At 34.8% G+C, this 71,382-nt stretch overlaps 8 protein-coding genes across 8 annotated transcripts in view; 4 read left to right on the forward strand and 4 right to left on the reverse strand.

The window, feature by feature from the left end:
* Window positions 1-2,128: 2,128 nt before the first annotated feature.
* On the reverse strand, window positions 2,129-5,089 carry LOC145592515 (glyceraldehyde-3-phosphate dehydrogenase B, chloroplastic-like). Its single transcript, XM_081649008.1, has 9 exons — window positions 4,871-5,089; window positions 4,687-4,791; window positions 4,431-4,592; window positions 4,154-4,321; window positions 3,745-3,905; window positions 3,535-3,596; window positions 3,274-3,323; window positions 2,543-2,949; window positions 2,129-2,394 (listed from the first exon to the last, which is right to left on the reverse strand). Exons 1-9 carry the CDS (start codon window positions 4,973-4,975, stop codon window positions 2,259-2,261), a joined length of 1,356 nt encoding a protein of 451 aa, XP_081505134.1. The 5' UTR covers window positions 4,976-5,089; the 3' UTR covers window positions 2,129-2,258.
* A 486-nt stretch (window positions 5,090-5,575) lies between these two features.
* On the reverse strand, window positions 5,576-12,634 carry LOC145591027 (uncharacterized). The gene is made up of 5 exons (XM_081647415.1): window positions 12,477-12,634; window positions 11,127-11,238; window positions 10,630-10,726; window positions 8,976-9,062; window positions 5,576-6,521 (listed from the first exon to the last, which is right to left on the reverse strand). Exons 1-5 carry the CDS (start codon window positions 12,535-12,537, stop codon window positions 6,387-6,389), a joined length of 492 nt encoding a protein of 163 aa, XP_081503541.1. The 5' UTR covers window positions 12,538-12,634; the 3' UTR covers window positions 5,576-6,386.
* Window positions 12,635-25,101: 12,467 nt separating this feature from the next.
* On the forward strand, window positions 25,102-26,573 carry LOC145592318 (uncharacterized). The gene is made up of 2 exons (XM_081648760.1): window positions 25,102-25,495; window positions 25,600-26,573. Exons 1-2 carry the CDS (start codon window positions 25,102-25,104, stop codon window positions 26,571-26,573), a joined length of 1,368 nt encoding a protein of 455 aa, XP_081504886.1.
* A 7,751-nt stretch (window positions 26,574-34,324) lies between these two features.
* LOC145591028 (protein S-acyltransferase 21-like) lies at window positions 34,325-42,301 on the forward strand. The gene is made up of 10 exons (XM_081647416.1): window positions 34,325-34,822; window positions 36,725-36,841; window positions 36,999-37,113; window positions 37,605-37,807; window positions 38,059-38,127; window positions 38,325-38,396; window positions 38,508-38,636; window positions 39,437-39,517; window positions 39,682-39,885; window positions 41,120-42,301. The coding sequence occupies exons 1-10, from the start codon at window positions 34,778-34,780 to the stop codon at window positions 42,053-42,055; spliced, it is 1,971 nt and encodes a 656-aa protein (XP_081503542.1). The 5' UTR covers window positions 34,325-34,777; the 3' UTR covers window positions 42,056-42,301.
* A 10,313-nt stretch (window positions 42,302-52,614) lies between these two features.
* Window positions 52,615-53,271, reverse strand: LOC145592319 (uncharacterized). The gene has a single exon (XM_081648762.1). The coding sequence runs from the start codon at window positions 53,269-53,271 to the stop codon at window positions 52,615-52,617; it is 657 nt and encodes a 218-aa protein (XP_081504888.1).
* A 6,098-nt stretch (window positions 53,272-59,369) lies between these two features.
* On the forward strand, window positions 59,370-64,732 carry LOC145591030 (MLO-like protein 9). Its single transcript, XM_081647417.1, has 15 exons — window positions 59,370-59,516; window positions 59,949-60,006; window positions 60,168-60,400; window positions 60,899-61,015; window positions 61,156-61,216; window positions 61,749-61,837; window positions 62,129-62,203; window positions 62,286-62,374; window positions 62,471-62,520; window positions 62,632-62,672; window positions 62,765-62,938; window positions 63,187-63,222; window positions 63,306-63,373; window positions 63,798-63,858; window positions 64,060-64,732. The coding sequence occupies exons 1-15, from the start codon at window positions 59,370-59,372 to the stop codon at window positions 64,267-64,269; spliced, it is 1,509 nt and encodes a 502-aa protein (XP_081503543.1). The 3' UTR covers window positions 64,270-64,732.
* A 1,882-nt stretch (window positions 64,733-66,614) lies between these two features.
* Window positions 66,615-69,924, reverse strand: LOC145592320 (uncharacterized). Its single transcript, XM_081648763.1, has 5 exons — window positions 69,552-69,924; window positions 69,343-69,465; window positions 68,252-68,716; window positions 67,178-67,999; window positions 66,615-67,024 (listed from the first exon to the last, which is right to left on the reverse strand). The coding sequence occupies exons 1-5, from the start codon at window positions 69,922-69,924 to the stop codon at window positions 66,615-66,617; spliced, it is 2,193 nt and encodes a 730-aa protein (XP_081504889.1).
* A 773-nt stretch (window positions 69,925-70,697) lies between these two features.
* The window catches only part of LOC145591031 (dolichyl-diphosphooligosaccharide--protein glycosyltransferase subunit 1A-like), a 5,803-nt gene continuing 5,118 nt past the window's right edge, over window positions 70,698-71,382 (forward strand). The window contains exons 1-2 of the mRNA XM_081647418.1: window positions 70,698-70,830; window positions 71,307-71,351. Coding sequence (XP_081503544.1) covers window positions 70,720-70,830; window positions 71,307-71,351 — 156 coding nt within the window. The 5' untranslated portion in view covers window positions 70,698-70,719. The remainder of the gene's footprint in view (window positions 70,831-71,306; window positions 71,352-71,382) is intronic.

Below are 71,382 nucleotides of genomic sequence, written 5' to 3' on the forward strand. Positions count from 1 at the left end.
TTTGAATATGTCGGTGCTCCGATTGCACATTATATGTCGGTGTTAAGCTAATCCTAGAGGGTATTCTAACGAAATTCCCTTTAAGATAGTGGTCCGATTGGTCTCTCGTCGAAGCTTAATCTTCGTTGCTGACCTTGGTTGATTTCTGTTGACTTGCTTGACTTTGACTTATCAAAATTTACCCATAACAGTAATGCAATATGTAACAGGGCTACAAATAATCATTATATATCTTTTCTTATATGGCATTAGTTTAGAAATATACTAGATTAGGTCCCGTACTATACACGGTAATTTCACTACATTTAATCAATAAAAGAAAAACAAAATTATATTAAAAAATAAAAATAACACATAGATAAACTACAACTATAATAGATTTATTATCTTCTTATTTTGCATATATAATGAAATGAAAAATGAAATATAACAAAAGAGTCTATTAGACAAATGAGTATATTAAAACTATATATTAGATCGTATGAGTGTTTTATAAATTCAATAAATTAGTGTCAATTTTCTTTTTATTACACTTAATAGTCAGTAATAGTAACCCTGATTTAATGATATTTAGTCATTTTTTTCCTAAAAATTGATAATATATGAAAGAACTAATTGGGGATACAAATAAAAAATAATAAAATTGTAATTAATCAAATTTTCTTACATGAAATTACATACATAGATAAAGTGTTTATAATGATACGCTATGTTGTTACACTCCCTTCATTTTTTTTGAATTAAAACCGACCCCTTCAATTTGAGGAATAAAATATTATAATTAGGCGAGAAACCAATTAAAGTATTAAGAGAATCAAAATTCTCGTTAATAATAATAACAATAAATTTGTGTAGTACGAATCTATTATTTAATAGATTCATCATTTTAAATATTGTTACAAAATTAGCTAATTTAAAATATATTAGTCTTTTTAAGGAATAAAATATGATGTATTAAACATATGAGATACAGAGTAATACTTTTTAAAGATGTATTGTCCTATTATTAAAAGATATGGAAAACCTATAAAGGAATGTGTTATTAAATAAGTTATGTATAAAATATTTAAAATAATGTCATAATAGTTATATTTTATACTAAAATTCTCAAAGAAGATTTTAGCAAAAAAAAGGAAAATGTTTTTGGAGGGAAAAAACGACAGTGTCATTCCTGGTGTCTGTTTTAGTATAATGTCATTGATTATTGATGACAACATTACGTACAAATCAATATAATTAATGAATATTTTCATTAATATTTTCTCCTTTTAGCTTCTTATACATAATCTTTTGCCAACAGATGGCACTGTAGCAACATGTTTCTATAAAAATACCGATAACATACCTAATAAGCTTTTGTTACATTCATTGATGAGTAATTTTAATCTCTCAATGATCAATATGACTGTCAGTGCATAACACAAAGTTATTTGCAGTTAGATTAATGGTTTCTTAATGAGCAGAGATCCACTAATGTACATACGATTAAGCATTGTTTGTAGCTGCCAATCAATGCACATCCGAGTTATCAGCCTTCGTATGGGAGAATACTTGAAGGCTCATTGAAGTGAAAGTGAGTTAGAAGCAAGTCATAACCTGAATAATGGAGGTGAGTTATCATGATAATACTTGAATTCTCTTTGATGTGTTGAAAGTTCATGGATAATTTGTACTGCATTCTCACCTACCAAGATAGCCAAGTACCTTGACATAGTTTCAATAGTGTTTCAATTCACTCTAGATTGTGGTTGCTCTGTACAATAACTTAACTGATCCAAACACGAACTGCATCAGCTTACAATTTTTATAGATACAATTTGATTTGTAGAGTCCTTGGCACTTGTATCTTGCAAAGCTAGATGTTGGAAACTATCTGAATATATCAGATTGCAAAACAGCGCGATTAAATTGTCTGTGGAATAGATTATTCTGATATCATAATCTCCAAAGATCACCGAGTTTCTTTGGAATAGTTTAACAAATGGTCAAGTTTATTCAGAAGTGCCAGTAAACTCACTGGAATATCTAGATCTAGTCCCTTACAGATTCAGATTGGAAATTATGAATGTGGTTGTGATTTATTAACCTCATAGATTGTTCTTACGCCTTGGGCTGCCGGCAATTTACATAATGAGAAGCTGATGCAACTGTGTTATAAATATATAAATGTGCAGCCTTTGTATTAGGCCAAATGCTGAATAACCAAAAAAATAAAAAGAAATGGAAGTGGTATAAGATATAGGAGATCACATTGATTTCTACTCGTAAACTTTGCACTCCTCATCAGCAGGGTTGTCCTTGCAGAAATCCTCCAATGGGTCTCCACTTGGGACTGTTCCCTCCATTCCTGGCCACTTGCTTGCTACGAGGTGAGCCAAGTCCACCACCCGTTGGCTACAAAAGACACCAGAGCACATTGAATGAATTGCATTTAATAACTTTCGGCTAGCTATCTTCATGCTAAAAATCTTTGGTGTGATTGTTTTTAGAAAAACAAAATTCAGAACACAAAATAAGTGCCTGTTTGATCAGATTATCTCACCTGTAACCCCACTCGTTGTCGTACCAAGCAACAACCTTGACCATATCATCACCCATGACCATGGTAAGAGATGAGTCAATTGTAGATGAGACATCAGTGCACCTGAAATCCACTGACACAAGAGGGATGTCACACACTTCCAACACACCCTTCAATGGACCTGCTGCTGCTTTCCTGAAGGCGTTGTTTACATCCTCAGCTGTGACACCTTTGTTCTCGATATTGACAACAAGATCAACAACAGACACGTTAGGGGTTGGGACACGGAGGGCAATGCCATTGAGCTTTCCCTTAAGCTGGGGTAAGACCAAGGACACAGCCTTAGCTGCACCTGTGCTGGTTGGGACTATGTTTAGCGCTGCAGCCCTGGCTCTTCTCAAGTCCCTATGGGAAGCATCTAAGAGTCTCTGTAGCAACCAACAAAAAATTATTTAGGATCAACCAAATCATACTTTTGTCTAAAGAAGAAAATAGTATGGCCTACTACTAAGTAGTTGATAGAGTGACAGTTTCAAAGAGATGTCAGGGAAACAATTTCACTAGACTAATATGTAAAAAACTAAAAACAGACAGAAATTAAAGAACAAGTTGGATGAATTGGACCCAATCCGCACTCTGCCCTAATCTTCAGAGTCCAAGTACTATAATGAAGCAGACTGTGCAATAAATTGTCCATCAAAAAGAACCAACTTTATTTTTCAATAGAACCACTGATGTTAATGAGTCATCACCTGGTCACCAGTGTAAGAGTGAGTGGTGGTCATTGTCCCCTTTACAATTCCTGCAAGCAAATTCCAGTATAAGATATACTCCGTAGAATTTAATAATCACTAAGCGGAAAGAAGAGCTACTAATATTTTATACTGAATATGTTAAAATAGGATCTGAGCTACAATCAGGTGACAGAAACAGCCAGTGTATATTTCCTTGGCAGAGATTTTGTCAAATATATCTAGATTGATGCATCGGGTTATTAACTCTTTGGTGCTTACCTAATTCTTCATCCATGACCTTCACAAAAGGAGCCAAACAGTTGGTGGTGCAAGAAGCATTGCTGCAGATTATGGAGAACTTCTAATCAATTTCACGTTTAATGTTCCAACATAAAATCAATGATCATTTACATAAGAAAAAAAAGGGTAGGAATTAATGCTGTACAAGATTTTGGAGTTATAGTTACAAATAACTTGAGGGTTACAAACCTTATGATGTTTGCTACATCGTGAGAGTAATCTCCCTCATTTACCCCAACAACATAGGTCGGGATATCAGAACCCTTAGCAGGAGCAGTGATGATTACTTTCTTGGCACCAGCTTGAATGTGTTTGCCAGCACCAGGACCATCAACAAAGACTCCCGTTCCCTATTTATTACAGGACGTGACCATCATATCAGAATCGTTTACATGTAATACGACAGCATTGCATATATATTTAGATAATCAGGTGAGATTTATCTGACATAGTTAAAGCTTACTAGGTATAAACCATTAACCAACCAGACTTAATTTTCATCTTATAGTAAAAGTTTACTATATTGAAATTTATAATTTTCTATGATTTACAAAGTCTCAGCTTCACAAAATCAAAATAATGTGAAAAAGAAGATTACCTCAATAACAATATCAATGCCAAGATCAGCCCAAGGGAGTTTAAGAGGGTCCCTGCCAGAGACAACCTTGATAGGCTTGCCATCGACAGTAAAGGTTTCGTTGTCAACAATTTTAATATCAGCCTTGAAGGTGCCTAGTATGGAGTCATACTTGAGCAAGTGTGTCGCCTACATTAGCAGCAAAATATATAAATATTCATATCCATAGTAAGCCTATATTCTTGTCATCTGTAAAACCATTATCTCAATTATCTAACTGTGTATAAATAACACTTACATTTTTGACACCTCCGCTGTCATTGACAACAACAACATCAAGGGGAGAATCCTTACGGCCGTGCCAGCACCTAAGGAAGTTCCTACCAATGCGTCCAAATCCATTGATTGCCACCTTAAGCTTAGCCACTGTCTCGCCCCTAACAGGAGCTGCTCCTGTAGGCTAGATTATCAAAACAAACACATATTCATCAGGGAAAGTTAAGACTAAAATTCTTTACTGCATACTAAAACATAATCTGTAGCATAGGATATACCTTGGTAGTTAGCTGGGAAGCTATAACATCATGAAATGAAGCCTCCCGGGTGAATGTCACGCAGTTGCTGGATCGCAACCCCGAGAAATCAGCTACTTCAAGTTTCTGCATTAGCATAATGAATTTGATCAACACCCAAACAACCAAAGAAACAAAAACAACAACAAAGAAAACAGTAAAAGACCTTAAAGGAGCATTGAGTAGGAAAGGAGTTTTGCTGAGAAGCCTTGGATGAGAGCCTTGTGCTTGCAGGGATTCTTGATGGAGCTAGAGCTGCATGAGAGGCCATGGTTGATTCTATTCAACTGTGGCCAGCAACTAGAGAAGAAGTAAGCTCACACTTTCTGGCAGATATATTAATGATTTAGATTTATACCATATAATTTCTTACCACACATACTGATTTGTCTGATAAAAAAAAAAAAGTTGAATGTTATGGTTCCAAATGCACTGAAGAAATGAGTGGTAGGGAACTTGGGATGGTATATCAACAAAACATGAAGAGATAAGATGATATATGGTGCCTCAGCTTTACAATCTGAGCCAATAATGGGTGTTGTATCCCACAGCATCTGGATATACCCACAAGCCACAAATATCTTTCTTGGCACCAGCTCGTACACGGCTTGGACTGGGGATGCAGATGGTTGAGTTGGGGTCTGTCTCAATAATTAAGGCCCAGACACTAATCAGGCCCTTAAGGCCTTAATTAATTAATTAGGCAATTTTAACTGAATCTATAGGCTCGTTTGGACCCACGATAATTAAGACCTGGGACTAGCCTATGAACCGTCCCGCCCTGAATGATTAAGTAGTTCATGGCTTCATGCACTATTCCATTTTAGTGATCCAGATGTAGACAGTTTTTATAAAATAATAATAATAATAATAATAATAATAATAATAATAATAATAATAATAATAATAATAATAATAATTTCAATTTATTTAACAATGCATTAATCATAATATTCGTATGTTAACACATCAGGTGCATTATGATCAGAAAAGAGAAATGCATATGTTTTGAGCCAAGTTTCTACAGTAGTAGATAGCACCACAATTTCTAACCCAAGGGTGTCTGCCTGTCTGGTAAAGGTCTTAAGTTTGCCAGGCGCTTCAAAGACCAGAAGTTTAGTGGAGATATTCAGTACATGACGACGCCGAAATTAAATATTTCTGTGGCCTGGAATCTGGATGCAAAAGGCTAACCCTGCTGCAGCTAAGTCACTATCCAATTACATACTTGATCTAAAGTTACAGACTTCGGACAATCTTACATTAAAAGGTGACAGCATCTCCTTTACCCTTTTCTTGAATGATCATCATCTCAAGAATAATTGTCTCACGTAAATTTTAAAAAAGAATGCAGATATGCCTTTCAAGCCTCACATGAGAGGGGTGATATCCTGTGCTACTACATACTCGGTGCTAAAGCTGGAGCAACTCGCACGGCTAGAATACTAACCAATTACAAACATCCAAAGTAGACACAAACTTGCTACTTCAGTGTGTAGAAGATTTGGGCACTTATATCTCATAATAGCTGAACAGCAAATCCGACAATTTGTTCCAAAGACAATATATTACCAATATGGAGTGAGCTTCAACATCAAATTTCACAAGTACACTGCTAATCTTTCCAAAATGTATATTTGCTGATTAAGACGCACATGAATAGAAGAACATGATTTGAAAAGTCATATGGTAGCTTCAATTTCATCAGAGGTCACGGCAGCTCCATTTGGGGTACCATCAGAGCGCAGCTGAGATGACACATCATCAATAGCAGAGTTCAACTGATCAATTTTCTCAGTCAAGATTTTTCTTGTCCTCTGCAGCAGCAAGTCCAGCAACCATCAAAAAATTGTTCAGCCATGATAAGAGGCGACAGAAAATATAAAAAGTTTCATGCTTGATGAGTATATAGGAATGTTCAAAAATCTTCCACTCCCAGTCTGAGGTAGCAAATTCAGCCTGTAAAACTATATGAATATACTTGACAAGAATTCTGATGATAGCTTACCGATTTGGTCAACAAACCAACTCACTGAACTCAGCATTATTTTATTATACAGTACACAAGTACAGCTTCTTAAACTCGAACTTGTATACTTCCTCCGTTTTTATTTTATTGCACCATTAGAACTTTTACACTATTCACTTAATCTTCTTTGACCATCATTTGTGATTTATACATTAGGAAAAATATAGTCATATGGGATCTAGTTAGATTCGTATCGAACTCTACTTTTCAAATATCAAATTTTTATAATTTTTACAAAAGTATAATTGAAGATAATTGATAGCTAAAGTAATGCATTGGCAAGCGTGAAATCCCTTATGGTGCAATAAAAAAAGAACGGAGGAAGTATTAGTTCTTAATCTGTTAAAATTTAATCAAGCTTATCATGAATTAATTTCACCATAAACCCCATCATATTTAAAAATTACATAGCATCATTCTCCTTAAATGTCATTCTATTCTTTATTACAAATTCAACAGCTTCTTTTATCATGCACTTTTAATACATTCAACTAGCTTTAACAACTTTTCAGATTTAACAAGCAGTTTCACAAGCACCAAATAGCTTTTCATCTTTCAACAACCATTTTGCCAAATTTTACCAAATAAAGCCTAAAAATGTATAGTTATAATTTAATCCTACAAATTTGTGAAACTTTCAAATATTGGCTGACCTAAAACACATTTGAAATTTATCAAAATATGCTGAGAGTGCATAAAAGATTAGACTAATCAAGATATACATAAGAGGGCAAAACTTCGACATAATACATTGAACTATTGAGGAATAATTTCAAGATTTAAAAACAGAAAAAAGAGTACAACTTCTAGTTCCAACAGAATACAGCAGTATACCGGCATTTAGAGAATAATTTGGAACAGGAACAATTGACCAAAACAAAATTCTAAAACACTACATACTAAAGTTTGCTACTCCCTCCGTCACTTATTTTTTATCCCCATATGAGTTATCAATTTATCATGGACTCCAAGATGAATCTTAAAAGGCACATATCTTCATTTCTATACCATAAAAATTTTAAGAACTTGATATTAATAAAATCCTACAAGATCCCGCATGACTATATACTTTTTTATAGATTAACCGGAATTTAGGGTCAAAGTTTTCAAAGCTTGACCTAATATTAACAATGGGGCAAAAAAATAGGGATGGAGTGAGAACATGATTAGAAACACTACCGTAAAGCAAACTGTTTTGGAATATGATCAGTATTTTATCAAAGCTATGACACCAAGAAATAGGATAACAACTAGTACTGGACATTCAAAACATGACCAAAAATTTCGAACACAATAGCTTCTTCCACTCACAGGTCAGAGATTTAGCAGCCTAACCTCTAACCACACAAAAATATAGGAAGGGGCTGCTTCAAGAGATCCGCCAGAAAATCTTTTCATAAACAGGGGTAAGAAACATAGTGGGAAAAAATAAGTTATGGCGTATATAAATTAGTTGAGTACCTTTCTACAAGCAGTGACCAAAAAAATAATAGGAAAGAAGAGCCACACAAACAAATTTAGTCATTTTCAGACTTCAGAATAGGCAGAAGAAGAAGAAAGATTCACTTGATACACTTGCTGGTTTAAATAAATGAATTCTCCTTTCGGAATATTATGATATTGGAAATTTGGTTCGGGGACAAAAACTAAATCACCAAGGTCCCACCCTCCTCACCATAGCTGATCTACATAGAAATAAGGGTAGGCACTTGTCTACTCACTTTAGGGAAAAAATAATAATAATTACTAGGAAATTGCCAAGCATTAAGTCGTAGCTTTGTGTCATTTGCTTTTGCTTTACATGAATGTTTTAGTACGAATGGTATTGGTCATGGCTTCATGGGTTCCATCTTCATACCAAGGCATAAATTTAATATTGCTCTTTGTTTTGTTAAGCAAAGTGCTATATTTAACGTCGCCAGAGTGTAAAACTTCGAGACATTGTCTTAATAAACATGTAAAATCTTTTGTTTAATAAGTTGTCTACCCTATTTGAATTTCCAGATTTCCAGGATATTCCTCACACCGTCACACCCCTGTAAAAAGAAGGGGACAAAAGCAATAAAAAAACATAAAACATAAATCTTAAAGGTCAAACCATCTTCAGGACATTTTTCTCCAACATAAAGGACAAAATGGTCAAAATCTAAGTAAGATGTATCAAAATACATTTGGTGATACGAAAACAGCATGTATCCAGCCTCTAGAAATACATTATTTACTTGAATGAGTAATCAATTACCTCCAAAGCTTTCTCCTCGTCATAGATAAATTTTGGTAGTTTCCGCATCAAATCCTTTTTGTCAGCTCCAGCAAGAGCCTTACTTATCTATCAAATAAGTTTAGTAACAGAATTAGCATATATTTCTTATTATTAAGTATAAGATAGAGTGTCAAAAAGAATCACATGTCACATTTCTTACATATGAGTATGACAAGGCAAAAGCGGGAAAGAAAAAAGATAGCAAAAACATTATTTTAAACACTCCAGGACGAAAGTCAATCACATAATTACATTATCAAGCATAGAGTCACTAGTGTGATAATATATTGAGCATAAATCTAAAAATAGTATTGCAACACTGCAATTTGATTAAGGAATTTACTGATGCATGTGCTTGGACAGCCACAAGTCCCTTCTGTTTGAACTAGCGCTATAGGTTCAGGCACAAATACGGGTCTCCATAACTTTTAACCAAACATTGTTTTTTTTTTTTTTTTTTTTCTGAAATTGGTTAAAATTGAATTCAAGTTGGCATAAGAAGGATTGATGACTGAAATTTTGGATCGGACTTGGACTCGAAAAAGTCTGAGTAACAGCTCGCACAATCTTAAATTTGACTCAGGCTACACAAAAACCTAAAGTAGAATTTGAAACCTTAGCAGAAGCAATCAGTTGGTTTTTCCTTTCCAAGTGCACCCCTAAATCCCTATGGATGGATACCCTTTTGACACTTTGACAAAACAACTTTTTTTTGTTTTTCCCAAACAAGGCTAAAGATATGTTACCAAGAGAATGTATTCATGAAGGATAAAAAAGACCACATATTCTTCATCCTTAAGACACAAATTGCAACTTGGCCACTTGGGATGAAAAAGGTCATTTACTTAAGAGCATCCTTAGTTTGAATCTTCTTTTCAATCGTAGCCAAATTAAAAAGTTACTCTTACTATGCCACTAAATTATCTGGTCTATTCACTCCAAAATAATCAAGAGCTAAAGAAGTGCCAAACTCTTAAGACTTCCAAGAGGATGTTTACACTCACTAAACTGCACTAAAAACAGCTATCAATCAATCGTAAAGGAGAAGATCCAGCTTACATAAAGGAGATCAGCACACCTCTGCATAAATCTACCGACAATGCAAATATTACATCTAACCTAATCCACAAGAGGGGGATTTCTAAAATCTTGTGAACTAAAGCAATGATGTGAACCTTGAAAGCTTAATTGTAAGTATAGTGTATACAATATACTATCTTTGAGCAACTGAACAATTACTGCCAACTTAGGTTAAAATCCCATAACATCACACACATAACTAGCCACTAATTGCCACTATTTCATGTTCCAAGAATGGAGAACCTGTTAGATACAGCATAAATTTTGTCTCAAAGTAGCCTTCCCATGGACATCCTTTTTTCCTATTTTTTTCATTTCATTATGGAATTGCCAACAATGTGCAAGCTTCAGGTCAGGTAACCACAAGACATGTGCATTCAAAACCATCCAAAGAATCTTTCTTTTCCAGATCAATGATGAGAACAAGTTATAAATCAGCACACTCGATGCAACACACTTACCATGCTTCACAATTCACAAGTTTAAAATAGATAGGACACGGCAAGGATAACATATATTGCCTGAATATAATCATGCATTGAATTAAGCATACCTGGGGTGCATACACACAGCCAAGGGTACCAACAACTAGTCCTCCCAGAACAAACCCACTAACAAAAACGCTTGCACTGCTGGGCCTACCACCATCACTGTCACAAATTAAACAAATTCAACATGTGGACTAGATTATTAAATTCATACTCCTGATAAAACTTATGAAATATGGTGATCATGAACACTCTTTAGATTTGGAAAAACTTCTCAAACCCTAAGAGATTGTCACTTTTTTGCCAATTCATCCCCATATTTCCTACTCGGTAACTCACTTACATAAACACCTAAGCCTCGTAGCCTTGTAAGAAGGTGGGAATTGGATTGGCCTATAATTCTAGAAGAAAGAATATGAGAGCATAATAAAACTACAAAAAGCCAAACATCAGACACATCATGATTTTCCCAACAATCATGTAGCCTTCAGTGAGATGTTCATTGCAGCTCCATCAGAAACTAATATAATTGTGAGAGCATGTTTGAGAGAAACAGTAATACCTATAGGAAGCCTGGACAACAAGAGGTTTTTGTGTAGCCTTTTTGGTATGAGGTGGAGAGAAGCTTGAGTTGGTTGGGCACAATACTCGATCTGAATGCTGGAAAGAATAACCTAAAACACCCATTCAATTATAATCAGAGAACAAAAATGAACAAAATCCACCACAGATACAGGACAACAAGAAGTCAAACATGTTTCATGATATAAGAGTTAAGACAAGAAACTCGTAGAACATGCTCATCTGAATCACACTTCAGGATTCAAGGTATGAAAACTTCAGTCAAATAAGAACTAAAATTACATGTCCCTTTTGTGTCTTTCAGATTTTATAAAAAAATATAGGGAGTGCAATACAAATGCAAAGTCAACCAAGGGCTTCAAACAAAAAGGATTAGCATTAGGCTTCACCTTCAACAACAGCCGAGGAGGCAAAGATAGCATAAGCACAAACGGAACAGAAGCTCATAAGTGAATAATCTTATCAATGATGCCAATATGTTAAATGATTTAGCAATTGCAGTGAATTGCAAGCTTCATTTTACTACAATTACACAAGACAATTCCATCTCCAATTTAGTTTATCCACTCATGCCTACCTATGAATGTGAAAATAAAATCAATGGAGCTGAAACTTCTACAATTCAACCACAAGAGACCAATACATCTCATATCCATTCACATGAATATCTCTATCAATAATTTTGTATAATCAATGGGGCTGGAACATTACAGCACAATCACCTAAACCATAAATAACGAGAGAATCGTGTATATCCTACAAAGACTCCTTAAGCAACAACCTCAATCCCTCAACACGAGATGGTCCCAGGTAGGCAAGTAGTCCAAACAAAGAACAACCCCCCGGGAAGGTCTAGACGTAGGCAACCTCAAATCCTAAGCAATCTCACTGAATAAGTCGAGCAAGCTATTCTAAATCAATCTACTCAACAAATATCAAAATAGACTTTCCATTGACTGTATCCCTACTACAATACTACCCCCAATATGATTGATTTTGGTATTTCTGGGTAAAATTGCACTTTCTTGTCAAAACCCCATTTATCTATAAATTGAAAACTATCTGTAACTAAGAGTTCGACCCATTTTAACCCTTTAAAATTCGATCAAACTGAATTCAGAAGAAACATCTAGCATAACCTCATTTAGCCATAATCTAATTCAACAACAATATGCATCAAATCAAAGATACCCACATCAAAATACCAGTAAAATGATCAATTAAACTACTTATAAACCCCAGTTACAGAAACTAAAGACATTACAATTAATAAACAGTGTATGATAATAATTTGACTAAGCAGCTGAAAAGATCAAGTTTAAATAATTACCAGATGAAAGCTGAGAAGGGGAGTTACGAGCCAAGACCAGAGAGCTAGATAGAGAAGACATCTTTCGTAGAACAATGAAGGGAAGAGGAGAGAGAAAGTCAGATTTTAATGGGAGAAAATTCGATAATGCCGAAGCTCTCTTAGCAAACTGATGATTGTTACGTACTTCGTAGCTTAAGTGTGAATCTGTGAAATTGTAACAAAAATGTTACAGTACTAAGATATTACTCTCTCCGTTACTAATTGTATAGTAGACCATAAAATTAAATATTTGGATAAAACTTTAATTATCATTTTTTTTTTTTTGACGAGAATGTTAATAATCATAAAATACCGTTAATCTTTAAGATGTAGGGTCTATTTTTTTTCAGTTCAGCTCAACTCAGCTCAGTTAATCAGAACATGCCCGTAATATAGTCATGTGGATAATGTTTTATTATGTTATCAGTTTTTATACTCCTTCCATCCCATAATCTTCGACACGATTCTCAGTTTCGTCCATCTCACAATACTTGATACGTTACTAAATATGAAATGAAACCACTAATAAAAAAAAGGAAAATTTGAATTTTGGTACCTCAAAAATGGGGGTAATTGAATTTTGGTACCCATATAAAATTTTATTTTAAATTGGTACCTCAAAATGACTAAACTATAGATATCAGTACCTCCGTTAGCATTCTGTCAATTTTGCCGTTATTGGGTCCCAGTTTAACGGCTAGTTTGTTAACTCCCTCCTTTTAAATAACGAATTTGTTCCTTATTTTCCCATTTGATTCTGTGTAAAATTAAGAATCAAAACACTATAATTCTGGGATAGAAATTGAATTATACTTAGGGTTGTAGTTATTTGCTGAATTGCGAAGGTTGTGCGAAGATTGTAGACGCATTTTGTGAAGGTCTGGTGTTGGCGGAAAAAAGAGGTGAGTTTTCACTAATTTTGTATACAATTGCTATATCTGAAGTTGATTTGAGTATAATTGTGATAAATTTGTGGTTCATATGTTATTAAATTGTAGTTTGTACTACCAATTGTGTGATTAATTGAAAATTTAGGGTTCTTAAATTGGACTAATTTAGGGAATTGTTGTTTTTTTGAAATTAGGAAAATGTTAGTAATATTTCTGAAATTGGGGTTTTTTGTTGCATATTTGTTTCAATTTTATTTGCAGAATGGCTGAGAATAGGGTGGTTTTCAGATGTAAGTACTTGAGTGTAGTTATTGACATTGAAGTAGAAATAGGTAAAGACAACTTGATGGATAAATGCCTAGAGTAGGAAGACCGTTTGCGTGAAATGGATGATGCAGTAGAAGGATCTATAGATATCTTGTTTCCCAAATTCCAGTACATTTATAAAGGGAAATATAGGGATTTAGAAGATGATGGTGATGTGTTCAAAATGATTAGGAGGCTACCTAATAAGAACATCTACACCATTCATGTTGGCACCACTGATGATCCTGGGTTCTTGGCAGATTGTATGTGGGAGTTTAGGCAGACAAAATGGGAATTGGCCACCCCCTGGCTATCCTTATAATGGTGGTCAACCACCAGCTTGACAAGGTTTGTGTGAGCTTGGTGTGGCTAACTGGTCTTTTTGTTGTAGTTTGTTGTGTCTAATGCCCCTTTATTTATTTGGTTTGCTATTTGCAGGAGTAAAAATGTCCTGCAATACTGAATCTCCCTCTAAACTGAAGAAGTGTAACTGTGGATTGCCACTTGCAAGGCTGACATCTTGGACAAGGGACAATCCAGGGCGCAAGTTCAAGGCTTGCAAATTTTGGGATCCAAACACTGAGACAAGGGGATGCAAATGTTTTGAATGGGTTGACTCAGAACAAACTGATTGGCAAAGGGATGTGATCAACCAGCTGCTGCTTGACAAGAAGTTGATGAAGTCTGAGATGAATTCTTTGCAAAGGGAGGTTGATGATCTTGTTGGGCAAATGAGGTGTTTGCTTAATGAAGTTGACACATTGAAGACTAAATGCAAGGCCTTGTCTGGTGATAGGAAGAAGATGACAGGCAGCAATGGGAGTGGTAACAGGGTTCAATTGACTGTAGTGGTTGCACTTTGTGTATTTGTTATGGTTTTAGGACTTAGTGTAGTAATAAAACTTGTTTAGGGGAGTTTGAGGGAATCTAGGATATTATGTCTAAGTATGGTGACTTATTTATGTAATGTACTTAATTTTAGTTGCTGTTGGTTTGTAGTGAACTTGCTCACAATCATTTATGTATGAATTTCAAAAAATATTGCCCTTGAAATATATGCTTCATTTGTCTACTAAAATAGATTCATATGATATATACATATATATGTCTAAGTACATGTGACTTAGTCCAAAAACTGACTACTAAATATATAAGTTTATCAAATTGAATACATATTGGAAATTGTCAAAGGAACAGGTTCAACAAAGTTCAAACTTAGCACTATTTTTTTTTCTTGCTTGCCCTGGTTGCTGTGGTGTTTTTTGCTGTAGTTGTTGTTGATGCTTGGCTACAGAGGTATGGTTCTGCTCCTGCAGAATTCCTTGACCTTGTATTAGGTCCTTGAGAAGATGTTGTTGCTCCTTCAGATGCTCTTGCTGTTCCTTCAGATGGTCCTGCTCCCCCTTTGGATGCTTCTGCTCCTTGAGATGCTGCTGCTTTTGAGGATGCTTTTGCTGCAGCAGCTGCACCTTTCTTCTTAGCCTCCTCTTGTGGGAACTTCTTTTTTGCAACGCTGTTAGGTCCTGCTGAAGCTCCAGGAGTAGTCTACAAATATAAAATGATGGACACCAATTAAAACAGAGCAAAAAAGCTAACTGACATGAAAATGGGAAAAAATTCAGAATTGACCTTGTTTAAAGCTCTTGCTGCTTTGATTCTCCTCTGTTCTACCACCCATGGTGTGTTTACAACAGCCTTGCCCTTTGTGTTAGGATGGGAAGAAGACTGTTTCACTTCTGCAGGCATATTGGAGCAAGTTTTGGCATAGTGTCCAAACTGAGCACATTTTTGGCACCTCTTCTGCCTTTTTTGTGAACTACCCTCTACTGCATCTGGTACACCCTCACCCCTTTCATTCTTTCTCTTTTTGGACTTAGGTCTGCCAGGCATGACTCTCACAGGTGGTGGTAGTGGCTCCCTTAGCTGAATCTTTTCCCAGTGCTTGGGACCTGGCATAGGCTGTACAGGCAAATCATATGCCTCTAAATATCTCCCCCTTGTGTAATAGTGGTCCACATACTCTTCTGGGTCACTTCTCTTGTCTAATATACAAGCAAACCCATGCACACAAGGGAGGCCAGTTAATTGCCAGTGGTAGCATGTGCATGTTCTATTTTGCAAGGTCAACTGTCACTTGGTCTACATTTAGGTTGACCTCATAAGTGTCATCCCTTGAAACCTGCACTATGCAGTGCCTAGCCACCCTCTCCATTCTCTCAAACAGCTTACTCACATAAGGCATCACTTTTCCTTCAATCTTTTTCACACCCTCCCACTTGTCATTATGCCTTTTCATTACATACCTCCTTAACCATTCCATTTGGGTTAGGATTGGTTTATCCCTAGCTTCTCTAATACAAGCATTGAAGGTTTCACACATTGTTAAGAAGCATATTAGATTTGCAATTAGTTGAAAAGGCATGCCTAGACTAATGTTGGGCAGGGATGTTGTCTAGATACTCATATGCATCCTCACTAAGGAACCTTATGGATTCCATTGCAATTTCAAAATCAGCCTACTATAAGTGAAGAGAAATACACATAAGTTCACTGGCAGAACATGGACAACAAGCTTACACTGACAGAACATGGACAAAAAGCCCCTAAATAAAACTCTAAATTGAGCACTATTATCTGAGCAACTGAGCACATAAACTGAGCAGCCAAACTGAGCACATACACTGAGCAGACAAACTGAGCACATACACTGAGCAGCCAAAATGAGCACACAAACTGAGCAGAATACAAACTGAGCACATAAATGACCAGAATACAAACTTAGACCATAAACTGACCATAATACAAACTGAGCACATAAATGAGCAGAATACATACACTGTACTTACACATATGCTTACATATTGTCACATGCTAATAATTCACAACTTTGTACATAAGTGCATGCTAATAAACAAGGAAGAGTATCATAGGTGCAGTTCATATCCAAGTTATGGCTCTAGCAACATTCCAAAACAACTCTTTGAATGTGGACCCTGTGAACTGCAGTTTAAAATTGGCCCATATATGCCTCACACAAAACCTCTTCTCAGCAAAGGGGACCACCTCCTCAAATGCTTCAAGCAACCCCTTAACACACAAAATGAACAAATAATTGTCAGTGACAAATAAAACACATACAAATCATAACCAGTTGCACAAAATAAAACTGAAATGATGCTTAACTAACCTTCTGCCTATCTGACATGTAAGTGAAGCCACCTCCCATTGCCAAATCATCTAGACTTTGCTTCAAGCATTCCAAGAACCAGCACCAAGTTTCTTTGTTCTCAACCTCCATAGTAGCCTAGGCAAAGGGATAAATGTTGTTGTTCCCATCCTTTCCCACAGCCACCAAAATCTGACCAGGGTAAGAGCCTTTCAAATGGCATCCATCCACCCCTATTAAAGGCCTACAACCTTTCAAAAAGCCCCTGGCCAATGGGGAAAGGCACACATACATCCTCAAGAACAAAGGTGGCTCTGGCCTATCCAACTGATCAACCACCACATTCACTACAGTCCCTGGGCTATATCTCTACACTGCCTTCCCATAATCCCATACTCTGGCATACTGTTCAGATGCAGACCCATATATCATGAATTTTGCCCTTGCTTTAGCTAGCCATGCCTTGTAGTACCCAATTTTAATGCCCAAATCACTTAACACTTTATCCCTAAAGCTGTTAGTCTTCCAATTTGGATTACTTCTCCACTCTTCAACATATTTTTCAGCTAAGTACTCTGCAGTCACATTTGCATTCATGTTTCTCCTCATAAAATTATGTTCTAACCTAAGATCCTGAATTTGCCAGGCACAACTCTTGAACATAGGCCTAGCAATCACCTTGAACCTACACCTCCTAACTTCCTCACTGCAGTTACATAGAGGCATATTGCTCCTCTTTGAATCCCATACACAACCACATCTCCTCCTATAGAAAGTGGTTAATTTGACCTTATTATTGTGCAAGAAATTGAACTCATATCTATTTTCAACTGCATGAGTTCTTAGAGCTTTCCTAAGAACCAAAATGTTGCTAAACTTCTGACTCTTCACCAACACAATTGGTTTCTTGAAATCTGTCTCCTCTCTAAACCATGGACTGTCATCTGGCTCTTCATCAGAACCATGATCACTTCTCAGCTCCTCATCATCACTTTCTTCTTCCTTCAGTTCAACCTTAGGCTGCCCAATATCTTTAACAAGCTGGTCCAACTTCTGCTTACTGCTCTGACCAGGCTGCACAATTGACAAACTCCTCTCCACTTCTCCTAAAATCTGAGTTGTACCCTAATCCAACCCCTCATCTTCAGAATCACCTTCTTCCTCCTCTCCTATATTCCAATCTATATCTATATCACTCAAATCCTCACTTGAAGATCCAGATTCAGTATCCTCATCATCAATGAACAGCTTCTTTTGACACTTGCCCTTTCCTTTCCCCTCTAATTTGTCTCTCCTGCTTTCCAACTCAAGCTCTTCAGAAAGCTTCCCTTTCCCTTTATCAATTAAAGGTTTGAGCTTATCACTCCCATTAGAAAACCTAGGACTCCACCTAAGTATTGGCTCACTCACAGCAGTAGCAGTTTCTGTTGGGTTGGATTGTCGCCACCTAGGGCTCCTCCTCAATACTAAAGCAGTACAAGGCTTTTTGGGAGTATGTTCAGCAGAACTTTTTGCTTTAACTGTGGGTTTTGATACTTTTTTAGTAAGTGAAGTTTTAGGTGGGCTGACTTTAGACAGACTGTCAATGTGTTTGGGTGGGCTCAGGTTTTGGTTTGGGTTTTCACTTGGCCCTTCAGTCTAAATTGGATTTGTTTGGTCAGGGTTTTCTTCAAAAACAGTACAAAACAACTCCAAGTGCCCATCTTTGTGTTTAGCCTCAAGAAACCCCTTTAGAGCCTCATCATCCTCTAATCTCCTTTTCCCAGTCATCCATGTTTCTCCCTTCTCTTTATACCATAACACATAAATTTGAGGGACTGCCCACCCCTTTTCCCTAAACCCTTCAGCACATAACCATCTCACGTACCCCATAGTTATAAATGACAGAGGCACATTCAACCTCCAATACACAAAACCAGCCTCATATACTTGATACTCACTCCCTTTTCTTTTTCTTTTCTTAAACACAAAACCCCCCAAACAGTCTTAGCTTAATGTCAACAGTGTTATCAAGTTGATCCATTTGTTTAATCTACAAATGAAGCAATAAATCATGTACCAATACCTTAACAAGCATGTGCCAGCCTAAATAAGTTCATAACACTTAAGCAAAATACTACAGTAAGTGCAACAACACAAATACCCTACCACAGTTAACCATAAAGTAACAATGAATTGTAAATCAATTTGTATAAAACCTATAATTTAACCATAATTTAATCCAAACACAATATTCTAGGGTTTGCTTAATTATTTTCCAAATTTTCCCAAACATTTCATCCATATTGCACAAAAACCATTAATGGACCAGTACAAAAAGTTGAAGGAATCATACCTGGGTCGTTGTCAGAAGATTCTCCTACTTCTGTCAATGGAGATGACGACTCCAAGCTCCAGCCTTTCCCAGTTGCTGATGTGTTCTTTCCAGTCAATATCCACGCCTTAGTCAATTGGAGAATGTACAGTGAAAAAAACAAAAAAAAAGACTAAACCCTAACAATTGACAATGGAGAGAGAACGAAATTGTGGTTCACAATCAGCAATGGAGTAAATGCATGTGGTTGAGAGCTTTGATTATGGAGGAACAGGGCAAAGAGAGAGAGAGAGAGGGGGGGGGGGTAAAAGGGAGGGAATTCAATTAGAATCGAAGAGAGAGAAAGAATAAAGGGAGGGAACTTAATTAACTGGGACCCACTAACGGAAAATATGACAGAATGTTAACGGAGGTACTGAAATCTACAGTTTTGAGTTTTTGGAGGTACTAATTTAAAATAAAATTTTAGATGGGTACTAAAATTCAATTACCCCCATTTTTGAGGTACCAAAATCCAAATTTTCCTAAAAAAAATATATATATTTTTCCATATTTTCTATTTCTTCAGCTACCCCACTTCCACCCCACTTAGAGATGGCAATGATCTGGACCCGACCCAGATCAGTTTCTTCAAAATTTGGATCCGTCGAATCCGGATCTTGCTGAAAAAAACTGATTTGAATCCGGGTCGCCCTTAGGGTCTATTCACATTCACTAAATTTCAGTTCAGTTCAGTTTAATTCAGTTCAGCTCCAATCAGTTCAGTTCTGTTCAGTTCAACTCTTATTTTCCCTTTCTCTAAAATATTCATTTCAGCACAGTTCATTCAGTTCAGTTCAGCTCCAATCAGTTCAGTTCAGTTCAGCTCGGTTCAGTAAATGTGAACAGGCCCTTAGACCCGAACCTAGATCCGTTTACCCGTTTTTTAATTTTCCTATTTAAATTTTTTTTTTATTAAAAATGTTGATAGTGTTAGTAATGATAAAGATAAGCCCTTTCAAGAGATGAATTTTCGATGCTCATATCAGATATATCATCATTGTTTTTTCACTTGCTCATTTGTAACATCGTACTTTTTTCGTTGTTTATAATTTTTATTTCAAACTATAAGTGTATAAAAAGTTGGTTAATTTGTGTTTTTAGATTAGTTGTATAACTTTAATTTAGGTTGAACTAAATAACCCCCGACGGAAGTTTGAAATGCATTTTTTGACCCAAACATTAAATTTACTGCAAAAAATTAGGCAAAATATATTGGACCCGTTTTAGACCCAGATTCGTTAGACCCGTCGAATCTGGATCAGAGTCTCCATTTTTCAGACCCAACGGATCCGGGTCGGATCTGGATCCTAAATACAAAAACGAATCTGGATCCGGTTCCAACCGACCCGTTGCCATCCCTTCCCTACTTGTTCTTTTCTTACACTATAAAAATATAAAAGAGAATCTTTTATATAATAAACAAATGTTTTTAATGAACGTACTTGTAGTTTTCTTAAATTACGTATCTACCCAGCCACCCCAACGTTCCAAGTATTATGAGACGGAGGGATTAATTTTTACGAAACACGTTTTGAAGACCACATGAAGTCAAATAGGGCAAAATATTAGGGACATAGGGGTACTAGCATATATTTTGCTCCATTGTCCCAATCTTTGAAAATTTTAACCATAAATTCTTATTAATGTATAAAAGATTATATACTCACGTAGATCGTCCCATTGTATATTGGATTCAAAATTTTTTAATTTTTTACACATATAGAAATGAAAATATATACAAGTACATTTTAAGAAGCGTTTTAGATAATATAATTAGTGTGTGGCCCAGACGATGCATCGAGTTTTACAGTGAATATCAATAAATAATATTTGAGCTATAAAATATAAACAATATTTTTTTTTTTTTGAAAAAAATAAACTATATAATTATAGAAAAGTGAACAATAATAACTATGAAAATAAATAAGTTCTCTCAAATTAATGTTTTATACAAAGTATTTATTATATTATAATTGAATATAAAACATAATCAAAAGATAGTAGAGATGGTAGACATTTTTATGTCTTACTTAAAAACTTACTTGTATGTGTGTAATATAAATATTTTAAGCAAAACATAATAAATTGTGATCGATCCCTTTAGTTAGATTAATTAAGATAAAAAAAATATTGTAATTAACTTCATAGTTATAATAAAAATTTTAAAATAACATTCGTTTTTTATTCATTATAAAAAATTTGAAGAATTGATATAGAGGGAAAAAAAAATCCAAACTCTACTATCACTAATAAATTGTGTAATTAGTCATTTTAGTCATAAAATCTTTTAGAAAAAATGTATAATTAATCAATAATTTTCAAATATTAGCTTTGTTTTGAAAAGGAAAAAAACAGAGGAAAAAAAAGAGAGAAGGAGAGAGAGAATGATGTCACAATTAGTTTAGGAGGGGAAATTTTTTATAAGAAGGTGACACGTATATAATGGTGATGTCAGCGGTAATTACTTTAGTATTAATTATAGATTGGTTTTGTGTACAAACCTTGTGATAAACATTTTCATTGCCATTAAAACATGTTAGTTTATAATACTTTATGAATGATGTAGCACACAAATACACAATACATAAGAAAGGTGATGTGGCATATATCTAATACATGTGAGGGGTGCCAGATGGCACATACTCTAGCAGCTCAGATATCGAACCAGATCATCCTACCCTCACTAGTAGAAAAATACAATTGGGAAGCCCTAAATGGGAAGCGGTTATTGAGTTTCGCTTCCAAAAACCCACTTTAAAAAAAAATACACTGAAACATACAAATGGGAAGCGGGTTAGGTGAACCGCTTCCAAATATTGTAGTTGGAAGCGGTTTGAACATTAAACCGCTTCCCATTTGCTAAAAAACCCTAAAAATTAAAACCCCATTTCATTTCTCCGCTCTCTCTCCTCTCTTCCCTCTTTCTCACGCCGCTCTCTCTCCTCTCATTTCTCAGTTTTCCCCCTCCATTATTCTCATGCCTCACTTCTCTCTCCTCTCTCCCCTCTCCCCTCACGTCCTTTTTCCTTTCTCATCTCCTTTCCTCTCTCCTCTTATCACCGACAACATCCACGACGCCGAGCACCGCCGAGCACCACTGACAGGGTAAAGTCGTATCCCCTAATCAAAAGTAAATACCTAAGTCCTCTACCTAAAGTAGATAGGGAAGTAGGGTCGAACTCCACAAGGAAACAAGTCTTTCTACTCCTAATTAATTATTATAATCTAAATTATCTAAGTAACCAATATTTTTGGGAATAAATTCTATACTACGAAGAATAAGGTCGAAAGAAATAAAGTAGGGGAAAAATCAAATATTAAAAGACCTAGGGCATAGGTTCACTAATAAACAATATTCCAGGGCAAATCATAATAAGCAATCATCAAGCATTGATCAATCAGATTATAAAGGGCTTTCGCTACGTATTATAATCACAGAGTTAATTTACCGGTATTAAATCTCATCTGTCGAATCTCGACTTAACCATTTATAAATTAGTCCACCTATTGAAACTAAGCCTAAACATCAATTCTCATCTGTCGAATCTCGAATTAATATTACTAAACTCATACAATTAAATCTGGCCAAACCTAATTGCATAGCATTAAATCAATCAATAGGAAATTAACCAAGCATTGATAATTAACAATCACAAAATTACCCCTTCATATCATTTATTAGATCCCCATAAACCCTAGAAATAAAACTACTCAAGCATCATCATAACCAAACTAATCAAATAAATAAAGCAAAGCATAATCAAAGAAGTAAATAAAATAGCTGAAATTAAAAGAGAAGAAATTGTTACCAAAAGAAATCTGGATTAATGAAAGTAATTAAGAACAAAAGTTGAGAGAGAATTTAAGAGAGAAAAATATCCTAAGTAGAGAGAGAAAATCTAAAGAAGAAGGTCATCCAAAATTACGTACATAATTCGTACTTAAACATCCCTCAAAACAAAAATTAAAACTAATCTAATCAGCTCTGAGAAAAACACGCGCCCGATCGGGTGAAGGGCCGCCCGATCGGGCCCGCCTTTTTTGCCTTGCTCGCTGCTGGTATGCCGCGCCCGATCGAGCGTATGCTTGCCCGATCGAGCCCGGTCTTCTTCTTCGAGGCTTGGATTTCGATTGGGCTAAATTCTTCGGCCCAATCTAAGTTCCCTCATCGGGTCTTGATTAATCGATCCAATAGCCCCGGTGTCTCATACCGAGCCCTTAATCATCGGCTCTCACCGATCCTGGGCTTCAAGAGTGGCCGTGTCCTTCTAGCCTCCGTAGTTGATCCATAAAAACCCGGGAAAATGCTCCAAAAGTGCAATTTCCTGTAAAATACAACTAAAACTACGCAAACACTAGAAAACACAAATTAGTAATAAAAGTGGCTCTAAAGAGCCAAAAACACCACTAATTATGACCGTGGGACGGGGGTAAAACACTATATAAATTGGATATATCAACCACCGAGCAACCCACACCCACACCGACCACAACAACCACTAACGCCGAGCACCACCGATCAGCCCACACCTAGTACCCCGAGCAGCCCACACCAAGTACCGCCGAGTAGCCCACACCGATTTTCAGATCTATGTTTATGGTAAGAATTTCGATCTAGTTTTTTTTTTCCCTTCAAATTTCATCATCTATATGAATTTCTGGGTTGTTAGATTATGTTTTGCTTTGAATCGGTTAGATTTATGGTTTTTTTTTTTTTTTGAAGTTTTAGAGTTCTAAATTGGTTAGGGTTCGTTTATAGTTCTAAATTTCTGGGTTCGTTTTTGAGTTTTTTGAAGTTTTTGAATTTTTTTTTTTAATCTAAATTAGATCTTTCCTTATTAGATTGTTCGATTTTTTTTTATCTAATTTTTTAGGTCGTTCGTGTTTTTAGATCTTTCGTTTTTTGATTTTTTTTTTTTTTTTTTGGTTTGTTCATATTTGCTTCAGATTGCGGTGGTGATAGCAGGGTGGTGGTGGCAGAATAGCTCGGCGGTGGTGGGCTGGTGGCTTCAGTAGAATTGTTTTTTTAATTAAAATGTAATTTTTTTTTTGGAAACAATATTAAAATGTAATATTACATCAAATTATCAATGGAAATATATATTTTTATATATATGTTTAGTTATTGTGTATTAATTTCTGAGGAAAAAAAAATATTTTTTAAAGGCATAATGGGAAGCGGTTTAGCGTCAAAACCGCTTCCCTTTCACTACAAATGGGAAGCGGTTCAAACCGCTTCCCATTTAACAGGCTAATGGGAAGCCCCCCAAACGCATGCGGTTCAAAACCGCTTCCCTTTAGGGGGTTTGAACCGCTTCCCATTTGCCTTATTCTACTAGTGCCTCCCTGATTTGAACTGGTGCGACTTTCCCCCTCCAAGCCTCTACCCATTTCCATGCTCTGACCAATCATTCTTGAACCTGTTGGTGAACACTGAGCTCCTAATTCCCAATCCACCCAACTCCCCTGCGTCTGAGGAAGAGTTCATGTTTACTTTATCTGACTTTCCCCTATAAGAGGTTCTCAATTTCGACCTTAACAAACCTCATAATCAGAACCTCAACCTTAATTTTCCTCCTGCAAACTCTTCCTGGGTTGCCAAAAGGAAAAAAGCAGCTAGGAATTTCTTGAAAAATAAAAGGGCCAGTGACTTATTCAGGAGATCCTTCTGGGCGGCAATGAGAGAAATTAACGAAGTTGATTTCCCAGCCTCTGACAACCTAAGCCCTGAAGAAGGACCTGTCAAGAAGCGAAAAAGGTGCAAAAGAAATTTCATGGCTTTACCAAACTCAGGTTCGGTTTCGATGCGGATGAAGACTTAGAGAATTTTTTCTCATTAGGCTTTGAGGGCGCGGCGGCTGGCCCTAAACAGCCCCCAGAGGATAGATGAAGTGTCTAGTGTGGAATTGTAGGGACCTCTCTGCTGCCAACCCCCCTGCTATTCCCTTCATCAAATGGTTGGTGGACAGTTCGAACATTGACATTGTGTTCCTCTCTGAAACTATGACTTCTGCCGCTTCTTTGAACCCAATTTTCCAATCTTGGGGCTTCAACAATAGCAGTAGTGTGGACTCAATTGATGCTAAAGGGGGAATTTATTTATGCTGGAATAAAAATGTCATTGTAAAAATCCTTTTCCAGGACTCTAATTATTTCTTTTGCTCAATCAATGATGAATTTAAATACTTTTCTTATGCTCTTTTTGTCTATAGCTCGCCTTATTTGTGTGAAAGACAATCTGTTTGGGACACTCTTAGGGCTATAATCTGGGCTCATCCCGGTAATTTACTTGTAGCCGGTGATTTCAATCAAATTGAGAACCTGAACCAAAAATTAGGGGGTGCATCATTCATTCCTGGTGCCAGTTCACAAAGTGGAAAATAGAGTTTGGTCTTAGTGATATCCCTTCCCATGGAGTTAGATATACCTGGACTAATAACGGAGAGAATGATGATGCAATTTTTGAGACCTTGGACAGATCATATGGTAATGATAATTGGAGAAACTTGTATCCTGACGCCTTTACCCTTAACTTGCCCATTCTTATCTCAGACCATAGCCCCATCATCATTTCCACCAGTCAGGCCCCCTTAAAAAGGAAAAGACCTTACAAGCTGGAAGTGTGGTGTTTAGACTTCAAGGAGGTCTGTAATTCTATTGAGAGAGATTGGAACCAAGTGCATCAGGGCTCAACAATGTTCTCCCTCCAAAGAAAGCTTCAAACCTCTTGTAAAATTGCAAACTATGGTGCCTTAGCTACATGGGATTCCCTCTCGGATCTCAATACCTCCTTCTTCTTCAAATGTGCAGCTACTAGGAAGTCAAGAAATGAAGTCAAGGGAATAAAGGATGAACAAGGAAATTGGACTTCGGAGGACAGCAAAATACATTGTTTATTTAACGATTTTTTTGAGAACTTATTCTGTGCAGGTAATGCTGAACAGGGATGGAATGCTGAAGCTTGGGATGACTGGAAACCGTCTATCCCCTCTCTTATAGATGCTCATATCTCCTTGCTTATAAAGCCTTTCTCTAAAGCTAATATCAAGTCTGCAGCTTTCAGTATGAAAGGGCACAAATCCCCGGGACCCGATGGAATTCCCCCTCTCTTTTTCCAGAAGAATTGGGATGTTGTTGGTGAGGACGTGATCAAATCTTGTACTTCCTTTTTCAGAGAAGGCTTTATGCCGAAGGAAATGAACGAGACCTACATCGCTCTTATTCTTAAAATCAATAATCCAGAGATGGTTTCAAAGTTCAGACCAATAAGTCTTTGTAATAACTCTTACAAAATCATTTCGAAGTGCCTTGTTAAAAGACTTAGAAGCATCATTGGGGACATTGTGGGAGACAACTAGAACGCGTTTGTTCCAGACAGAGCAATAAATGATAGTTGTAGCATTGGCCACGAAATGCTTCACAAAATTAAGAAAAAAGCGAGGTCGCGAAGTTTCGAGAGCATCTTCAAGGTCGATCTTAACAAAGCTTACGGTCGAATCAAGTGGAGTTTTGTAGAGAGAGTGCTTACCCAAATGAATTTTCCTGAGAAATGGATTAAGTGGATTATGCAATGCATATCTACGGCTTCATATCGCATCCTTATCAATGGAGAGCCCTCGAGGAAGATTGTCCTAAATGCAGGGCTTAGACAGGGAGACCTTCTATCGTCGTACTTGTTTATTCTTTGTATGGAGGTACTATCCAGAAGGCTTAATTATTTGCAAAGTACTGCTGCTATCATAGGAATTAAAGTCTCTAGATCGGGCCCCTCTATCTCTCATCTCTTCTTCGCCGATGACGCCTTATTCTTTCTTAAGGCTGACATCGAAAACTTCAGTGTCATGAAAAAAGTGCTTGATCAGTTTTGTGAGTTATCAGGAGAAATGGTGAACTTGAATAAATCGTATGTTATCTTCTCAAAAAACATGCCAAATAAATTCAAGAAGATCCTCAGAACGAGCCTGGGTGTGAAAGATAGTGAGCACATGGGAACTTATTTAGGGTGCCCCATGGATATTGATGGGAGAAGCACCAATGCTTTCAATGATATTGTGAGCAAGATCGCAGGTAAGCTATCTTCCTGGAAGTTTCTTAGTCTGTCACAAGCTGGGAAGCTCGTTCTGATCAATGGTATTCTGGTGGGAATGGCTTCCCACATTCTAAGCGCTTACCTTCTCCCCAAGTCTATAACGAAAAAGATTTCTTCGCTTATTCTGAAATTCTGGTGGTCCTTATCCATGGACAAAAGGCCAATTTATTGGAGGAAATCTAGCCTCTTGGAACAACACAAACATGATGGGGGCATTGACCTTCGAAACATAAATAATCTAAACCATGCTCTTGTCTTTAAACAAGCATGGCGTATGTTTTCTAACCCCCAATTGCAGGTAAGCAAAGTTTTCAAGGCAAAGTACAGGGATAATTGGTTCGATAAAGGAAGGAAGGGGGAGTTAAAATCTTCAATGTCGTGGGGAGCCCGAAGTATTCTCAAGAGCATCTATCACTTAAAGGGTGGCCTCAAAAGAGTCGTTGCCAATGGAGCGTCAACAAGGATTGAAGAGGACTGGTGGGTTACCAAGAACATCATCAAATGCAAAGATGATGATGCAGCTAATAGTGAGAGTAAGCCAAAGTTTGTAAGTGACTTACTCAATCCTCAAGGAAGCTGGCGAACAGGCCTAGTATGGAGGTGGTTTAAACCGCCTATTGCTAGAGATATTCTTGCTCTCAACCCAGCAAAGTACGTTTCGGAGGATAGTTGGGACTGGGGGCCCTCCGAGTCTGGGAACTACACCATCAAATCTGGATACTGGTTTTCTATGAAGGGAAATAGTAGCTTGGTCTCCCCCTCGGCCTTTTGGAAAAAATGATGGTCATCGAAAATATGGCCAAAACACAAAATTTTTGTCTGGAAACTAATTAATAATGCCCTCCCCACTGCAAATAATCTTATAAAAAGGGGTATTAACGTTTGTAATGTTTGCAGACTGTGTCTCATCGAAGAGGAAACGCAAGAGCATATTTTTAGGGACTGCGATATTTTTAGAAGAGTATGGAAATGCAGCAACCTAGGCATTAATTTAGAAGTTGGCAAGGAATTTAAAACAGGGGAATGGATACGAAACTTCATCTCCTACATCCATACTCTGAACAGCAATAAAGAAGAGAGTATCATGGACTTTGTCAGTGTTCTGTGGAGCATTTGGCTTACAAGAAATAAGGCTATCCTCAACAACGAAGTCTGCAATCCTCTCAACATAATACACACTGCCCATCACTGGAAAAATAGATGGATCAAAGGTAACCTGCTAGCAGCTAGAGCGAAGCCAAGAAATGAAGACTCTAATGATGGTGGAAGCTTGGAGCAGAGAAAGGATGGTGACATCTCAAGGGTGGCAAATCAGAATAATGTACTATGATTATTGATGGTGCTTGGAAGAAGAATAAATTACCTTCGATGGATACGTGGAGAGCGGCAGTAGGATGGATTATCAAGGATAAAGGTGTAGTAATAGATAGGGGAAAAGCCCCTGTTTTTGCCTCTACCCCGACTCAAACAGAAGCCATGGCTGCTCTTATGGCTATAAAAAATTCAAGCCTTAGAGGGAGGAATGTCACGATGCTCACCGACTCAAGTGATTTGGTGAAGGCTTTTAATGACAATAGCAATGCAAAGAGGGAAAATAAGCAACTAGTGCTTGATATTAAACAGGCTGTTAGAGAGTTAGATAATTTTGTTATTGTAAAAGACAATAGACTTAATGTAATAGAAGCCCACAAGCTGGCTGTAGCAGCTAGGAAGGGTATGTCATTGGCTTTGCTTTCTTGATTGTCAAAAAAAAAAAAAAGAATAATCATACTTTCATTCCTAAAAGAAAGCATACTTTCATCGGGATTGATTCAACAAACTCATCAAAAAATTTTAACAATACAAAATATAATCCACTAATCGACAAATGTAAACATATGCAACTCCACACTCTTTTTTTTGGTCCAATAGAAGAAGTTACATGTTACCAAGCTACTTACTAGTATAATAGTATTATGTTATAGTATTATGCTAGTGATGAAAGTCATGGTAAATTGTTTTTTTTTTCCCCTTTAAAAATATAATGTTATGATGCTTTACAATCAAATGATGGAAAAATATTGTGTAGAACGGACTCACGTGAGTCCAATCATTCAAATCGAAAAAAATAAATTTTAATTATCAAAAATTAGATAATAATGGTCAGATATTAGATTATAAATATCAGATATTAGATTATAAATGTCAGATACTAGATAATAATGGTCAGATATTAGATTTCTTTTGTTTGATAATAGGTTATATTTGTCATGTATTAGATTTCTTTTGTTTGATAATAGGTTATATTGATCAGGTATTAGATTTCTTTTGTTTGATAATATGTTAGTATGGTCAGGTATTTGATTTATTTTGTTTGATAATAAATTATATTTGTCAAGTATTAGATACTTTTTGTTTGATAATAGGTGATATTAAGGCCTGTTCTCATTGACTCAAAAGAGCTGAACTAAACTGAACTGAACTGAACTTATTAGAGCTGAACTGAACTGATCTGAACTTGTAATACCCCGTATTTTTGAAACGTATTTTTAATTAATTAATTAATTAGTATTCTCTTAAAAAGTGTATTTTAGTAATTTCTTTTACTATTTGAATTTTGGAGCTAAAATGATATTTGAATTTTGGCGCCAAAAGTATTTTAAAACTCAGTAAATATTTTGGATTTTTAATAAGATTTCTTATCCATTTATTTTATTTTAAAAATTGGATTGTTTATATATATTTCGGATATTTTAGTTAAACAAAATTATATTTTCTTATTTAATTTAAAAGGGTCGAACTTCCCTAATTAATTAGCTAAGATTTTCGGATTTTCTAAGTAGAAATTCTGATTTTTCTTAGTTAAATTAACTAGTGAATAATTGGCATTTTCCTAATTAATTATTTTATACAAAATATATTATTTACACAATTATTTTTAAGCCTAAAATCTAGCAAAATAATTTCCTAAACACTACTAATATGGTCCGAAAATTTGGAGCTATGGAAGCTCAAAAATTTTCGGCCACTTTGGTTGGATTTTGGGTGATTTATTTTGTTAAATTATATTTTTAATTATCTCCTTAAAATCTCTTATTTTCCTTAATTTTATTTTTCCATCTCACAAAAATTTGATCATCTTATTTTCCTACCTTATTTCATCTTTGATTATTCCCCAAGTAATCTCTTTTGCCATATTATTTTCATGACAAACACACTTTCCTAAATTCTATTATTCTTAATCACCTTAATATCAAAAGTTTCCATATTTCCTTATTCACTTCTCCAAGTAATTCCTTAATTTTTTTTACCATAATTCTTCCCATATTCTCTTGCCATAATTCTTGCATGAGCTAGCCTATAAATACCCCTTCATACCTCTCATATTTTTCACACCAAAAACCTAATTCTCTTCTTCTCTCTTATTCTTTGCCCTAAACCTTTTCATACTTTTCTTCTCCTCTTTTTACATAAATCATCCCGTTTATTTTTGAAGCCAGTTTTCAGGCACTTCTGGTCAGTTTTTGAGGTATTGACGTTCCACAGAAGATTGTTCCTCTTGAAAAATCCTTGAGGTTAGGCTCAAGAATCACCCAATTCAGAGTTATATTGAAGGAGTTATGACCTCTGCAATTCTGCCTATTCTTTCCAGCGAAAATTCAATTCTCTTTAATCCTATTCCTTTATCTTCTTCATAGTTAGTTTTCTAAAATACAAATACCTATTTCAAAGCTATAATTTTATATTAAAGTATTATTTTAAAAGAGTTTTATTGTCCAAGCACATTAGATTTGAGTTTATGTTGTGATAACCTTATGGTTATGTTATTTGCAAGGTGTATTCGTGATTGAACTTTGAAAGTGCGAAGTATTGATTGATATTCGAAATCAAGGTTCTTGAGGTTCTTTTTGTGTGGTCTTGCTAGCAAGGATCAAGGTACGTTTAGGTGGCTAGATACCTTTGAAAGTGATTGGTTTGAATAACATGTTTTATATGATTCTATTGGTGATTGAATTAAATTAATTTGAATTATGTTTGGAGGTATTGATTTTAATATTTAATTTGTTTTAATAAAAGTATTTTGAATGATTGATTTTTAAATCATGTGTTTGAATGGTTTGAATTACTTATCGTGTTTAAATAAAGGAATTGATTTTAAAAGGTTTGTTGAATTAAATGAAAGGTTTTTCAAGGAAGAGTTGTTGATTTTGAAAAGTTATTAATATGAGATTTTATTCTCAAGTATTTATTTAAAAAATTTTGATTTTGAAAATATGTGGAATTATTAAAAAAGAGTTTGAATTATATTGGAATTCATTGGATATTAAAAGGATTTATTGAACCATTGAATTATTATTATTATTAATGCTTTATAAGCATGTTGGTAATCCCACTATGCGGATTTGGTTTATTGATAAGGCCTTGGACTTTGTATGACCGGGTCTTTCCTCAAGAATAGCCTTGTAATATAAGGAGACTAGCTTGGGGGTGTGCACACTTGGGTGAGGAATTGGATTAAAATGAATTGGTTCTTAATAAAGAAATTGGTTTTATTAACTATTATTTTAAATATTAAATCATTGGAATCGGTTTTGGAATAATGAATTTGGAATTTAATGGATTAATTATTGGAATTGATTTTTAAAGCATGTTTGCAAATAAATTGAGTTTACATTATCTTGCACTTATCGTACTTAGCATATTTTGCTAATCCGTATTTCTTATTTGTTTTGGTTCGCCCTGTTTACCGTAATGGTAAGTAGTGTTGACTACTTTCAGGTGGAGTCATGAATGAGCATATGGGAGTCCCGAGATTTGCTTCACCTAGTTTAGGAATGTTGGTCTTGTCTTTATTTTGAGTACTCATAACAATGTTACTATTTTTATAAGTATTAATAAAAGAAAGAGTATTGATGTTTCCGCTGCAAAGTATTGGTTTTTATTTAGTAAGTTTTGAGTAGCCTTGCGTAACCACGCGGCGGTAACACCCTTAAGTCTATCTCTATGGTATAATTATACGTATTATACTAGTATTTCCGTAGAGGGAGATTTGGGGGTGTTACAGAACTGAACTTATTAGAGCTGAACTGAACTAAACTATACTGAACTTATTAGAGCTAAACTGAACTGAACTGAAATGAATATTTTATAAGAGAAGGAAATTAGGAGCTGAACTGAACTGAACTGAACTTATTAGAGCTAAACTGAACTGAATTGAACTGAACTGAACTTATTAGAGCTAAACTGAACTGAACTGAACTGAATTTATTAGAGCTGAGCTGAACTGAACTGAAAATAATCGTATGAGAACAGGCCCTTAGTCAGGTATTGCACCACCATATAGTCACCACAATCATCTATCCCCTGCATCCCGCAACACCGAACCACCATTCACCATTTGACCGCCCAAATTACCACCCAAATCAGCCACAAATTGCACCCACCTATTGTAGCCCAGCCATCTCCACCTTTCCTCACGCACCTAACAGTAGCAGCATTCCACCAACTCTCAATTCATAGCCGCGTCTAGCCATCACTTCGCAGCTCACAGCCCCACAATCCGTCAACCACAAGCAAACCAAACAGCCACCTCCTCAACCCCCGCAATCAATTCGCAACCAAAATCCCAAGTCGACCCCCTGCTGATGTTATTCTTAATGACATTGATAAATAAAAAAAAAGTTGGAAAGAAGTGCAACATGTTTGATAGGCGATGGGTTTATAAGCCGGAGGAGAGTCGTTCTAGTATGAAGGTGCTGTGAGTACCTTACTTAGGTGGGGAAGGGTCACCGACGCCGGGAAAAGAGGAGGAGGGTCGTCGGTTGCCGATAGGAGACTAGGCAGTGGCAGTGGCCGAGGGATGAATGTGTGCATTATAAACCGAACTCACGTGAGTCCGTTGTACGCAAAACTCTCAAGTGAAATATCTATCTATACATAATACAACATTATAAAACACAAATCACTCTATGTAAACTCTTCCTTTATTGATCTTTATTATTTATTTTGAATTATTTTTCCAAAAATCCCCGATTTTTAGGCATCTAATGTTGTTTCTTTCATACTCTCCTTGTTTTTATGAACGTATCTATAGTTTCATACGAGTATATAATTGATGGATTATTAAATTATAAATAACTCAAGGAATAACAAAAGTAGTTATTACTCCGAATTGATTTGATATTTATGTTGCTTTGTTAATTATAACTTCTAAATTCTAATAAGTACGGAGTAATAAATAATTTTTTGTAGGTGAAAATGTGAACTTGTTGTAAAATATGTCGCATAATATGTTAAGAATTTGCTGTTTTTTTAAATCAGTAAACAAATAGATTTAGGCCCTGTTCTCATGTGATTATTTTCAGTTCACTTCACTTCAACTCTAATAAGTTCAGTTCAGTTCAGTTCAGTTCAACTCCTAATTTCCTTCTCTTATAAAATTTTCATTTCAGTTCAGTTCAGTTCAGCTCTAATAAGTTCAGTTCAGTTCAGTTCAGTCCAGCTCTAATAAGTTCAGTTCAGTTCAGTCAATGAGAACATGCCCTTAGGGGTGTGAATGTACGTCCCATATTCATGAGCATTTGCTTATTAAACCTTTTAAATGGTAAGCCTCTATAATAATCCTCAATAAAGACCCTACCTTTAGATTAATGATATTAATTTCAAATTTCAAACAATAATAATTTGAGTACAGTTTAGACAAAAATACCAATTGTAATAAACAAACTATAATAAATTTTTTTTTTTTAAAAAAAACAAAACAAACTATAATAATGAATACAAGTATACAAGGTACAACATATTATTAATTTAATTATTTCTCAATCAAGCACCTATCATTGAAAATTATAAATTCATGTCATAAATAATTTCCTATCCAAAATATTAATTTTGATTTCATTCCTAAACGGGAAGATACAAATTTGTTACAACAATAACCTAAAATTTCTAAACGAACGAATAAAATAATTTAAAAATTTGCGTGCCGTCTTCCACGGTCGTCTCTAGTCCCAACACCCTTCACTAAACTATTGCAATTTCAGTATTTTACTTATTTTCTCTCTCCTCTTTTTCTCTATCATATTCACTCACATTGCTGTTGTTGCTATATTCAATGGCAATTAGTGTAAGATTAACACTAAATTAAATTAAATTATTGAGAGCAATTATTTTTTTGGAAAATATGGGGGAATTTCTTCTTTTAGGAAGAACAGTTTTAAAAAACCAGTGAACAAATCCTCACATTTTGCTTTATTTTTTCTGAGTTATGAAATTAAAGCTTCATAAACCCTAATAATTCAAGATCATAGTATATAAATTAGTGGGTGTTCTCCAAATGTGGTTATAGCAAATGGGTCAGAGTCAGAATTCTGAGATAAACTGCAAATGTTTCAGATTTTGTTATTCAAAACTGAGGGAAAGAGAGTAATATTCAATTTAATTTAGTGGGATTTTGAAGGGTGTTCATTGTTGCTGTTTGTGGAAGCTTTAACAATGGCTAGACGTCATGGGTGGGAACTCCCTGCTCATTCTTTGCAGGTACATTTCTATTTTACAGTTACTTCGTTTTGGTTTTGTTTATGGTAGTGGAGATTTCAGCAAAAGTGCCTAAAAATGTGATTTGATAATAATAGCATTTACATCAAATCCTTTATTGATAAATTCGTGAACCCGGCTCGAATTCGGATTAGTCGGAGACTAGTAGGCTCTAGATTGTCAAAGAAATTATAATGGTATTATTATTAGCAAAAAATAAATTTAGTAATTTTTGTTTTTATTGCTTTAGGATGAGAGAATTATTTTTTGTAAAAAGGTGGATCTTTACGTTTCTCCGTTGCTTTTCTTAGAATTGTGAATTATGAATTGTGCAAGTTTTTGGTCTGATTTAAGGTAATGGAGATCTGTATTTTAGGTACTTGTTGGTTTGTTCGTTTGTTATTTTGGATTTATTTAAGTATATATACTTCATGATGGGTTTTCTTTTTTGTCTTCTTTAGCAATTGAATGATTACCCATTTGAGTTTCTGAGTGTTGTTTTAATTTTTGATGGAACTTTTGGTTTTCTTCATTTTGTCCACTATTAGGGATGGTAGACTGGTAGTTTAGTTAGGGATTCTTAATTACAGACTAATTGCTTATTTCCCCCTTAATTTTCTAATGCAGTTAAAATAAAATAAAATTATAGTGATTCTAGTGGAATCAATTGATGTGACCAAACTAAAGAGAAATTGAATTTAGGTAACACATCAGTGTCATAAAAGTGAGTAGTTATCTTTTGTGCCTTTTCTGGTAGTGTAAATCAAGTGAGTTGGTGGGAGGAATTACAAGTTGTTGACTGTTGGAAGCAACTTTTCTTGTATGACTTAGTCTAGGATTTTGCATGAGTTTCCACAAGCTACATAATATTCTTGGTTGTCACTTTTGTGATTATTTTTACTGTTCTTTAGTATTGCCACTTCATGATCCAAATAAATTTGTGTTTGAACTCTTCCCCAGTTCCCCTAATTGAAATCCAACATTAGCTGTTAAATTGCTGAAGCTCTTTTATTATTTTGCTGGAGGTACATTGACGTGTGTCTCAATTACATGGAAGTCTGAGAGCATCACCTTGTATAATATGACTAATGGTTTTGTTCTGTTTCAATATTTTCGTGAGCTGTGAGCATTTTAATCTATGTTACTTGGACTCGGGTACCCATGTCAAACACGGGTACGTGTCCAAGCGTCCGACTCGGCTGTTTTGTGAAAAAATTCCATGATTTTGAACTAAAAGTGAAGTGTTCGGGTGTCATACCCATGTCGAGTGTCGAGCGTCCGACACGAGTACGTGAGGTGAAATGAAGAGTCCAAGTAACATAGATTTTAATAATGATGGCCGAATATCTCTGTCATTTGCTGACAGTTTTGAGACAAGAATATAGAAGGGTGGGATTAGGGATTTGGTGATGTCATGGGAGCATAAAAATTAGTAACAGTATGACAGTTCACAAATATCTTTGATGATAATTTGTTACAAATGCCTAATGTTGGGTGTGGGGAAGAAGCATTAAAATAGTTTGTTGGGCAGTGGCAGTGTGCTATTGGGAATATAAGGAAGTCCTAATATTGATGCCGTGTTCATGTATTTGATCCCTCAAATTTTTATGTTGTTTGCTTACCTGAGCCATTTAACTGAGTAATTTACCTAGGAGAAATCAATAATTGGTATTTCTTGTGCAGTTCAATGCCTGAGACATGAAGATCTGTTATGTTCCCAAAGTATTGTAGATCTTTGTTAGACGAATGATTACCTCTTTGAATTTGTAAACGTGCATAAATGAATTTGTCTTTACTGGAGATTCTGTAGTGGGTTTGAAATATATATGTAACTGTATCACAGCTTATATCTAGCTAAATTTGTAGCTCCTAACTTTTTTTTTTTTTAATCTTTGTTGTGACCAGATTGTGGCTATTACGGTGTATTTCCTGCTAACAATTGCATATTATGCGTTCTTTGCACCCTTTGTTGCCAAGGATGTATTTTATGAGTATCTGGCTATTGGTGGTTATACTTTTCTGGTAAGATTTGACCCTTCCATGTAGTCATAGCACAAGATAGAGATCCATGGAACACATAAATCTCTAATTTATTCTAATACCCATTTGGATTTCATATTATTGATTATCTTACTATCAATCCCCAATGATCATTCATAATGTATATTAATACGTGCAGGCCTTGGGTGTGCTGATACTTTATGCTAGAAGCACAGCTATTGATCCAGCTGATCCTGGTATTCTGATTGAACCAGACAGAACAGCTAGGTCACAATGTGAAGCCAGTTTGCCAGGTCAGTTCAAGTTGCATTAGTTGTGTCCTCATCAGGAATATTTAATACGTCGTACACTTCGGTATGTGGAGTGAGTAAGAAATTGCAATAACCTAATTATGTAATATCAGCACAAAAGGCCAAAAGTGTTCCGGCATACTAGTATTTGTGTTCCAATATGCATTTTACCAATACGCAATTCCTGGGAGATGGGGGCATTAAAATCCCACAATGTTTTGAGGGTCTTCAAACTTATGAGGCAATGATCAGGATTGGAGTGTTAGGTAACACTGGTGTTCATAAACATCTTGCAATGTTTTGAGGGTCTCCAAACTTATGAGGCAATGATCCGTGTTATGTGATGCCTGCTGTCCTCGTGTCTAGTTTTATATTTGTTGGTGAAAATTGGGGGAGCTGCTTTTTTTGTTGAGTATATGCAATTTTATTGTAGCAACCTATTGAATTTAGGGACATTTAGCTTCAAATCTAGCTCACAAGGCTTTTATGAGCAGGTAACGCATCTTCAATAGAAGAGCCATGCAAAGCTGAGTTTGGGGTTGGTGAAAGGTCAAGTGCACAGCTAAATTTTTGTTCAAAAGTTGGAGGAATCTTTTGTTTTTGCCTTGTGCGAGAAGATTGTCGAGTTGATGAGGAGGCTGCTCAGCCATCATCAGGAGAAGAAGAAGCTTTATTTTGCACATTGTGTAATGCTGAGGTAAAGGATCGTTCATCTTGACGAATTGCCTGAGTATGAGATGATATTCTTTCTTAGCAAATGATGCATATTCATGTTTACTGTTGCAAAATTTGAGTGGGACCTTTCACTATTTGTTGGTGGGGTGATCCGTTTATTAGTGACTGGAAATATATAACTAAGAGCGATAAGGCCGATAACATTATTGGTTTTACATTTCACTTGATCAGAAGAAGTCATGAAGTTAAAGTTCACTAGTTGTTGCCTTGTAGGTGCGTAAGTTCAGTAAGCACTGCAGGAGTTGTGACAAATGTGTTGATGGGTTTGACCATCATTGTCGGGTGAGTTTTAAAATATTAGTACTTCAATATTATTTCCTACTTGTGGACTGAATGCATTATTCCATAGCCCTAACTATTAACATTCTGTTCAGGAGACGTAATTGACTATTCACTACCTCTTTTGGTGAAGGCAAACGAATTTCTTCATTGTTAACTCCTATTACAGCTTATAATTTTTTTCTACTTCTTTTGTGCAGTGGCTGAATAATTGTGTTGGCAGGAAGAATTATTTTACATTTGTGACACTTATGGCAATGAGCCTTCTTTGGGTGAGTCCTGAAAAATGTTAACTATTTCCATTAATTTTCTAGTTACTTGCATCGATCTTTCTTAATCTCAACTTGCTAAATATGGGATACATGTTGCATTTTTAATGACAGCTTGTTGCGGAATGTGGTGTTGGCATTTGGGTCCTTGTTCGCTGCTTCGTTTTTAAAGAGGCCACTGAACATCAAATAATTGAGAGGCTTGGAGATGGATTTTCACGCCCTGTTTTTGCTTCTATAGTGGTACTGTTTATGGCTTTTGTCACTTAATTTTTCTGCTTATGCTTTATGCTAATTTTGTTTTTTCCAGCATTATGTGGTTCTTGAGGTCAAATCTGAGGCAGTATTACTTCTCTTTTGGTGTCTATATGGTAGTTAAAATGGAGATGCTTCAATTGCCAAAAAAAATGTTGGGACAATTTAGCTTTATTTGCTACAAGGAAGATGTATCTGAGTCCTTTATCAAAAAAAAAAAAAAAAAAAAAAAAAAAAAAAAAAAGGATGTATCTGAGTTATCTGTACTGGTTGGTGGTGGTGCTTTTTTCAGTCATAGTTTCTCTGGCTGTATACACTTTTCCTTTTTACAAAAATAAATACTATCTCCGTTTCATATTTTTTGCAACTTTGGGATATTATCTGTGAGATATAAAATATTCCAAAGTTACAAAAAATATGAAACGGAGGTAGTAAATAAAGAAGCTTGAAGAAAGATGAATAGAGACTATGTAAGAGAAAGTTTAGGGATTAAGACTTAGGAGAGATAAAGTAGGAGAAAGTTTGGGGATGCTGATAAAATATGTAAGATGAAATTTAATTGAAAATGCAAGTGTGTGTGTACTTCGAGGTGGGCAATTAAGGGAGTACAAATTTTGTTTTTACTAAATCAGCATATATTTCTCCTTGTAAAAAAATGTGATGGACCATTTTTGTTCCTGTTGCTGTTTGGCTTTAATCTTCTTGTGTAGATTTATCTGTATCATGGCCATAGCTCTCCCTGTGTCCGTTTTCTTTTGGAATTTGATTCTGATATTGTTTTTCTTCAGGCCCTTGGCACACTAGTCTCCTTTCTGGCTATCATACCCTTGGGAGAACTGTTCTTCTTCCATATAATTCTTATCAGAAAGGTCTGAATTTCAATTATCTCAACCCCAAATTATTTATTCTGGTGCCCCGCTCCCTTGTTCAATCAATACTTTTTCTAAACATGTGTATTTCAATGAATTATTGTGCTGCAAATTCTTTTGCATCCCATTTCTTTCCTTTATATATCATACAATCATTGCTACAGGGCATTACGACTTATGAGTATGTTGTTGCTATGCGGACTCAAAGTGAACCACCCGGACCATCAGTTGGTGGTGATCAGTTAAGTCTACCATCTTCACCAACAAGCTCTGCAGTTACTGCCATAAGTGGACGAAGCTCGGTTGGGATGGGTTTGCAATACAAAGGAACTTGGTGTACTCCACCAAGAATCTTCATGGACCAACAGGTACTTTAATAGTCTTATGTTAAGAGTATTTGTTTAGGCTCCATTTGTTTCAACGGAAAACAACTTTTTGGGAAAATAGTTTTTCATGGAAAATAATTATCAAGAGAAAACACAATTGTAAAAATAGTTTTCCATTGTTTGTTTCCTTAAAAGAAAAATTATAGAAGGGAAAAATAGGAGTGGAAGATAGAAGATGGTTTATAGGAGAGTTGATGGATGTAAGAAGTAGAAAGGAATGTGGCATACGTTCTTTACGAAAGGAAAACATTTTCAATTCCACGGAGAACTATTTTCCACCTTTGGGAAAATTGTTTTCCATCCTTTACTAACCAAGCAATGAAAAATGGGAAAACATCTTCCAAGAAAATGTTTTCCGTCAAAACAAATAGAGCCTAAATCAGTAATCCACCCCAATTTTGCTAATGTATAACAAAAGACAAAATCACAAAATTACCTCTTCTTGAAACCCTTTTGACATTAGGACCCTTTTAGCACATTGTAAATCAAATGTATCTGCTTACAATGCTATAGGACAGGGTGATAAGTGCAGGTTTGCTGTTAGGATAAGATCTTTCTATAATAGTAATAAATGTCATACCTTGCAAAGGTAATCAATGGGGCTGGTGGATCTATCTGTGGAAAAAAATCTTGCGTATGGCCCCTTAAACTTAATGAACTAATTTGGAGTAATAATCTATAAGCTGTTGGCTTAGGGCCACAAGTATTTTGCCTCCAAGGAAATTTATCTTCATTCCGCCCATACATCTTTTGTTTATAGAATTTTTTATTCTTATGCTAACACTAAGTAGCAACTGGAAGCCCTAACTCGTATCTACGTATCTTCTGGATATGACTATTAAATATTACAAAATAATTGATTAGATTTTGATTCAATTTGCTAGTTGTATCAGATTATTAGACATCACTATGTGTTCTCCCTGCTCACTTGGGAGCCAAATATGTTCCATAGAAGTTGTACAATTTGTGGCCAAGTTTAAGTTTTCTACTGCTTAGTGTCCATACTAATAATAATTTCTAGTGTCAATAATCTGAAATTTGATATTGGTACTTGAGGCAAATCGAAAGTAAAGTCTATCGAAGGTGAAATGTTATCAACAGGGGTTTTAACTTTTAAGATTAAGGGGTAGGTGTATGCGCTCTTGTATCTGTCAAACATGTTCTTTAGCTGAATGAAAATTGATCTCTCTTTCTCTTTCTTGCTTTTCTTGAGCAGGATGAAATTGAACATCTAGAGCCTGGAACTGTGCCATCTACTGTGGACCCAGATGCTATACAACCCGCTGATAAGGGGAAAAGGGTACCCCAGCGCCCTGTCAAGATTAGTGCTTGGAAGCTTGCAAAACTAGACTCTAAAGAGGCAATCAAAGCTGGTGCCAAAGCTCGAGCATCATCATCTGTACTACGCCCAGTCAGTTCTCGACCGCACCATTATGACAGTGACCAGTTATCCAGCAGCAATGTGAGTGGGCTAAGCAGTCCTATGAGCATTAAGTCATCAGGGTTTCTTAACCGAAACTTGAGAGTAGGAATACCAAGGCTTTCTTCTGCCAAGAATTCTTATCCACCAAGCAGGGCAAGCAGGGAGGATATCGAGGCCTCTGCCCGGAGTGTAAGTAACATAAGTAGCCCTCCTCACGCATCACAAGTAGCTACCCCTTCTCCGTTGCCCTCAAATACAGATCACTTTAATCCCATGTACCAATCATCAGCAAATCAGTCCCCTTTATCGTCAAGAGCAGTTGAGCTGAGTGATAACGCAGCTTCTTCTTCTAGTTTGGTACGACCACCTGTGAAGAAAAAGGAGCCAAACGTCAGAGAAAGCACAAAAAATACAGTTTTCTGGGATCCAGAAGCTGGAAGATTTGTGTCAGCTGCTTCTAGAGGCGCAGGTGTTTCTTCCTCGTCAGCAGCTCCAAGGGCTGAGCTTTCATATACTGGTCAATCCATTTTCTTTGGTGGTCCTCTGGTGAGCGAGAATTTGACGAGAGGAGCCAGAAGTACTGGGGGGTCAGGAGCTGCTGGAGGAGTGGGCGAGAGAGAAAGAGGAGGTGGGAATTTTCAGCAGGGCCGATCACAGAGGGGTGCACAGCTTCCTGTGTTCGTTCCTAGTGATTCCCAGTCAGGCCAGCTACCTTCTAGGTTGCCTTGAACAAACTATTTTCTTCATTATACAGCTGATTTAGATCCTAGAATTCAGTGATTTTTTTTCCTTAGCCTTTTTTCCATTTGGTCTTTTTTAATTTTATTGTGCAGCTACTAATAGTTAGGCAAATTTTGCATCATATTCTGGCAGTCAATGCAAAAGAAATTTGATCAATCTATCATCCCTCTGTAATCAATTTCCAAATTCCACTTGAGGTCTGAGTGCTGACTGAATTAATACTGTGCGTCCATTCTAACACTCCTCAATATGAAGGACATTTATCTTAAACTCATTTGGATCATTTTTAATGCTCACTTGATCAATTAAATTTAAAGAAAAGAAAGCAAAATTAAAACCTTAGAATAAAAAACATCCGTCGGGTACACCTAGCTTAGAGCACTCTCACCCATGGTAAAAAATATGCCCATGAGGAGAATATTAAGGTAAAAACCCAAAAATATGTATCCTACTCATGGGCAAAAAAATAAATGCCCATGAGGAAAATCAGAAATGTCCAAGGCCATGGCATTTTTGTAATGCTACAGTAACTTGTGTATCCACTAATTAAATCTAAACATAGCTATTTTGACCAATTTAACATATTTAAAAACAAAAATAAATATTATCAATGTTCATAATTTATTTTTATCTATAAGTAGACACCCATTTTGTTATATTTTTGTGCACTTCGAAAAATCACAATTTACTACTTAATTCGTTATTATTAAAAAATTTACTTTTGTTGTGGGTTTATTTTAGCCCATGAGTGTGTGAGGACTTGTATAAAAAAAACGCCCATGAAAAAAAGTGGAAAAGAGGAGTAAGAAAGTGGGTAGAGAGAGAATGACATTTTATTTTTTTGACCATGAGTGAGAGTGGTCTTAGCTAGAAGTTCCGTTCAAAAAAAAAAAAAACTTAGCTAGAAGTTTATAAAAAAGTCCTTGTTATGAAATATTGTGTGAATGCCCGTTATACTCCTTGTATCATTCCAGAATATTCTAGATAGATTTAGGGTTTATATTCTTATCTAAGAAAACCCTAATTATATTGTATATATATATACCCCATTATATGGAATAGAGATATACTGATCTATTCTCTATCAATCTCTCTTATATTTCTCCCTATTTTATAACACGTTATCAACACCATACCTCTGATTTAAGCGAGTTTGAATAAACCTAGCCACAAAAAGGTACGCATATACTATTTTGAATCAATAATGTATAAACCTGTTTTATCAATTTGGTTTAATATCATATTCATAGGGTAATAGATTTGACCATTCTTTATTTTAAGATTTAATTTGATATCGGTTTCATTAATATGATGGTTTTACTCTCTTATTGTGATACTGTAATTCATCAATTAATTTTTACATCATATAATTAAGTTGTAAGGGTGCCGGAATATGCAAACCTTTTGTTTGTTCTATTTAGTTCTATTACTTTGAGTTTTTTGACGTAAAATTAATCTTTGGTATTGTTTGAATTCACATTCAACTTAGAATTACAGGATACTTTAATTTAATATAATGGGTTTTATGGTAAATTAGTATTGTGTTGCTTAAATTGTATTATTTGGTATGCGTTTGCTTCTCGGCATCAATTCACATATATATGAAGTTTGTATATGATTAACATGTTTAATCTAATCAACTCTAAATATACGAAAAGATAAGCAGTAGAAGCTATTTTTTTATTTAATGTGCATAGCAATATTTATACAAGCTAATGGCAAAACAAGATCCCTAACCCTACGGCAAGTAGGATAGGAAATATGCCTAACTTAATATAGATATCATATATATCATAAAATCAAATATATACTCCCATAATTTATCCTAATATCAACTGTTTATTGGATATGATGATGAGCATATACTAGGATTCTAGTAGGCGTAGCTATTGTGTTGTGAAGACTTGTACATTGTTGTAATTATCAATTGGTAATGAGTAGCTTGGAATTTTATAATAGAATAATAGTGTCATTAGACATATGAATAATAATCCATGATTGGTTGTTTCAACAATTTATCTCTACTGTACTCTTAATAGCAATTACTTTATAATTGCATTACTCTTTTTGAACAAGGAATTGAGGTAATATATATTCCGTTACCTAATTATTGATTTTTTTAAATCACCATTAGGCTTATTTATATTAGATTATAAGCTATCAAGCCCCTTGATCTATTTTAGTGTTTAACATACATTAGTAGTATGTGACCTATGTGTTTAGCTTCAATATTATTTTGTTGAGCGGAAAATTGATTCTGGCTTTATTGGTTATTAGTTTTCCTAGTGTTTTGTGGCTTAAAGTGATTATATGTAATTCGAATGCAATGTTACATATTAAAGTTTATATCTATATGATTGTTTTATAATATATACATATATGGGGAAGTCGGATCTTTATTGATGATTTCTACCGTATGTTTTATTAATTTAAATTTATAGCTATATCACACATATTTTAGCAACAAAACACGATTATTACTACTATGTATATCATCAGGTTTATTAGTTAGTTTCATAGTAGTGTTTCACGATTATTACTTAGCACAAAAGGCATTATCTGGTTTCACTTTAGTTGTATGACTAGATGTTTTAATCTTAGTCTTGTAGGGTATCATACTCCTTTTGGTTTTATGGATTGGTCAATAAAATATTTGTTATTTTAAAGAAATGTGATTCGTATATTTGAATTGTTACACTATAAGCCTTTGATTTATTGATAATGATTCATATATTATCTATTTGGACTTGTTTTTGGATTGTTTGGGGACTTTCCCACAGAATCATGTTTATAGTGTTAACACTCCTATTCTATAAAGTTAATATAATGCTAGCCTTTGGTTTGTTTTCCAATATGAAATTACTATATAAACACTTAATTTAATTGTGAATTAAGCCTTCTTTATACTCCCTATATGAGCATTTTTTTGTTTTTAACCTCCTTGAATTATCTTTTGATTGGTTTAAACATATGTAATTTGTATCTAATCATATGATAAATGAAGTAAATTGTGAACATAGTTTTGTGCCATTCAATCATTCATATTATGATTAATTTTGTCGGTACTTGTTTAGAGCAAACTATATAATTATATGTGTGATGATCGAGCAAACCATACTATCAAGTTAATCGAAAAGATTAAAGCTTTATATTTGTACATATCCCTTTAATGGTATATTTTGATCAACTCGGATTTGGGGATCGTGCTTTTACTTCATATACTTACTAAGGGAGTTAGAAGTTAAAATGCACATATGTGTAACTGGTTTTGTGAAGTCATCAAAGTAGAAAATAAGGCAACAAGTTAAAATAAGTTCATGGCTTATGTCGGGATATTATTTGACCTTTGAAGGCCTTTAAGCCTTATGAATTAGAGTAGTGTATAAGGGTATGACTTAGAAACTTGTACAGAGTAATAATTTCTAAAGCATGTTGTCAAAAATGTTGTTTCCTTTACAAAACTAGCTAGTGTGGTCCTGTAGACACAATATTGTGAGAAATATTTAAGATAGTTCTAAATAGTTGATATATTTTCTTTTGAATAAAGATTATTTATTTGAGCAAGTAATAATGTTTTATGAGTTTGAGAAACTGACTATATATAACAATATCATAAACTTTACCTGATGTTTATTGATATAAGTGGGCAAGAGGAACATGATTTATAAGCGTGCTATGTATAGGAATTTCTATATCTAAGCATAACCTTGCTTGCTATAATTAAGTATTAAAATATGTGTATATGAACAATTTACTTGATACATGACATTACCAAAAGAATAAAAGATTTAAATAGTATAAGACATTTCTAAAAAGGTTGTTGGATTTTCATACCCCGTATGCAAGGTTAAGGGGGAGATTACTTTTACTTTATATAAATCTTGCACATGCCTGATAATATGTATATAGATGGTCAATTCGGTACATGTATTAGTTTAAATGTCAAGGAGTTATAAGAAATTTATAATGGTACCATCTAGATGGATATGAATAAATGTCATTGACTATATACCAGCTATAAATGCTCCAATGAACCTAAAGAACTAACGCCTGAAGCGTGATAGGCCAATGGGTTCCAAAGATAAGAAACTTCAAATATGAAAGGAGCAATTATTGACAATAATTTGACGAGGTGATACATTTGAATAGAACTCTAGAAGAGATTATATTTATTAATTGATATGCACCATAATTATATAAAATACTCTAGAAGAGTATAAAATGTCCAACAAGTTTAACATGTATCAAGATTATAGTCAAAACTCCAGCAGAGTATGATTAATTATTGGATAAATGTTAGTTGATTGTCTTGCTAATGGTATAAAGAAACACATGTTGGTTTTCAAATATCACATCATATTCATGGTCATGCATAAAGTAAGTTTAATAAAGAGATCACTAGTGTTGGAAAACTCACCAGAGTTCAAATTTAGAGAAGTAATTGAATGTTATAATTAAATTAGGCCATCCGGGTTTAATAATTACCCGTCATGAAAACCTGAATTTGCATTTGATAATGTGCCGACACTCTCTCAATGTTAGATATATGAAATGAATTGAATGGCAAGACATAACGTTGAGATTAAGCTATAATTTGTGTTGATGAAAATTTCAAGAGTTAATAGGTTTTGATTTTTATATGCACGGAAAAATAATTGGTAACCAGAAGTTCACTAGAATAATTTATATGTTGACAAAAATTAGGTGACCAGAAGCTCACCACGTACAAGTTATATGTGGAAATCTTAAGTAACTAGTATCCTACTATCAATGTTTTCAGTGATCCCGAAGATCACCACTTAGAGAAATTACAAGAAAATTTATATTTGTATTAAAATTCTCTTGATTGGGGCTATTGTATGTCAGCACATAAGAAATAGAATACGAAAATAGACAACTGCACAATTTATTACCCCCTATTAATATTGATCTCTAGAAGAGAACAAAATTTCATTATTCTCCAAAAGAAATAGAAATTTGTTGAATATATATGATTATCCTACGAGATGAAATTTGTTGCACATGAAATTGTATTCTAAGTTGGTGAAGAATTGCCCCAATATTTGAGATATTTTACCAACTTAGGGGGAAGAATTGAAGTAAGTTGGCAAAAAAAAAAAATTATAATTAGTTGATCCCTCTAATAATGATACTTTGAAAAGTTACATGCCAACTTTTGTATCAACATATGTTGCACATCTATGATTTGATTTGCACACCGTTATTACCCATCTAGAGGCATAAGTGATATATTTTGATTATAGTAATAATGATATTATGTGCATACATTAAGATAGATCTTGCCAATTTTTCTTTAAACCACTACACCTGAAGTGTAGTTTGTATGATCGGTTCCAATATAAACATGTGATATATGACAAGATAGTGCAGTTGATACTTTTAAAATATAATAATAGTATATTAATACCATAGTGTGAGGAACACCCTTGATAGGTGGTATAGATATTAGAATTATTATAATACATGGCCTATTATGTAAGAAAAGTTATGATGGTACCAATGAGAAATGCATTTCAGATATCATAGTAAAATAGCATGCGAAATGTACGCTAAAGGAATTTTATGATACCGGTACACAATGGAACCGATGAATAATATGCATATGCATGATAGAATAGACTAGTGAATAAGGTATCTAAAATATATGTCCATTTTTGTTGTCGACATAATGATAATGATCAAAAGTTTATTATGGACCAGAAGTCCAATGAAATAGTGATTTCTAAATCCACACTGTACAATATCTTACATTATTTTGAGTCTTAATTATGTCTATGTCATGTATGAGTCATAGGTTAATGAATTACTTATTGCATGTGTAGGAAGTTGTTAGATACATTACTCATTGTATATTTTGCTCAATATCTTATCATGATTTCTATATCTCATATTGCATGCACTAGTTTCCATATAATAATTGTGGTATGTGTGATTGTTTGTCCAAAGTATAGTAAAGCGTATTTACAACATTGATGGGAACTTACAAAGAAATATTCCAATGGGCTTACAGTTGTGATGAAATAATTGATGACGTCGATTTAATAGCATGTTATGAATCATGTAAAAGGAGTTCCTGAAGAACTTATATACGACATATTAAATATCCAGCCCTACAAATTTTTATGTCTTGAATATTGCAATTATTATCAAACTCTTGAAAAGTCTATGTGACTACATTATTGACATTTCAACCTGAAGTTTGAGCATATGAGAGTTAGTAAGATTTACTATTTGTATTTACAAGAGAGCTATCGTGTCAATTATGAAACGTCTAAATAATATCAATGGAATACTTATGCGCGAGAATATTTTCTCATGGTCCAGAAGAACCATGATTAGCGTACATAATTACATATGTTATATTATAATTCATATGAAATTGAAGAATGACATTAATAATATCAAGTTTTGTCATCAAATTATTATTAATGAATGTTTAATCAAATAATGATCACCTATATTTATTATTAACGACTTCCAGAAGAAGTCATAACCGCATAATTTTAACCTTTTTAATCAATTAAATAGAGATTTGGAATGATGATATTAGAGATAAATACATATATGGTGAAATAAAGACACTTTACATGTCCACGTGAAGACTTGAAGATGCAATTTCAGTTTAGGAGGATCGAAGATCAATGAGTGATATTTTACCAACTTATTAGAAGATATCCAACATATTGGATTCATTACTGCGATACTAGAAGATCTCAAGTTATGTATTCATTAGGGGGAGAAAATACGCGCTGCACTATTTTTCCCTTGACCATGGTTTTGTCCCACATTGGGTTTTCCTGGTAAGGTTTTTAATGAGGCAGCATCTCGAGCGTATTTCGAAGAATGTTGTACTCTTTTTCCTTCTTTAGGTTTTTATCCTACAGGGTTTTTCCTAATAAGGTTTTAACGAGACACAGTCTTCAGTAATGGACATCCAAAGGGGAGTGTTATGAAATATTGTGTGGATGCCCATTATACTCCTTGTATCATTCCAGAATATTCTAGATAGATTTAGGGTTTATATTCTTATCTAAGAAAACCCTAATTATATTGTATATATATATACCCCATTATATGGAATAGGGATATCCTGATCTATTCTCTATCAATGTCTCTTATATTTCTCCCATTTTATAACAGTCCTTGTATTCTTTGATTAATTATTTGTAATTGCTTCTTTCTATCATGCTTTTTTTGCAAATTTTCAAACTACAATGTTCTTTATTAACACTACAAGAAAAATAGCAAGTTTATTGTGGCAAAGAGGATGACTTGAATTTTGCATATTTGATCAATAAGGGCGATTGAATTAAATTCGCCCTCTTTGATCGAATATCTATAGTGAAAGGACCAAAGGCTGATATTAGTAAACCACAGCTTACAAACAGTTCATAGCACAAACATCATTATAAACTATCAATTCAAACCACAATATTGTTCAAAAAGAAATTATATTTATTGATTGAAATTGTTCAGTATATAAAAGAATTACGATAATGAAATAGTTGTAAAAGCACAATAAGGAAATATTTGTTCCAAGTAGAAGCATCGTTCGTTATTAGTCATGGGATAACAGGGATGACTTGAAAGAGAAAATCATCTATCATTACTCATGGGACGTGAATTCTGGAATTGAATATGGGACAGCAGGGACTTGAAAGAGAAAAGCATCCGCCCAAGAGTAGAAGTCTTTCTGAGCAGATTGATCAACCACTTCTAAAGTCTCAATTTCCAAGTTCCTAAAACAATCAAACATTGGTAGCTAAGACTGAGATACACCATGTTTGGATCATCAGGATGAAGAGTTAGCACTCTACCATACGCCTTGCACTTGTTAGCCAATTCAGTAGTGCACTTCAAACTAGCCTTTTTCACTAGACTCCAGTTAGAGCCATGTTCAAGACGCCAGAGATACAATGTACCAGTTTTATCACGCAACTGACAAGTCCACAGGGAACCACGACAACACGAGAATCCATCCATAGGAGCGAGCCACAACCTGTTTGGGCTTTGCTGGTGGCTCCATGTCACCATGCATCTTATAAGAGCCATTAGCTTGGTACTCGCATGTCACCAAGGGTCCGGGAGAACCCAAGAATAGGCGGATCTATGTCAGCTTCAAGCTTACAAGTGTAGGGATCATACACAAGGATACTTTGTCCAACTTGCACATGAAACTTTCCTTGGTAAGTAATTACAGGTATAGGAGAATAATTTGTTTGGGTTATTTGCCTGTTAATTTTATGAAACATAAATTCATGGGCGGAGTTACATTGGTGCACAGTGCATCACTAGCGGCCTGAAAAAAAAAATTCAATTTTATTATTTTTTTTATATAAAAAAAAAGACATGTTATTATAAATAACCGGTCTCTTAAATGATTGTAATAATGCTGGCAATGTTTAAACTATTCACAAGTCACAACCGTGTTGCTTTTTTTTTTTGTTTAATTAAAAGAGACCGGTTGTTTAAACAGTCGGTCTCTAAAGTCATATTTTTGCTATAGTTAAAACCAATGGGTCAAAGTAGTGGTGTAACAAGAAATTTTACATTAATGGGGCCAAGATGATCAAATATACAAAACATTTGTTTATTTCGTCTAGAAATAATTTTTAATATCTCATTGCAAAACTTATAAAATTTTGAATACTAAACTATAGTTAAGCTTATGAAAAAATTGGTGTTGAACTCTGGTCTCGGGAAGAATCCCCCTTCAATTTCCTCAAGGTAAACCAACTTAGCTACAATGTATAAGCTATAAATTCATGCATATTTAATTTTTAACTGAATCATTGGGGGGGGGCATGGCCAACCCCAACCCCCCCCCCCCCCCCCCCCCGCCTAATTATTTCGCCCCTGGGTCAAAGAGACTGGTTGTATTAAACAATAGGTAAGGTCATTTTACCTTTTCTTTTTCTTTGATATATTAAAAGTGGATATTAGAGCACTTTCTCACTCCTCCCACCCATTTCTCTTCAAGAGTAATTTTTTTTACCACTTCAATGCTTATAAAGAAAAACTCCTCACCACTATCTCTCTTTTTATTTCCTGTACCTCACCATAATACACATTACCTTTTTAATTTTCAATATTCTTTTTTTTTAATAATTGTTTATACTAATAGGATACACTTATGAATACAATTATAGTGCAATTAACGTTATAAAGTTTTTGTTTTGCTTTAATTAATTACGTAGTAAAATTTGTGTTTTGCTTTAATTAAAGTAAAGTGGATATTAGAGCACTAACACTAATGAGGAGTCTCTCTACCCACTTTCTCACTGCTCCCACCCATTTCTCCTCAAAAGTAATTTTTTTTTACCACATCAATGCTTATAAAAAAAACTCCTCACCACTATCTCTCCTTCTATTTCCTATACCTCTCCACAATACACATCACCTTTTTTATATTCAATATTCTTTTTTTTAATAACTGTTTATACTAATAGGATACACTTATGAATACAATTATATTGCAATTAACGTTATAAAGTTTGTGTTTTGCTTTAATTAATTACGTAATAAAATTTGTGTTTTGCTTTAATTAAAATTTATTTTTTTTTAATTTTTAAAAACCAAAAAAGTTTACTATTAAAAACGTTTTTTTGGAACTTAATTATTTAATTAAAACCGCATTTCTTAATTATATTACATTAATATAAAAATACAATGGAACTTTAAATAACGATAGTACAAATACTTTGGACCTGAAATAACGGTACGGATACAAACCAGATTATTGTAAATTAACCTTACTTTAACATAGACCTGAGTAATTAACGACACATTACAATAATTTACTCGGCATTATTAGGACCCTATTTTTGCCAAATGTGCTCTACCAAATCATGTTTGAGAGATAAATGGGTCTCCCTATCACACGAAGGGCAATCCGTCTCTGAACATACGTGTCAAATTCAATGTTGGGTGGACGTTCGACATTGTATTCGAAAGGGTCGTTGTTGTTCACCGTGACACTTATACTCGGTCCCGACCATACTGTTGTACGTTGGGGTGATCTTCTTCGTGGTACTGTCTCAAAACTTCAGCACTTGTGTAGTTTAATTTTGTCGTTCATCCTCTACAATCATGTTGTGCATAATGATACAAGCTATTATGTTACACAAAATGTCTTCATCGAAAGTAAGTGACGGTTGTCGTAGTATAGCAAACCTAGCTTGTAAAACTCCGAAGGCCCGTTCAACATCTTTCCGAGCTGCTACTTGTTTATCAGCGAATAACTTGTCTTTTTGAAGTCGATGATGTGTTATACCTTGTATAAAAGTTGGCCATCTCTGGTAAATTCCATCGGCTAAGTAGTAGCCCAAGTTGTACTGATGACTGTTCACCGAAAAATTTATTGGTGGTGAACGACCTTGTAGCACATCATCAAACACCGGAGATCGGTAAAGGACATTAAGATCGTTACATGAGCCAAGCATTCCAAAGAACGCATGCCAAATCCATAAATCTTGATCAGCAACGACTTCTAGAATGAGGGTTGCATTCTTGCTACGACTAGCATACTACTCTTTCCAAGCCATAGGACAATTCTTCCACTCCCACTGCATGCAGTCTATACTACCAATCATCCCAGGAAAACCATGCCTGTCATTTTGGTGAAGGATTCTCCTTATATCTTCATTTGTAGGACTTCCTAGGTAATCACCTTCAAACTGTTTAATAACCTCTTGACAAAAATGTTGCAACGCCTTCCTAGAGGTTGTTTGGCCAATACGCAAATATTCATCCACGGCATCCGGAGCCACAACGTAAGCTAACATTCTTATTGCTGCAGTGCATTTTTGGAATGGTGATAAACCTAGCCTTCCTGCTGCATTCCGGCGTTGCTGGAAAAATTGATCCCCTTCAACCACCTTGTTCATAATATGACAAAACAAAGGTAGTTGCATTCGAAATCTACGACGGAATTGGTTTTCGTTGTAAACTGGATTATTTGCAAAGTAGTCGTTAAATAAATGCAAATGCCCTTTTTCTCTTTCTCTATCCCCTCTTGGATTTGGGACACACCGAATATCGTTTATAGGTTGGGTTCCTTGTGGTGGGTTTTGGGGAATCAATATAAGTGGTAGGTGGTTTGTGACAAAATCATCAACAAGTTGATCAAATTCTTCATTTTGATCAGAATCTGAAGAACTTGAGCTTGAGGTGATGGAAAACATCTTTTTAGTTTTGGTTTGATAATTAGGATTGTTGGGGGCACATGTATATATAACAAAGTATTTATCGAAGGGTAGTACTATGTGATAGATCATTCATTACTTAATAAAAAAAAAAGAGTAAAATGGACATGTGATTAACTTTTGCAGATGAGATGATATGACTCTGAATCATAAAACTATGTCAATGCATGCGACTAGCATTTTCAGTTGATATGATGTATCACTACAAACCACAGAATACTGAATACTAACTCAATTATGTGTTGTATCAATGCATCACACAAACCAATACAAATTATATTTGACTACTGACTCGGATTTGACAATTCAGGAAAATTTTGAATGTATAAAACAAAACGTACAATGAAAAAAAAATTAAATATGCTAAAAAAAATTTAATTACATAAAACATTGAGTTGAACATAAACTTAAACGTAAATTTAAATTGGATAGTAAACTAGAACATAAACTCAACATAGTTAAAATAAACTTAAACGTAAATTATAATTCGAACTTAAACTAGAACATAAACTAGACATAAACACGCCAATAAGTAGACATTAATTCATACAAAAGTTACATTGTCCTTCTACCATAGACTAGTTCAATTAATTCATCCTTCCACGCCTCTTTAGTAGGAGTTAGTGGTGTAATCTTTCCTGGTAGAGCTTGTAGTATATCTAAATTCATCTTCCTCTCTTGTAATTCAACCTGCTTTTGTTTTCTCATCTTCCTTTTGTCGTCCAGATCCAACTTCTTTTGACGTAGAATATCCTCTCTTTCTCTATTTTCATTATTTACCTTCATTTGCTCACCAATGCTTAAAACTGCACTTTCAGAAGCCACATGTCTGCCCTCATTACGGTTGGATTTTGCTTTTTTAACACCATCGGGTCAAGGTAGACCTCCAGACGAGAAACCGGTAAAAGGACCATCACCTTCAACTTCAGTTCTAGATCTCTTCCCACTTCTACTGCTATCATCTTCGACATCATCACCTCAAACTTGTCTTTCCTCTTTTGAAAATCCCCATCTCAGTTTTTTCCTCCACTTTGGGTCATTTTTAATAATTTCCCACCCATGGTGACAAGTGAAATTATGTGGGGGCTTGCCGGAAATATAGAATAACTTGGATGCGTTACTAATTCGGTTAACTTCATTGTAACCACTCCTTGTAGCTCTACCCGCTTCATCATAGCAAGTGCTCCATTGTAGCAAATCTGTTTCCATCCTTCTCCAATGGCTTTCTAAACTCCTTACAGGTCTTGGCGGTAGGATGTGGGGCTTCTCAGCTTGCGCTTCATCATACGCCGCAGACACTTTGCGCCAAAGCACAGTTGCCTTTTGATTTGTACCAGAAATTGTTTTTTCAATAAATTTCATGTCCAATAAGAGCTTCATCCTCTGCAACCGACCAAATACGACTCGCTCTAGCGAGTTAGAGCGAGTTGTTGGTTTTGATTGGCCGGCGTTATCGGAGGAGGTTAAGAGTATTGAGGAATTTTTTGGAACATTTTCTTTAAGTTCTTCCTCGTATTGAGAATTGCTCCCTTGATACGTAGGAGGTGATTGTGGTTCACAGTAAGTGTTTTCAACAGAAATTTGAGGAGGTGTTTGTTGTGAAGAATTTTGCAAAGATGTATTTCCTAATCTTTGTAGGAAAATTTGAAATTGAGGATTGGTAAGGAAATCATCCCCTAAATCAGCTAAATGAGCAGAAAATTGAGAGTAGTCGGGGTTGTTGGGATCCATTAGGCGATTATGTAATACCCGTATTTTCATACATATTTTCTAATTAATTAATTAGGAATTATTTTATAAAAAGGGTATTTTAGTAAATTAATTATTTGGAGCTAAAATAATATTTGAATTTTGGCGCCAAAAGTATTTTGAAAACTAATCATTATTTTGGATAAGATTTATTATCCATTTGTCTTATTTTAAAAACCGGATTATTTACATATTTAGGATATTTTAATTAAAGCAAAATAATATTTTATTAATTATTTATGATGGCTGAAAAATCCCAATAATTAGCTAGGGATTTTGGATTTTCCATGTATGAAAAATCTTATTTTTCTGTGGTTATTTATTGGTGAATAATTGGTATTTAATTAATTAATTATTTATTTATTTTATTTTTATATGTTCTAAATTTTTTTTAACATGTTCTAAATTTTTTTTTCCTATGTTCTAAAGTTCTCTGGCCATGTTATAATTTATTTTTCCTATGTTCTAATTTTTTTCCCCTAGGTCCTAAACACGTGTTCTAAATTTTTTTTGCTTATGTTCTATATTATTTTCCGATTCTAATTGTTTCCTATGATCTAAAGCTATATAACCTTTTTTTTTTCTTATGTTCTAATTTTTTCCTTAATGTTCTAAATTTTATTATATGTTCTAAACTTTTAATCCTATGTTCTAATTTTTATTACCTATGTTCTAAATTTTTTTTTGCCTATGTTCTTTTTTTTTTTTTTTTTTTTGATGTAAGACTGTTCTAATTTTTTTTTACTATGTTCTAAATCTGTTTTTCCTATGTTCTAAATATTCTGTCTACGTTCTAAATTTTTTTCCTATGTTCTAATCGTATGTTCTAGATTTTTTCGTATAATCTAAGCCCATGTTCTTATTTTTTTTTTTTACTATGTTCTAATTTTTTTTTACTATGTTCTAAATTTTTTCTATTGTTCTAAATATTCTGTCAATGTTCTAGATTTTTTATCTTATGTTCTAAAGTTATGTTCTAAAATTTTTCCCTAGGTTCTAAAGCTATAATGTATATATTTTTTTTCCAATGTTCTAATTTTTTGGTCATGTTCTAAAATATAAGTGGGTAGTACACGATGAGTTTCTATCAAGTTGGGAATCCGAATAATAATAATATAATACTAACAAGAGAAGGTTATATATACTCACAATTTATATCAATTGACTCCACCATCAGTTAAGCTAACTTAAAAGAATGAGCTATGCATAATAATTACACTATCAAGTAATTAGCAGACTAATAAGCACCGACATTCTTATGTCAAATTAGTTTGAAGACGGCATGTGATACACAAGCACATTCATAACCATGAAAAACCATACTATAAAGGAGGGGGGGGGGGGAGCTAAAATCCTACTAGGCAAGAAGGCATGAAAGAAAAGAATTTCAATTAAAAAGATCACTATTGCAGTAATTCAACTAAGGTAGACAGTAATAGCCAAACTAATGTAATCTTGACTAGTAATTAGATAGAATCTTTTGCCAATAAACAACGAAGTCCCCAGCAAAAACAAAGTTTATTTTTTTAATTTTGATAGATAAAACCAAGCAATTTTTTACATGTTTGACTCCTACCTAACCGAACACTTAGATGATAAACGGAACATCAAAAATTATGGAGTACCATTTTTGTTTTATGATTGCATACTTGCCTGTAACAAAACTACACCAACAACATGAATAAAATGTTGCAAATTCAATGAAATGATAGTCGATAAAATTGATCATGAGCAACAAGGTAACTGTTAAAATCAGATGATCAGAATCAAAGAAGATACATTAGCAAATCATGGTTTCCAATTGCATTTATAACCAGTACAAAAGCTAAAATATCACTTGAGCTTGATAAAGTACACAAGGTTATGAAAGGGGATGGTAGCAAGGGAAGCAATCCATGGCACCGCTATGGGGAGAGATATGACTAGAATTGATTTGTTCATCAAATTTAGAACATAGGTATAAATGTATTCGAACATATAATTTAGTACACAATATACCTAACTTTAGAACATAAATAGAATTAGTATGCAATACAAATGCTAATTTTATAAATACCTTACAGAATTGTTGGATTTGGCAGACAAGGTCAAGAAAGTTCTTGATCATATAATAATTAGTAAACAATACAAATGCTCGTTTTAAACAATATCTTACGGAAATGATAATAAAACAATTTGGCAAATAATGTCTAACTCTACTGAAATCAATGACAAATTGAATGAATATCTAACGAATTGAATTCAAAAACAATTAATACATGAAATTCACGATGAAGTAAACTACAAAACAAACGAAAAATCCGAACAATGATTTAAATCTGATAAATCGAGCGAAAAAATTCAAACAATAAATTCGAAAACAATGAAGTAAATCTAACAAATAAAAAACAATTAATTCTAACATATAATCAATGAACATATAACAAATTCGAAAAATCCATACCTGAATTTGAATGTTTAAAAAACTTACGGTGATTTTTCGCCAAAATCAGTCCTTAAATTGAATAATTTACCTTGTTCTGTGATCAATGTTGTTGAATTTATACAAAAAGTTGAAGGAAAATCATTGAAAATCCTTTGAATTACAACTACAATGGTTGTTCTTAGGAGTTTGATAAGAGAGAAAGTCTTGTGTTTGAAAGAGAAAGGGACGAACGCATGTTTTGTGTTTGAGGTATGTGATTTGTTTTGTTATTTACAGAAACGCCATTATTTAATCTCAACCATCAATCTCAATCTAATTTTACGGATAAGATTGGTTCTTATATAACTAAGGTTCTTATAATATATATATATATATATATATATATATATATATATATATATATATATATATAGAGAGAGAGAGAGAGAGAGAGAGAGAGAGAGATAAAATTCCTAATATCAAAAGATAATATTTTATATTTAATTAATTTAAACTGGAAAATCTCATTCTCCAATTTTGCTTACGTGTCATTTAAATTATTTAATTCTAAAATAAATTAATAATCTCGTATTAAATTGGCTACCACTAAAATTTATTATCATACATGGCGCGCTGAAAAAATTAAATCCTTCGTGGGTCTCTAAAAACTTGGGAAAAAACTCCCCTTTATACACACACACACACACACACACACACACACACACATATATATATATATTAGATTTCTTTCTCTCATAAAATATTCAATTTAGTTCAGTTTAGTTCAGTTTAGTTTAACTCAGTTCAGTCAATCAGAACATGCCCAAAGTTCGATTATTTCTGTCAATTATTTCTTTTTATTTTAATAAGTTTTGATATTTTTAATTATTAAAAATAAGGACCAATAAAAAGGTGACAAGTGGCAAGTCACCTTTTAAAACCGGTCAATATAATAGGCTCGTTTTGAGCAGATCGAGCAAATATGAGATTATTCATTTTATTTTTTTCTTAAAAAAAAAAAGATTTGAAAATGTTGCGAGCATTATGCAACATTCCTTTTTAGTAAACGTTACTAAGAATATGGAAAAAAAAAAAAAAAAAAAACCTTAGGTAGTAATTTTGTAGTGTGTTTAAGCCCATGGCAAAAGATAAAAAAGAATCAAAATGCTAAATATTGGACTAAAAATGTGATTGTAACATTTGTAAGTTTTAAAATGATCACATTTATTTACTACCATTATTATTGTTGTAAATTTACAACAAGGTTGTTGTAGTATAGTGGTAAGTATTCCCGCCTGTCATCCGCTGGGGTGACCCCGGTTCAATCCCCGGCAACGGCATTTAAATTTTTTTGCTTCTCTTAATATTATTATATTATCATATTCTGTCTCTCCTACTTCACCAATCAGTAAATTTTCCCATGTTCATCAATTATTCAATTCAATTGATCATTTTCTCTCTCTTAATTCATCAATCATTCAATTCAACGGTATTTCTCTCTTCTTTTGATCGATTGATTATTGATAAATAACAATAATTTTTCCCCAAAATAATGGCCAAAAATAACTATTGGGGCAGAGAATATCTAGCCCAAACCATGCATTTTCGCCTTCATTTCCCCCATTTTTGCTTTTATCTGCTTATTTTTAGAATTAAAAAAACTCCACTCTTTTTTTGCTATTCAATTTTGTAAAAAATTAAAAAAATTGGGGAAGAAAAACCTTACCCAGAAATATATGGATTGTTTTTTGAATTTCTGGGTTTGGGTTTCTGAGAAAAAAGGATAATTGATTTTACCCGAAAAAAAAAAAAATAAGTAAACGTAATTAAGAGGAAAGTTGTAACTTCTTGTCAAATTAATTTTGAAGGGAGTTATTTAAATTAAGAGGAAAAATTCCCAAAAAAAAAAAATTAAAAATTAAAAATGGGAGGTGGTGGAGGTGGAGGAGGAAGTGGTTTAAGCAAGCCAAGGGAGCTTGATCAAACACCAACATGGGCTGTTGCTTCGGTTTGTGCTATTATTATTCTTATTTCCATTGTTTTGGAGAAGGTTCTTCATCTTATTGGCTCGGTAATTCTTTCTATATTTTTACCTTCAATTACATTGTGGGATGAATTTCTTTGTTTGAAGCTATGTTTGTGTAGATTAGTGAGTTGTGACATTATGATTCTTGTCTAACGTAAGATGAGGATAATTAGCTTAGATGGGGTGCAATGCAAACTGCAATAAGAGAGCCTATGCATATGATCATGATAGGATTTGCATAGCCAAATTATGGAATGACAATTTTGTATTTATATATAAATAACTTGTCTTCATTCTAGTTATGCATGATACTCAGCATATGTAATGTATTCCAAAGTGTATTAGGAATTCTTCATATGTTACCTATGCGATGTAGAAAATATAATTGGTATACAAGTATTTTATGATGCAGTGTTTTAGACTTTTATGTGACTATGTGTGCTAACTTATTCTCCCTTTCCTCAATGTGATCACCAGTACTTTCATAAAAACCACAAGAAAGCTTTATTTGAAGCCCTTGAGAAGGTTAAAGCAGGTTAGCAGTAGAAAGTTAAGCTGTTTGTGTTTTTTTTTTGTTTTTTTTTTTTTTTTTTTTTTTTTTTTTTTTTTGTTTTGTAGGAGCTATTTCAAAGAAAAAAAAATATGTAGGCATTTGAACTATAAAAACTATACCAGCAACTTCTTCACCATGTGCAGAGCTGATGGTGCTTGGATTCATTTCTTTACTCCTCACATTTGGGCAAAACTACATTATCAGTATCTGTATACCCTTGGAACTCGCAGATACGATGTTGCCTTGTGCCTATAAGCCCAAAAACCATAAAGGAAATCAAAAACCCGCAGAGGGTAATGGAGGACATCATCGCAGGCTCTTATGGTATGAGCATAGAATGTTAGGAGGAGGTGGGGCTGCTGTTGGATGTAAGGAGGTGAGTTGGTATAACACTATAGTGTAATGTGCTTACTATTTGATTTCGTACTGTACATGTTTAGTTTCTAGTATTCTAAATCCTAAAGCTGCATAATTAGAAAGACATTAGATTTCTACTCTCTTGATCATGCAATTTTGTAATTGCTCTCAGCCTCTCATACATCAAAGTAAGTTGCTCTATAACCATCTTGTTCATTGCTAAGAGTTGCAAAGTATTTCGCTCATGAAGCTTATCTTAATGACTATTAGCTCCTGTTTGGATGGAAGAATATAAGTTAGTTTATAGAACTCTCAAAACCTCGGTTAATTTTCTTCTCTCATAAGAATCCATGCCAACAGCCATGATTGTAGAATCTGCTAGAAAAAAACAAAAGACTTGCAAAGGATCCACTTCACTATCATTCATTTTAAAACCTGTTATCAGGTTATATGTTTCTGATCATGGAAATTGAAAAATAGTGTCCAGTGAGTTTCACTGACATTTTTCCATCAACAGGGATTTGTGCCTCTGATTTCTGCTAATGGATTGCATCAACTACACATATTTATATTCTTCTTGGCAGTTTCTCATGTACTTTATAGTTGCATTACAATGGCACTTGGGAGAATGAAGGTGAGATTTTTATTTTTAATAGATGTGCTTCATTTAAGTTATTACATAAGGGTAGCTCTGAAATTTAATGGGACATTGTCTCACTGTTGGGTTTGGTCATGGGCTGAACATAAATGCTATATGTGGTTTTTTCTACGTAGATTCGCAGGTGGAAAGATTGGGAACTGGAAGCAGTAAACAGTAAAGGCAGTTTTGACTCTGGTATGATATATGTTGCCTTTGGGTTCTATACTGTATCTCTTTTGTCTTAAATTATCTGATATAATGATTTCTCTTCAAAAATCTGAAATTTAAATAAACTAGCACCAATATTTTGCCAAGCATGGGCTCATTATATAATTATGTTCTAGGCATTTCTGAGACTGCAGTATGACTGGATATTGACAAAATTTTGTCCAAAAGATACATAATAGAATCATGCTTAAAAGTTGGATTCTTGCTCACATTATTGAAGCCCAAATCACCTCTATGTAATTCAGACTGACCTTATGGTATCACACTTAATTTTTCTAAGTTTTCTGTGTAAATGTAGTTATCCTCTTATAACTGATCTACCAAGACTAAGATGGCTTATAGTGGGAGGAGAGCCATTTCTGAAATGACAGCAGGACCTCACTAACTACCTAAATGTAGTTGTAACCTGGAAGACGATTGAAAAGTTGATGACTATTTTGATTACTTAGTGTTCATTGCATTGGTAGTGTTTATGATGAATGGAATTCTGTGTTTGCAGATGCTGCAAAGTTTCGACTAACTCATGAGACGTCATTTGTAAAAGGACACTCCAGCTTTTGGACTAAAAATCCCATTTTATTTGCCCTTGTAAGATTTAGAACTTCCTTAAACATTGTTGTTTTTTTATTTGTTGTTTTTGGGTTTCAATATCTATGTTTACTTTTTTTGCCTACTCTGTTACATATTTTCTGCTTATTCAATTATTTCCTTCTTGTTACCTTTAACTGTTAGCTTTAGCATGTAATTGGAGGTTCTAGATTTATAGTTTTGACTTTCAGGATATATTATGCCAGCAAAATGTGCATTGCATCCTAATCACACTTCTGTTTTTGAATATTAAGCTAGGTCGATTTGTTACTAATAAGGAAACCTTAACAGGTTTGCTTCTTAAGGCAATTCTACAGAACCGTTCGTAAATCTGATTACTTGGCACTGCGTCATGGATTTGTTAGCGTACGTTCTTCAACTGACAACAGTTTATTTCTTTTGTAATTTTGTTACTTTGCTAAAAGTTAATTTACTACCTTTTTCATAGGTTCACCTAGCACCAGGAAGTAAATTTGATTTTCAAAAATACATAAAAAGATCCTTGGAAGATGACTTTAAGGTAGTTGTGGGTATCAGGTAAATATCTATATACATTTATTTTCTTTGTTTTTATTGCTCTTTGTCCTTTAAATCTTTCTATTTCTGAATTCAACGTCATTTTGGTATTGGCAGTCCTTTGTTATGGGCATCTGCAGTCTTTTTTCTACTTCTTAACGTTGATAGTAAGTTGTTTTTCTCTGTTGTCTTTTTATTTCTCTCTCTCTTTTTTTTTTCCTTGTCTGGGGTTCCTTTTATTGTAATTTAATGATTCTAGTCAATTATTATTGTCTTAGAATGGGATTCAATGGTCTGGTTGTCCTTCCTGCCTCTCATCGTAAGATACTCTCATACTTTCCTCGTATATTAATATCCTTTATGCTGTACAATCAAAGGTTTTTTTAATAATCGACTGTGAGGTTGTTGCAGGTGATCTTGTCAGTTGGGATGAAGCTTCAAGCAGTCATAACACGGATGGCAGTTGAAATTACAGAGAGACATGCAGTCATCCAAGGAATGCCTCTTGTCCAGGTCTCTGATAAAAACTTTTGGTTTGGCTGGCCACAGCTCATCCTGTATCTCATCCATTATGTCTTGTTCCAGGTATCATTCTTAATACCTCCCCTAAAAAAATTAATTACCCTGTTTGTTTTGGTACTTTACTGCAATTATGTGATGGGAAGATGCTAGAGGTAACTCTAAGATTGTAAAATGCCTAAAAAGGTGTATTTTAAGAAGTTGGGGCAATGTGACAAATTGATTTTGGGTAGATGGAATTATAAATTTGTTGTATCTTTTTTGTTTACTGAATTACAGAACATTTAACATTATTTTCTTGGCTTTTGGTTCAGAACGCTTTCGAGATTACTTATTTCTTCTGGATATGGGTAACGAACTTTCTTTTGCTAGCTTTTATGAACTATAACAATATCACCCTTGTTGACTTAATGTGATGGTTCCGTCTTTGCAGTATGAGTTTGGTCTAAGGTCTTGCTTCCACTCAAATTTTGCCATGACTATTGTCAGAGTCTGTCTTGGGTAAGCCTTTCTTCTGAAAATCGTGATTTTATCAAAAATCTAATGAATTATGTGTCTTATGAACCCGGACCTCTCACCATCTACAACCAACTCTTCCTCTAAAGTCTAAACCTTCTAGAATGGGTGGAAGCTGGAAAATGAAAGCCTCTTAATCTCAAGCATCTGACTGTAGGCAATTTTAGTAAGGGCTGTACTAGATGTAATGTTGCTGCAATGCGCACTGTTTCCTGTACATTAATAATGCTGCCTTACAACTTACGGATAGTATTTGCAATTTTCAAATAGGGAAAGAAAATTTCAAGGAAAGTTAATGAAAATTGTGATTATCAATATTGCTTAACATATACTTTGCATAAACAGCAACAACAATAAAAAGTTCCTTACTTTTTGCTTCTATAACATTATGGAAAATTTCCAATCTCAGGGTAGCAGTTCAATTCATGTGCTGCTACATCACACTCCCTTTGTATGCCCTTGTTACTCAGGTAAGCTATTGCATGTCATTTGTACCCTACTTGGCTATGTTTAGCTTATAAAGACTGAAAGTAAATAAAATAAAAACATAATTTTTTTTGTTTATATAAACAATTCAAGGATTCAAACATTCATCTCCTCTTTGTATTTATGCAATAGAAACTAATTAAGTGATTACCTATTTGGAGGATTATTTTTGTTGGGATTGACAGATGGGATCAACTATGAAGAGATCGATATTTGATGAGCAAACGTCAAAGGCTCTAACAAAGTGGCGTAAGAATGCCAAGAAGAAGAATGATGGGAAACCAGGACCTGTGCCAACCCAAGTCCTTGGTGGATCACCAAAACATAGTGAAATGGCCGACATGACTACAGTAGATCTTCAAGGAGAGGATCATCCTGATCATGATCATCCATAACCTGTAAATATCTGACTTCAGCGGAAGATATTGAAGCTCAAGTTTGTAGATCAGAAGACCCCAGTGATATGAGAGCTTTGGTGCGTGAAAAAGGACTTCCTTTTTCCAGTGTGTGTAGCTAGCTATACATGTGGTAGAAGACTAAACAAAACTCATCTTTGACAGTTGAGCTCGTGAATGACGTATCATTACTGATTTGCTGTCTTGATGATTTTCCTTGGTATATCATATACACTGCAGTGCTCATAGTTGATGCATTATACTCAGTTTTTGTGTGTTTAGACTTGTTGTCTCCCCTTTTTTGTGTGGTGATTCTTTACTCTTTAGGACCTCGTTCAAAATTTTGCTGTTAGTCAAATGGCAAATTGTAAGAGTTCGTGTTTAGTAGTAATTAAAAACTAGATTTGTACAGTGTTTCTTTGAACGTTATAATGACAGAAGAAAGGGCATTGAGAATTTGAGATAGAAGTACATTGATGGATTTCTTACTAAGTTATTAAATCCCTCATTTGATATATTAATTGGTTGTTTAAGATTTGAAGATTTTAAACAATATTAGGAATTTAGGATTTTTCCTCAAAAAAAAAAAAAAAAAAAAGGAATTTAGGATTTTGAAAACAATGGAAATTCAATTCTTGTCTTGCATAAACTTATTTATGCAGAAAGAGCAAGACTTTATACGGAGTATACATGTTAAGATATCAAAGGGAAAAAAGAGTTACTTTCTCCATTTTTTTTAGTTGCTATACTTTTGATTTCACGGTCTCCAAGATAATTTTTAAAGAGGAGAGAGATAGAGAGAAAAATTAGAGGGACCCATGTGGATAGGAGAGAGATAGAGAGAAAGAAATGTCAAAAATAGAAAGTGTAGCAACTAATTAACAATTTCCAAAATACGAAAGTGTAGCAACTAAAAAGAAACAGAGGAAGTATATTACAATACACCTTCATTACACGGAAAAAACTCATTCATTAAATGTTATACTAATGCTTTTTTTTTTTTTCTTTTGGATTGAATGAAATTGAGCTAAAAAGATTTTGTTCTTTTGGATTGAATGAAATTGAGCTAAATGAGTTAAATGAAATTGAACTAAATTGAGTTAAATGAAATTACTAAACCGGAAAAAAATGAAACATAAGTCCAAATGAAATTGCACCTGAATATATCCCAACTTTTCAATACTTTGTAACAATTACATAGTTACACAAAAGACCCCTACATAATCATTAAAATATTTTCTTACTTTTTCATAACCTAATTTTAGTAAGGGTGTCGTGATAAAATCATTCACGAACAATATTCAAGCCGAACGTAGATAACACATACGAGTATACAAAATTAAAGATTCGTATAGTGCATTGTCTAATCATTGGATTTGGAAGCTCGATATCCCCCCTAAGCTCCAAATCTTCCTATGCAATTGATGCGTGGTAGCATTGGAGTTAGAGATATCCTTCGCAAAAGAAAAATTATTCCCTTTAGCAACTGCAGCCTTTGTACTTTAAATTCAGAGACAATCGAACACCTATTTCTGGGTTGTGAAAAAACTAAAGAAATTTGGAAACATCCTTTAACCAAGAGTTGGTTGAGCAGTTCTTTTGCACATGGAGATTTGCTACCCACCTTAAACAACCTCAAAAAGAACAATTCCACTCTTAAAAAGTTTATATTCTTATTATGGGAGCATATGGAAAGAACGAAATTCTATTATTTTTCGAAATGAAACGTTAGATATCCCTCGAACTTTCCACATAGTGCAATTTGCGTTCAACGAGTGGTAATGTCGCACTCTCACAGATACCTTTTTAAGCTCAGGATCACCTATGTAGAGATCCCAAACCCATACTCACCACTAACCCATCAATTCCATTCCGCGACAGCAAGTTTCCTGGGAAACACCCCCCTTAAACTCTTTCAAACTCAACTTTGACGGTTCACTCAAAAACAACTCAGCAGCAGCAGGTGTCATCATTAGAGACAACACTAGTTCCCTTGTCGCAGCTCGCACCTTTAACCTTGGCAACACTACTGTTTTTGTCGCAGAAGCTGCAGCTCTCCATAAAGGCATTTTTCTCGCTCTTCAACATGGGATTCAACATTTAGTCATCGAAAGGGATAATCTATTAGTAATCAACGCAGTCAAAGGAATTTGGTCCGTTCCATGGCAAATTGATTACATCATCGTTGACATCCTCAATCTTCTTCACAGGTTTCAGCAATGGGATATTAACCATGTTTACAGAGAAGCAAATAGAGTAGCAGATTGGATCGCAAATGTAGGCCATCTTGGTAGTAATAACATGGACATTACTCTTTTTTTAAGGAAAGATAGAGCTTCATTATATTAAGAGGAAATGTCCATCTCTGCCAAAGTTACAACACCTAAAGGAAAATTATTAAACCAAACTAACTCCGTATTTCCACTCGTATCCCCCCTGGCTATGAGGTGAGCAACGGTGTTACAACTCCTCTTAGCATGTGAAAACAAGCAAACATTAAAACTAGCTCTATCAATTCTAATATCATCATATACTACGTGAATAGGGGAAAGACCACCATCTTGAGAAGTAATTGTATTAATCACGTTGATTGCATCAGACTCTACCCATAGGTTGTTGTAGCCAAATCTCTGAGCAAGGCGAAGAGCAAAACGAACAGCTTGTGCTTCACAACATTCAGGGGTTGAAATTTCAACTTTTTTCGTGGCTGTAAGGATGATATTGCCACCAGCATCTCTGAATACCACCCCTAAACCTGCAGACCCAACTTCAGGAACATGGGCATCGACGTTCACTTTGATACACCCCAAGGGAGGGCATTTCCAGACCACACTACTGCCTAACCCCTACTGCCCCACTGGTTTAAAAACTTTTTTAGCATAATCATCATAGTCTTGCACCATTTTACAGTACCCAGCAGCTAGCATAACAACATCAGGGTGCTCTTCATCAAAAATTGACAGGTTACGGCACCTCCAGGAAGCCCACATCAGAGCTGACATTCGTAGCAGCACATTCCTTTCCACCTTGCTATGTAGCCACTTCCATCTTGTTGCAAAGGAATCGGCAGGAGCATCAACAAGGTAATCCTTTAGCCCACTATGATCCCAAATCTCTGCAGCAGCGTTACACTCAAATAATGCATGGATGATAGATTCTTGCGGCACTCCACATAGCTGACACGAAGCATCTGCAGTGACATGTCGTTGCATTAAGCGCTCCTTTACAACAAGATTTCCCTTCACAGCCCCCCACAAGAAGTGTTTGAGTTTTGGAGGACCATTAAGGTTCCACACTGATCTCCAAAGCTCCGCATTATTACCCATCATAGCCCCCTTATCATCAACTCCCCTCGCCAGCCAGTAGCATGATTTAACCGAAAACAACATATTCTTTGCACAGCTCCAGTACATACTATCTCTTCTAGAGTAATGAGATAAAGGTGTGGCAAGTATCATAGCAACAGTAGCATTATCCACCAACCCATGAACTTTCTCGGCATCCCAATCGAGTCCACCCTCTGCTACAAGCTCGTGTACTAGCATACTCTCATCAACCCCTAAAGGTTGTTGTAGAAAGAACGACTTATCCTCCTTCACTAGCCACGCATCTTTCCAAACTCTAATGTCCACACCATTCCCAACCCTCCAAGCTAATCCATCTCGAAGAAGCCCCTTAGCACCCCATATACTCCTCCACGTGAAACTCGGGTCATGACCTCTCAAAGCTTCTAAGACATTTGAATTCTTAAAGTATCGTGCTTTAAGAATTTGGTAGAGTAGGGTGTTACAATTTGATTGCAGCCGCCATAATTATTTCGCTAAAAGTGCTTGATTGAAGCACTTTAGATCACGAAACCCCATTCCCCCTTTAGCCTTTGGTAGACACAACTTTTCTCAACTTTGCCAATGCATTTTCCTTTAGTCAACTGTAGAGCCCCACCAAAAACGACATAGAAGTCTATGAATTTCATCAATGAGACCTTTCGGAATTTTAAAAATGCTCATCATGTAAGTTATTATAGCTTGTGCCACCGCTTTGATTAACACCTCCTTCCCCGGCTTTGAAAGCAACTTCTCCTTCCACCTATTTAATTTCTTCCAAATTCTTTCCTTGAGGAAAGCAAAAACGGCCTTCTTCGATTTACCAATTATCGTCGGCAAACCTAAATACTTCTCATGCTTGTCAACCTCGCGAACCCCCAAAGTATCCACAATAGCCTTTCTCCTATCGACAGTCACACATTTGCTAAAAGCAACCTCCGTCTTATCTAGATTGACTTTCTGACCAGAAGCTCTTTCATACAACCTAATTATATCAGCTATCTTAGAACATTCCTGTAGAGTAGCTTTTGCAAACAGAATACTATCATCGGCAAAAAACAGGTGTGACACCCTTGGAGCAGAATTACAAATCTTTGCCCCACTTAATTTCTTTTCATGAGCAACTTTCGAAATGAGACATGAAAAAGCATCCGCACATAAAAAGAAATAGATATGGGGAAATTAGATCACCTTGTCGAAGCCCACGAGTTGGAATTACCGAGCCATAAATATCATTGTTCACCTTGAAAGAAAAAGAAACAGTAGAGATACACTCCATCACCCAAAGAATCCAATTTTCAGAGAACCCCATTTTACACATAACCATCTTCAAAAAAACTCCATTCGACTCTATCATAAGCCTTACTCATATCAAGCTTAAGCGCTACAGACCCATTTCTCCCCTCACCCCCTCTTTTCATAGAATGAAAAATTTCAAAAGCGATCATAGCATTATTAGTAATCAATCGGCCCGGAATAAAAGCACTCTGATTTACAGAAATAATATCATTTAGAAAAGGCTTAATTTTGTTAGCCATCATCTTCGATATTATTTTGTACATCACATTACAACAACTAATTGGTCTAAATTCAGTTATATATTTCGGATCATTAATTTTAGGGATCAACACAATGCATGTCCTATTAATCTCCGAAATGTCAATCAAACCATTCCACCAATTTTTCACCAAAGACACAATATCCGAACCAATTATATGCTAGAACTTTTGAAAAAATAAGGCATGCATACCATCCGTACCTGGGGCCTTATTTGGGTGCATCTGGAACAGAGCGACTTTAATCTCCTCTGCGCTCGGTTCCTCATCCATGACATTATTCATCTCCGTAGTCACAAGCGGCTGAAACTCTAAAGCTGCTTCAAAATCAGTTGGATTATCGGAACTATAACCTTAATCCTTGCGTCACCTGCCATCTAAACCCCATCCGCACTAAATAAACCGTCAATCAGATTCTTCTTCTTCCGTTGGCTTGCCTTCCTGTGGAAATAAACAGTGTTCTTATCCCCGTCTCTCATCTCATTTGCCCGAGATCTCGCGTACCAATAAGATTTCTCCAACCTTCGAAGCTCATTGATTTCACCCGCAAGTTGCTCACACCTAGCAAGCATGGAAGCATCCACCTGTGCACCCTGCGCCACTTGGAGTTCTTCCTCACAATTTCTGATCTTTTTCTTCACCTCACCGAAAGATGTGGCTGCCCATTTAGTCAAATATTCAGCGCATAGAGCCAAGTGTTGGTGCGGTTCGCGGTCATCTCCATCTCCCCATGCCTTCGAAACAACCTCCCCACATTCCTCTTTCGATAGCCACATTGCTTCAAAACGAAACAACTTCCCCTTCCTCCATCTCTCCTAATAATTTACAGTGTCAAGTAAAATGGGAGTGTGATCCGATGCCACCCTAGCAAGGTGTTTCACAGAAAAATTAGGATATAAACCACACCATCCGTCGTCCCCTAGAAATAGATCCAATCTTTCCCGAATCACCGTATCAACATTTGTCCCTCTTTGCCATGTAGCCAAGATCACGGAGCTCACATGAATCAATCGCACTACGAAAAACATCCATTAATCTCTCTCTTCTCACCGCTCCACCATCTTTTTCCGACATGCTCGCAATCTCGTTAAAGTCACCAAACATAAGACACGGGATATCACAAGAAAGCTTCAAAAAATGCCACGTTTTATATTTGTTCTCCGTCTCCGGCCAACCATACATTCCCATAGCCCTCCAAATTGGAACTCCATCACTATCCCTCGTTAAACTCTTTGTACTTCCTCATCTTTGTACCCTATTATTTCCTCTGATGTATTAGGAATTCCCCTTGTGAGGAGGGGTTCCTAATGTTTTCTTTTTTTCTACCTTAAAATAATAAAAAATAATAATTATAATAAAAAAATTAAAAAAAAAAAAACAAAAAAAAAACGACGTACTTCGTATTATGGAGTGATGGACTAAGCGATTTTGTGTTCATCATTGGAGTGGGAGGTTTAAGACTTAAGAGGTTTAATTTTGAGGGGCAATCCATAAATAAATACAGTAAACAAACTCATACCCCTTTTCTTGTTCATGCCAAGCATATCGCTGAGATAACTGAACCCAGAAAAATGGGGTTAGGCAGTAGATTAAAGCTAGATCTATGTATCTTCATCTTCTCAATCGCTCTTTTCTCTTCCCCTGTTTTTTCCGATCTAATCATCTCCAAGGTTGACCGTCGCGTAAGTCTTTCTCTTGCCTCCCTTCGTTTTTTATTTTTGATTTTTGAAGCTCTGGTATTTTGTATTCCAATTGATTAATCGAGGCTTTTTTCTTGAGAGATTATATGAATTCTTGATCTGGGGTTTAATAATATTGTAATTAGATAGAGATTGAATCTGGGTTTTAGCTTATGATCATTGTTTAGCAGCCACTTGTATCTTTGTCATTTATTAATTTGGGATTTTGGGTCAATTTCAAAGGAAATTGATGAGCTTTCAATGTGATTAGTTGCACTGCGAATCGGGTTTATTTATTTTGATGCCTGAAGGTTGCATTTGGGATTCCCACTTTCTGTAATTTGATGGGTTGGACTTGAATGATATAGGGGTTTAAGGGTAGAAGATGAGGTTTTGCATTTGCTTCTTTAATTGCTTTAGAATTTATATCTTTTTTCTTCAAGTTTTAGCTGAATTTATACTTTTTTTTGTTGATGCAGATTGATTTGACATCACACATTGTGAAAGTTACCTCCAACATTAAGGTGATTTTGGTTGCTCTCTTTTTCCATTGGC

Source organism: Chenopodium album, chromosome 18 (assembly GCF_948465745.1).
Source record: "Chenopodium album chromosome 18, dcCheAlbu1.1, whole genome shotgun sequence".
Lineage (NCBI taxonomy): Eukaryota > Viridiplantae > Streptophyta > Magnoliopsida > Caryophyllales > Amaranthaceae > Chenopodium > Chenopodium album.

Coding starts and splice junctions, on each gene's coding strand:
- LOC145592515 (XM_081649008.1), bottom strand. CDS start 4,975: ATGGCCTCTCATGCAGCTCTAGCTCCATCAAGAATCCCTGCAAGCACA. Junction 4,593..4,686: donor CTTCCCAGCTAACTACCAAG/GTATATCCTATG, acceptor TTGATAATCTAG/CCTACAGGAGCAGCTCCTGT. Junction 2,950..3,273: donor ACTCTTACACTGGTGACCAG/GTGATGACTCAT, acceptor TGGTTGCTACAG/AGACTCTTAGATGCTTCCCA.
- LOC145591027 (XM_081647415.1), bottom strand. CDS start 12,537: ATGTCTTCTCTATCTAGCTCTCTGGTCTTGGCTCGTAACTCCCCTTCT. Junction 9,063..10,629: donor GCTGTGTGTATGCACCCCAG/GTATGCTTAATT, acceptor CTTATTTGATAG/ATAAGTAAGGCTCTTGCTGG. Junction 6,522..8,975: donor ACGAGGAGAAAGCTTTGGAG/GTAATTGATTAC, acceptor TTGCTGCTGCAG/AGGACAAGAAAAATCTTGAC.
- LOC145592318 (XM_081648760.1), top strand. CDS start 25,102: ATGAAGTGTCTAGTGTGGAATTGTAGGGACCTCTCTGCTGCCAACCCC. Junction 25,496..25,599: donor TATAATCTGGGCTCATCCCG/GTAATTTACTTG, acceptor AGTGGAAAATAG/AGTTTGGTCTTAGTGATATC.
- LOC145591028 (XM_081647416.1), top strand. CDS start 34,778: ATGGCTAGACGTCATGGGTGGGAACTCCCTGCTCATTCTTTGCAG. Junction 34,823..36,724: donor TCCCTGCTCATTCTTTGCAG/GTACATTTCTAT, acceptor TGTTGTGACCAG/ATTGTGGCTATTACGGTGTA. Junction 36,842..36,998: donor TTGGTGGTTATACTTTTCTG/GTAAGATTTGAC, acceptor TAATACGTGCAG/GCCTTGGGTGTGCTGATACT.
- LOC145592319 (XM_081648762.1), bottom strand. CDS start 53,271: ATGTTTTCCATCACCTCAAGCTCAAGTTCTTCAGATTCTGATCAAAAT.
- LOC145591030 (XM_081647417.1), top strand. CDS start 59,370: ATGGGAGGTGGTGGAGGTGGAGGAGGAAGTGGTTTAAGCAAGCCAAGG. Junction 60,401..60,898: donor CTGCTGTTGGATGTAAGGAG/GTGAGTTGGTAT, acceptor TTCCATCAACAG/GGATTTGTGCCTCTGATTTC. Junction 63,374..63,797: donor ATTGTCAGAGTCTGTCTTGG/GTAAGCCTTTCT, acceptor TTCCAATCTCAG/GGTAGCAGTTCAATTCATGT.
- LOC145592320 (XM_081648763.1), bottom strand. CDS start 69,924: ATGTGGCTATCGAAAGAGGAATGTGGGGAGGTTGTTTCGAAGGCATGG. Junction 69,466..69,551: donor GAAGAAGAATCTGATTGACG/GTTTATTTAGTG, acceptor ATTTTGAAGCAG/CTTTAGAGTTTCAGCCGCTT. Junction 68,717..69,342: donor TAAGGCCCCAGGTACGGATG/GTATGCATGCCT, acceptor TCATTTCGAAAG/TTGCTCATGAAAAGAAATTA.